Source organism: Mercenaria mercenaria, chromosome 7, assembly GCF_021730395.1.
Source record: "Mercenaria mercenaria strain notata chromosome 7, MADL_Memer_1, whole genome shotgun sequence".
Lineage (NCBI taxonomy): Eukaryota > Metazoa > Mollusca > Bivalvia > Venerida > Veneridae > Mercenaria > Mercenaria mercenaria.
Window position 1 is genome coordinate 23450964 of NC_069367.1, and position 72089 is coordinate 23523052.

The 72089-nt window shown below is 34.6% G+C and overlaps 1 protein-coding gene across 1 annotated transcript; it reads right to left on the reverse strand.

The window, feature by feature from the left end:
- Positions 1-6269: 6269 nt before the first annotated feature.
- On the reverse strand, positions 6270-40930 carry LOC123554748 (amine oxidase [flavin-containing] B-like). Its single transcript, XM_053547788.1, has 12 exons — positions 40852-40930; positions 37451-37545; positions 36415-36552; positions 26464-26568; positions 21740-21831; positions 19348-19489; positions 18224-18373; positions 16620-16779; positions 13782-13926; positions 12839-12994; positions 11476-11587; positions 6270-9330 (listed from the first exon to the last, which is right to left on the reverse strand). Exons 1-12 carry the CDS (start codon positions 40898-40900, stop codon positions 9010-9012), a joined length of 1665 nt encoding a protein of 554 aa, XP_053403763.1. The 5' UTR covers positions 40901-40930; the 3' UTR covers positions 6270-9009.
- Between the last annotated feature and the right edge of the window lie 31159 nt (positions 40931-72089).

Here is a 72089-nt window from a genome sequence, read left to right on the forward strand (position 1 = left end):
GAACGAATTAAATGCCAGTGCAATAACACATTCATGTATAAGAAATATAAACTTGTCAAACAAATGTATTAGAGGTGTAAATATCAGTTTCTTTTATTTTAGAACCAGTGGAATAACACATTCATGTATAAGAAATATAAATTTGTCAAACAAATGTATTAGAGACGTACTGGGAAACCTGTTACAATTCTTAGATATCTATTGAATGGGTGTAAATATCAGTTTCTTTCATTTTAGAACCAATTAAATGCCAGTGCAATAACACATTCATGTATAAGAAATATAAACTTGTCAAACAAATGTATTAGAGACGTACTGGGAAACCTGTTACAATTCTTAGATATCTATTGAATGGGTGTAAATATCAGTTTCTTTCATTTTAGAATCAATTAAATGCCAGTGCAATAACACATTCATGTATAAGAAATATAAATTTGTCAAACAAATGTATTAGAGACGTACTGGGAAACCTGTTACAATTCTTAGATATCTATTGAATGGGTGTAAATATCAGTTTCTTTTATTTTAGAGCCAATTAAATGCCAGTGCAATAATACATTCATGTATAAGAAATATAAATTTGTCAAACACATGTATTAGAGAAGTCCTGGGAAACCTGTTATACTTCTTAGATATCTATTGAATGGGTGTAAATATCAGTTTCTTATATTTTATGGGTCTTTGGATGAGTCATTTGATTTGAAAACATGATTATGTCATTTATACTGTTATGTAACATACAAAAATGATCCATTGAAGGGTCTCTCTTTTTATATAAATCTATTGCCCTAATAAAATACAGATATATAGGTTAACTCATGGACCTAAACATGTGAATATTTTTTACTTTTTTTGATATTTTATACATTTGATCCATGAATTCTGTTTTTTTTTTTACTTATGGTAAGTTCAGAAATATGATATTTTAACGATTGAAATAAATTAATTTGCCCATAAAATGTGATTTTTAACAATTTCCCCTTTAAGGACCTCATATTATTTTTCCTGAGTCACGTATATTGAGTGTGTATAAAATGTAATTGAATAAATTTTGTGTCAAGGGTTATAATTGGTTAAAGTAATGAATTAACATTTTTGAAATTGTCGTAGATATATTTAATTGAAATAAATAAAAGGTAGTTCCCCTTTGGGGCCTCATGTTTTGGTCTATTCAAGCCAACAAATCATATATGTAGTTCATTTCTGATCCAGTATACTTTATAACACTTTATAATACAACTTTCATTCTTTCTTCATAAGAAACATCTTTTCACACGCAGTTTTGAAATTAAACATACTGTAAAATCTGATTACCTCCCTTTTTAGTATGTATCTTGAGAAAGAAGAGTATTTTGTAGTAAACTTTGTATATTGTCAATATCAAACGGCTGTTTGGCTATGCTAGTGAAATGTTATCCATGTTTAGATCATATGAAACATTACTTTATAGATAAATTTCAATTTAAAGGAAAAAATAACATTATTTTCAAGACATTTTTATCTCCCATTTTTAAACTGATTTAAAAGGAGGTTCCAGGGCAGATATAGCGTGTCTCCTCCTCTTGTAGGATTTGGGATACCTTAAAGTAATTTCATGCAAACTTTGGTGCTTTCTTCACAAAGGGGAACATCTTTGCTATTTTTTGTTCCATATCTTACTCGCTATTAGGTCATATGGCGACTTTCCAGCTTTTAATGGTGGAGGAAGACCCCAGGTGTCCCTCCGTGCATACTTTCATCACGAGCGGGCACCTGGGTAGAACCACCGACCTTCCGTAAGCCAGCTGAATGGCTTCCTCACGTGAAGAATTCTACGCCCCAAATGAGGTTTCGAACCCACATCGATGAGGGGCAAATGGTTTGAAGTCAACGACTCTAACCACTCGGCCATGGAGGTCCCAATTTCATATACAAACAAAAAGGAAACTTAATTTGGGTGTATGTGACCTTGACCTTTGCACATATCATATTGTTTATAATGGTGAATATTTAAGCGGCGTCGTTGGAATATACCAACAAAAATTGCAAGCCAATATATGTATTATGTAAGGATGATGCCGGCTGTATGTGGGAGTCGCTAAAACATGTACATGTACTTGTAAACTCATGATTACATTCAGTATTGTTAAATAATTCGTTTATGTATATTTTTTATATATCTATCAGAACCAATCGTAATTTCATTTTTGAATTAGTTCTAAAACTGATTTACTGAAGAAAAACATATTTATTATACTATATGATATAAAAGGGAAGTAATTTCTTCAAACATAAAGGAAACTGAATTTGGGTGCATGTGACCTTGACCTTAGCACATGTCATATTGTTTATAATGGTGAATATTTAAGTGGCGTCGTTGAAATATATCAACAAAAATTTAAACCAATATATGTATTATGTAAGGAAGATGTCGGCTGTATGTGGGAGTCGCTAAAACATGTACATGTACCGGTACTTGTAAACTCATGATTACAGAACAATATTCAGTATTGTTAAATAATTCGTTTATGTGAAATTAGCAGAATAGCAGCATAGAGCAATGAGTTCATATAAACATTCGGAAATATTTAACTGCTTTCCTATATGAAAACTCATCTAGGTTATCTGTATATAACACATTTACTTGGTTTGATATAAAACTTTTAAAAAAGGTAAAATTTCTTGTTTAAAGTGGGTAGTGGACGAAAGTCCCCACCTGTAATGGAAGGAACAACTTATTTCCAGCGGAGCCCACGGCAGGTGTGATATTTACCTTCCCAGCATATATTCTAGACCGATAGTGCTGGAAAAAGTACCAGTACTGAACACTGGTCTGGATATCAGCCGCAACCTTGAATCGAACCCGGACCGCTGTAGCCCAGTCTGCTAACTTCTGCGCCAACCATTCTCTATCAATAGAGTGTTTAAATGCACAAAGGACATACTCTAATTAAGTAACGTATGTACCAATAGGCTGCATCTGGCGAAATAATGCACTTTAAAGTAATTTACATAAAGAATTATTCAAAAGTCATTTTAAGATGCTTGTTAACTAAGCACTGTAACTAATACTCATTGTGTAACTTTGAAAAGTTTGTCAATCTTAAGTGTTAATGTAACGTAAATTTGGTGAAATAAATGGTACGCTAAACAAAGCATGATATACTAGTACTCAGTGGTAGACAGTCATTGCTCAAAATGTGGTAAATTATGGGAGAAGGCATTTTATTCATTAAAATTATGTAAAAGCGACTTGTAATAAGAACTCACAAATATAAATAAAATCGAATTATACATATGTTATGCAGAACATTGTTTCAAAAGTAAATATAAGTATCGGTACATATATTACCATGAAAGCATGCTGAAATAAAACAAGAGGACTGCCTTACGGGTGCAGATGCTCATCTGATTTTTTGTCTCTGTATAATAGAAATATTGTCATACTCATGATATTTTAAGTTCAAAAGGGGTCGTAATTCTTGCAAAAACAATGTAGAGTTACTGTACTTGCAGCTTTAAACGGCGAATAACTGCTCTATGTTTGAAAGCAATGACTTTGACCGTTAATGAGAAAAGTTGACCTAAACGCAAACTTTAAGCAAGAAATCTGATATCTTCTAAGTCCAAAAGGGGTCATAATTCTTGCAAAAAGAAGGACTGAGTTATGTTTCTTGCTTTACAGAGTCAGTCTTTGATCGTTAATAAGTGTTGGAAGTTTTAGATCAATAGCTTTGATAGTGTAGAAGCAAAGCTGACCTAAACACAAAACTTGAACAAGAAATCTGATATTTTCTATGTTCAAAAGAGGCCATAATTCTTGCAAAAAGCAGGATGGAGTTATGTTTCTTGTTATACAGAGTCAGCTTTTAATGGTTAACAAGTGCTACAAGTTTTAAAGCAATAGCTTTGATAGTTTAGGAGATAATCAACCTGACCATAAAACTTAAATAAGAAATTTGATATTTTTAGTCCAAAAGGGGCCATAATTCTTGCAAAAAAGCAGAATGGAGTTACGTTTCTTGCTGTGCAGAGTCAGCTATTAATGGTAAACAAGTGTTGCAAGTTTTAAAGTAAAAGCTTTGATAGTTTAGGAAAAAAGCTGACCTAAACATAAAACTTAACCAGGCAACGCCGACGCAGACGCCAATGCCGATGACGATCAAGTGATGACAATAATTTTCAAATAGGAGCTGTCACAGAAGACAGCGCGCTCGACTATTTCGATGCTGGATAGTAAAACTTGGCATATCTGAGGAAACTGTAGCTGTCACAAGAGTGATTCCAATGGTGGATGAAGATATTGCACAATAGCCCGAGTCAAAAATATTAAGTAATAAGAGAGGTAAAGATAAAGTGTATCAAACACTATATAAGTATATTCTAAGCAAAAAGGGTGCATAATTACTTAAAGATTGGTGTAAAAGTTATGCACCTTGTGTCATATGATGTGGGTGATGATGTGGAACAACTTCTTCAAGTTTGAATTAAATATGCATTTCATAATTATAACTGAGATATAGTGAAAATGCATCAAAATTAACCTTAAATTCTAAGTAAAAGGGGCTTAATTCATGAAACAAAATGTACTAGAGTTATGCACCTTGAATCATATGATGTGGGTGATGATGTTGAACAATTATTTTAAGTTTGAATCAGATCCATTCGGCAATAACAGAGATAGAGTGAAAGTGCTTTAAAACTTTAACCTGAATTTCTAAGTAAAAAGGGGGAATAATTCATGACAAAATTGTGCCAGAGTTATGCACCTTGCTTCATATGATGAGGGTGATGATGTTGAACAACTATTTTAAGTTTGAATCAAATCCATTCAGTAATAACACAGATAGAGTGAAAGTGCATCAAAACTTTGACCTGAAAATCTAAGTGAAAAGGGGGACAAATCACGAAATATTGGTACCAGAGTTATGACCCTTAGGTCAGATGATGTGGGTGATGATGAGGAATAACTATTTTGAGTTTGAATCAAATCCATTAAGTAATTACAGAGATAAATAGATAAAAAGAGAAAGTGTAAAAAACAAAAACTTTAACCAAAGTTGGGACGCGGAAAGACGCCGACGTCTGGTCGAGTAGGAATGCTCTCTTTATACTTCGTATAATCGAGCAAAAAATCAGATGAGCAAAAAAGGAACCCCATATTCTATAACAATGCTTAAGATATCTGTGTTAAATTATATACAAACATTTAAATATGCAGACAAAGGGAATATACAACTATCAAAGATCATATGTTGTGCTGTACATGATATATATTGATGATAACATAAGTGCCAACGAGCTGAGGTCTGATTTAACAAGTACATAATACGGTAAATATTAATCTTTATGTCTAAAGTATTGATTGTGACCATCTACTGATATGTTTTCTATATAATTGAACAATCCCTTACGCAAGTAGGGTACCATAAACCTTTTGACAAAAGCTTTGTAACGATCAACTGATGCCAGTAACGTAAGTACTATTTAGACCACTGAGTAGAAAGTAATGTAATTTAGTGTTTCACAATATGGTTCAGACAATTACATTCTATAAAGGGAGATAATTTAAAAAATGAGCGAGACAGACTCATCATTTAAAACACTTCAGTTTCTTTCAGTGGTCTTTATCGTTGTTGTGAAATTTCAACAAAAATGATTGGTTAAATTTAGAGTTATTCTTTGGAAAAGAAATGTTATATGTAAGTTTAATAAAGGGAGATAATTCAAAAAGTAAGCTAGATAGATTTATTGTACTTGTACAAAGCACTTTTCCTTAATGTCCTTAATCTTTGTATGAAGTTTGAATAATTTCCATTTATCACTTTTGGATAACATATTAATAGTATCTATAGATGACATTGTCTCAACGTAAATAGATCAAGTGCACGACCTTTAACCCTAATTTCAGACAATGTTTCTATTTGTCATGTTCTGTTTTAGCTTTGCATCAATTCTAAGTGATTAAAAATATTTTCATAATACATTTAGGGTACAATTTTCCAGAAAAATTGCCAGTACATAATCATTGAAAAAAAAGCTACACAAAAAAGTTGCAAAATCAGAATTTCATAGCATGAGCTTTTGACCCCTCTAATTTACATAAAACATCGTTATATTTTTTGGAGACAGCTATCAAAGTAACCGGTAAGGTTCAAGCTTCAACAAATATGTTGTCTTCGGGCATTAACATGCCGGCCCTCATAAAATGATTTCTAGAGCACTTTTGTCACTAAAACCACCAGACTATAATAAATTATTATAGATGATTCAAAGATCTCAACAAAATATTTAGAATGACAATCTTTTATTTCATATCGTCAAAAACATACCGTAATAACAATGAAATATATAAAAATATACTGTTAAAATCCTTATATAAACAGTCTTAAAAATACCCATAATACTGGGCAAACAATTCGCATAGTTATTAGTAGACACATAATACCATAAAGTATTGATAAAAGGTACTGACCTCCATATCGTACGACAACAAAAAATAAAACAATTTTATTAGATATGAGGAAATTATTGCTGTACTTCTTAAGGTTTTGAAAACTTGCTTTACAGATTGTATGTTATGGGAACTCGTGAGAATATCTTGTTTTTATTATTTTCTCCATTCAAAATTGAAAAGCCTTTTGTAACGGAGTACCGGAGGTAAACTGTCTTAAATATAAAGATTTGTATTTAACGCCCGTTAAGTAATATTGCTCCGTGGTTTATTGGTCTAGGACGCCGGAAAGTTTTAAAAATTGCTCCGTGCTTTATTGGTCTATTGGTCTAGGACGCCGGAGAGTTTTAAGATTACTCCGTGGTTTATTGGTCTAGGACGCATGGGAAAGATTTTATAAATGCTCCGTGGTTTATTGGTCTTAGCCGTCTAGGACGCCAGAAAGGTTTTATAATTACTCCGTGGTTTATTGGTCCAGGAACGCGGGAAAGATTTTATAACTGCTCCGTGGTTTACTGGTCTAAGACGCCAGAAAATGTTTATTGCTGAAGCGGCCAGGATTCGACTCCCAACTCGGGCAGTAAGGTAGTTAAGAAAAAAATACTCATGTTCTGATGTTCTTAGTGTGATCAAACTTCAATTTTAAAGAGATTATTTTTCGACAAAATCTGGAGTCCATTCCCTTTAACTTAGATACAACAAGCATTTGTAACAACTGTTAAAATGATTCTCAAATATATTTCAAAAACTCTAAAAAGATCATTAATAAATCAGCAAATAACTAACATTGTTCAATTTAATTCAGTTCAAACAATTACAAGAAACGATATATGACAAAGTTATACTATTCCTATATCAGAATATCTTTAAAATATCTGTATTAAATTTTGTTTACTGTATCTACTTAAATGAAGTGCTATCAACTGGAAAGACATCTGAGCGAATAACATCTTATAACAAGGCCGTCTGAAAGACAGCTAAATCCCCCGCCACTGGTATGGATAGTGAAAGGGTAAACCTTTGACCTTGAGCTGTGACCTTGACCTTAAACTGACATGGCTGACCCATGAATTCTGCACATCGTCTAGATGAGGTGATCGTTTGACACAAGTTTCATGAAAATCCTAAAAGGGGTTGTTTTAGCATGCAGCATGATTGCGAATGGAACCATTGCAACCATAATTTAAGCTTTTGTAAACTAATTCGCGCGCTTCCTGCAACTTAATTAAGATCTTGCATGCTTGTAAGGTTGCGCATGCTTGCGACTGGAACCCTAGCGATCTTAATTGCACAATCTTGCAAGCTTACGCACACTAATATGGGTGTAGACAAAAACATTTGCAAGTCTCGCCCAACCTTGGTATCATTGTGTAAGCTTGCAAACTACACTGTCTTCCTCCACCTTATTCTAAGGTTTTTAAGACAGTTTAAATAATGTTGGAGTCTAAAAATTTAATTATATACTTCTTTTAATTTGACAAACTGCACAGTTTATAAAACTTGCGCACTTTCATGAAACAATATTTGTAGTGATCAGTAGATAAAAACTTAAATATCAGGGATAGTATTTTTTAAAGCAAAGTATTTTGACATAAAAAGTTAAATATTTGGTTTAACATATTACCTCCCTTTTATATGTATCAGTGAACTAAAAAAGAGTTTTAAAACGGTTACAAAATCTTAAATAGTATTAACATCGCAGGATGTCTGCTGCAAGTTTGCGAAGCACATCGCAGGATGCCTGCTGCAAGCTTGCGAAGCAAGACTTCTCCGCAAACTAATTTCTATCGCAAGCTTAGTCGCAATCTTAAATAGTATTAAGATCGCAGGATGCCCACTGCAAGCTTGCACAGAAAGACTTCTCCACAAACTTAATTTCCATTATATTACATGGCTGCAATCTTTTTTTATTTTGGTTTGGGGTGGTCCCAGGTTCTAAGAATAACCTCAAACTAACAAACAGTCATTCTCATCCATCAGAGGTGCATCAAAATCCCGTTCATCCGGGGAACCATGGTAGACTTCTGGTATGCGAGAATGACGACCAGTAAGTGATCACAGTTTCGTGGAACGAGAGACGGACAGATGTATAAATACACTATAATGACAGAGTGGCTCTGAATGTTGTATGCCATTACCGTAGAAAACCACCAAGAAATTTATGCCGACTAACATAATTATATATATTCAATAACAGTTATAAACTGAATAGAGTTTACATACTAGATTATAAGATATTTAACGTATTATAAACTGAGAAACTAACCAATGTTTTTTGAAAATAGCATATATAGCCGTATCAAAATTCAACGTTTAACGTCAGTAATATAGGACCAAGTCCTGATTTAATGGTCAATGTTGAGCCTTGTTCACTGACCTAGAAAACCAAAGACTTTGCGTTAAAGTGACGTGTAACTATGGGAAGTTAATGGACAGAATGATATTAATATTTGCATAGGAGGATAGTTATATTGAGGCATCCATCCATTTCCATAGCACATCGCGCATCATCTTCAGAAAAGTATCAAATATACCCGAGAACTAAGCCCTTAAATCAACAATATAAACTGTGTAGATTAAAATTTAGAGACATGCCTATAAAAACGAGAAGGTATTCTGAAATATTTCGACAACTTCCACATATCCTTCTCGTCAAGATTGTATTGCCACTGAAACCATTTCCAAAACAAAGCACCTTTCCAACTAAAGAAAAACACATATGTGCTAATTCCAATAAAACCTAATCCAATAGCTATGCCAAATCGCAGAAGGGCTGTATTGCTTGGCAGGTAATATTCTATGTAGCTGAAGGGTATTGGCTGCGCTGGATAATCTACAGATTCCAGTTCAACCCTGTCTACTTCATAAGATGATATTTTACCATCTGCATAAAGAATCTGAAAAAAGAAACAAATCTGCCATAAGCTCTATATTCAAAGTCTTATAAAACTAGATACCCGAGGGCAACATGTCGAGCCCGCCAGCTGTCAAAAGGATTGGGAGTTGCACACGAAACTCTGTCTCACTGAGACAAACATTTGTGCCAAATAAAACAACTGTGCCAGGTTATTTTATAATCCCACATTCAATGACGATTACAGCCATATTTGACTTTTAAAACTTCAAGTGTGACCTTAACCTTTGAGATATTGACACGGGTGTTGCGCGCCACACGCCGTCTCATGGTGGTGAACAATTGTGCCAAGTTATTTTAAAATCCCACAATCAATGACCAAGTTATTGTCCGGACAAGATCAATTATAGCCATATTTGACCTTTAAACTCCAAGTGTGACCTTGACTTTTACGATACTGATGCCGGTGTTGCACGCGACACACCATCTCATGGTGGTAAACAATTGTGCCAGGTTATTTTATAATCCCACATTCAATGACGAAGTTATTGTCCGGACAAGGTCAAATATAGCCTTTATTTGACCTTTAAACTCCAAGTGTGACCTTGACCTTTAAGATACTGACACGGGTGTTGCGCGCGACATGCCGTCTCATGACGGTGAACAATTGTGCCAAGTTATTTTAAAATCCCACAATCAATGACAAACTTATGGTCCGGACAAAGAAATCCGCACGGACGCACATATACCGAACAGCCATTTGGACAACTATGTCTTCGCTCCCTTATGGGCTCGACAAAAACAAAACAAGCCCACAAAAAGGATGAAGTATTATAACGATCAAATTTACAATAGCCCTGTGGTTAATACGGATATATTGCCCCTCATCGTTAAGGGATCCAAACCTATTTTGAGGTATGGAATTCCTACATGTAAGGAAGTTCTATTAAGCCTAAATAAAATAATGTCACTCAGATTTATTCTTTATCAACAAAAGCTTGGAATTTGCCATATGACCTGCAATTATTTAACCAAATTACCAAAGAAATGTTTTATTGTGGGGTTTAACATCAAACTAACCATAGGTCTTATGGCGACCTACCTTGCTATTGATTAAGGAAGAAAACCCGAAGTGTTCCTTAGAGCATTGTTCTTGTTTGGGACGGGCACGTTGGTAGGATCACCAACCTTTTGTTAGACAACAGGGTGGTTTCCTCACATGAAATAATTCTATACTTTGAGTGCAACTTCGGACTAAAGACTGGGAGGGGCAATTGACTCGAAGACAGTGACCTTAACCACTTCTCCAATATGCCATTTCTTCAATATGCTTAAGGTCTTATTTAAATATTTTTTACTTGTGTGCAATATTGTTTTCGAGCAGCAACTTATCGGCCTTCATATGCAGTGGAAACCAGTTGATAAACTAAAACGGATTTAACAAACCAACTGGAGAAGATCCCTCTTGCAAATCATTAAGTTAAAATCTAAGTCCTGAAAATCGATTACTCTGCGGGAGTACAGAACTGTTATACAGGTTTATCTGATATTTTTGAAAAAGAACGATTAGAAGGAAGTCTTAAAATGTTATTATAAGCCAATTTCCTACTACTGTACTGTAGATAGCATAATCATAGAAAATATTGTAAAAGCCTCATCTTAAAAAACATCTTTAACAAGTGGCATTATTCACAGACAGGAAATGTAACATTCAGGACCGGAAGAAATTATTCTTTTTTTTCAGGGTGATTTAAGTAAATAATCTCGGAATTATTGTCAGAGATAGAGACAAATTGGAGATATCTGATTTATGTACTTTCCCAGATATTAACTTAGTTGATCTATTAAGTTAGAAATCTTCTCATAGATATATTAAGGCAATGAAATCCTTTTTCACATCAGTACAATTTATGGCTTTTATGATGGTAAAAAGATCATATACATCACTTATGAATAATTTAATTGATAGAAATGATAATTCGAAAGACGAAGATTCCTCACCACACTTTCTTTTAAAATTGGAGTATCTGTTTTAATAAAATACATCTGAATCACTTGCCATCAGTTGCCCATCTCAAGAAATACGTTACTGTCATTAAAAAGCTTTGGAGATCAAATAAATTCAGAACATACTCCAATTCTTCAAGTTTTCAACATTTTTAAAGTGCAAGGTGTAATAAATTTTTACCTGATTAGCAGCTCTTTCTCCTGCCTGTACCGCTCCATCCATGTACCCTGCCCAGACAGTTGCAGTTTCTGTACCAGCAAAATACACCCTGCCTACTGGTTCTCTAAGACACCTAATAGGAAATACAACAAAAATACTGAGATCTCAGAAAAAATGTCTCTGAAAATAATCCAACATTTTTTTTAATACCTAACAAGGCAAAGAGATGAATCTGTTACGTTTCTAAAAAAACCTTTGTCTTAAACCTACTTAATCTACATGTATATGTTTTGAAAAGTACATAATTTACAACTTCACTAATGTCCCCCTTCCTATCACTGTAAATGGTTTCAAACCTTTAGCTGAAACGTACAAGATATATGCAATATAAACTTTCAAGAAATTTGTGTGCATTTTTAATTTAGGCAAGGACCACAACCCTGGTCTTGCTCAGCGAAATCAAAAACAGGACAACAGATGCACAACTTCACATGCTTTATCACAATCTTCATACGTTTTAGGACTCTAAGAGAAAACTTTTTGAGATACATGGGACACAAACTTTAAAGCACTTAAAGCATATTTTTTACTCAGTCTTGGCCCTTGACTATATAAGAATCTTCTGTTTCATGATTCTAACTCAAAAATTTACTGAGGGGCATGTAATAAAAACTTTTATGCCCATTTATGCATAATGTGACTATGTCAAGGGCTATACCTCTGGTCTTGCTCAGTGAAATCTCAAACTAAACCACCGATGCAAATCTTCACATGCTGAATGATATTCCTATAACTTTTCATAATCCTAGGTCAAAGACTTTATGAGATACATGAGACACAATACTGTAGACACTTTTTATGCATATTTTGATTATGTCAAGGGTCATAACTCTGGTCTGACAGTTTGTTCTCCCTGTTTGAACACCAGGTGAAGAACACAACCTCACGTGTTAAATGACAATCCTATGAGGTCTGATGACTCTGAGTCAAATACTTTATGCAAGATGCAACAAATTCGGCCAGACAGACGGAAAGACAACTCTTAAGTGCCCCGCCCCAACTGCTGCAAACAAAATAAATTGGAAGGGCTGAAGGTGCTACATTCCACGCCCTCTAGCCCTGGGTTCAGCAGAACTCAAAAAACTAAGCAAATTCTCACTTATGCCTGTAAATCTGATTAGAGATATGGCCAATTTAAAGGTGTACAATTTTGCATAGGCAGGTAGAAAAGGAAAGCAAATGTGGCATATCAGCAACCAACAACTATTCTAACTTTCAGTTAACAACATATCTGCTTTTTATAAAAGGACAGGTGTGTGACACTTGTTTCAAACAAATATATACTTTTCAGTCTGCAAAGCTACAGATAAATGAAATCAAATACCTTCCATACTGTGTGAGCACCTTGGGTGGCATCACAGAAGTATAACACCCTCCTGAGTACTGATCTGCCATCCAGTTATATTCTCTGTACCCAATAGGATGTAAGAAGTCATCACAATCAAACACCCAAGCAAAGTGTGCACATAATGCTTGCTTTCTGAAAAGATATTAATACCATAATGAGCAACCAGTTATATCCTCTGTAGCCAATAGGATTTAGGAAGCCATCTCAGCCAAATATCCAACCATAGTGGGCACAAAATGCTTGCATTCTGTGATGACAATACATAATGCCTATCATGTTATATATTTTCTGTAGTCACTTGGTCGTTATAAGTAATCACAACCAAACACTTGAGATTAGTGAGCAAATAGTACATGTACTTGCTTTCTGCATTCTGTATAATGCATCAATGTTACGAATCCAGTTATATCCTTGGTAGCCAACAGTATGTAAGCAGCCACCACAGTTAAATACACAAGCAAAGTGAGCACATGATAACTGCTTTCTGTAATGACAACTAGTAACATATTATCTAAAGCAACCAGGATGCAAGTCATCACAACACATATAAGCACAGGGAGTATGTCTTGCTTGCTTTTTTTTTTGGATGGGTTTAACGTCGCACCGACACATTTTAGGGTCTATAGTAACAATGCAACCAGTTATTATCATCTGTAGGAAAAAGGTTGCAGCCAAACACCCAACAATGTTTCCTTTCTGTAATATTGTGCATAGTATTTTTAGAAAGAACTTTGTGTGTATATGTTTGCATTGTAGATACATTTTGTTGGCGCTTGGCAGCAATTCGTGGGATAATTTTATTACAATAGGTCAAAACAATGAACACAAAACATATCAAGCAATTGATGTCCCTCTATATAGTCATTATAGGGTATTACAATGGCAACTCCCTCTTGCAGGATCATTAAAAGCATCTTACCTATCTTCAGGAGTGGTGCAAGCCATTTTTCTTGCCCTGTCGGCCAATATGAACCCCATGATTGCTGGATGTTTACCATTAGGTTTTGTATCATCTATACAATAAGCACATACCCCATCTGATGACATTGCAATACCATTTAGATCTGTAAGAAGATAACAATTCATTATGAGACAAGCCTTCAACTAAATTTCAACTTTTTTGAAACTCAAGTGTAATTTCAAATAAAAAAAAAAAAATGTTTACTTTGCTAAAAATCAAAAAGCAAAAACTAAGTAATTCAATGGGTTCTTGGCAGTATTTGCATAAAGATTTGCCTAAAGCGTGGCACCAACCCATATTAGTGAGGGGGAAGTGATTTAAAGTCAGCAACTTTAACCACTAGGCCACAGATGCCCATCCATTGTTACGCACAAGCATCTGCATTTTTTGGAGGGGAGGGGTGGGGGGGGTGGGGGGGGGGGGGGGGGGGGGTGTTTCAGTCACGCTGACACAATTCAGGTCATATGTTGGCTTTCAAATTTTTGATAGTAAAGAACAACCCTGAAAGCCCCTAAAGGTATCTTTTAAATGCAAGCACCTGGTTAAGAATATTTGACCTTTGGTAAGCTAGCTGGATGTATTGATTTGGCTGTGACTAAATACAGAGTTGGTGTGCCCATGATATATTACAGACTCCGGTATATACCGGATTAACTAAATTTGAACAACAAGAGGGCCATGATGGCCCTATATCGCTCACCTGTTATCATTGCACTTGAGGACAAGAAGGTCCTCAGAAAAAATATCTAAGTTCAAAGGACAGGAACAACAAAGGAAAGAAATCTAACCAAAAAGAAAAAAAAATTCTTACAAGGTACAGATATGTCAAAATACACCTAAAAATTGGAGGTACCATCCATGTTGTACCATAGAAAAGTGGTCTCGATTTTTTCCTACGGCCAATAGTAAAAAAGTTACTAAATAAGCTATTTATATTAACGTAAAAGGGAAGTAATTAAAAGAAAATTATTGTAAGTGATCAAAAGAAGAAACTGCCAAATAAATCTGTTGACATAAATGAAATTTCAGATCAGTATCTCCATTAGTTACGGAGATATACCCATTTTAATTTGAAATAAAGGGAGGTAATTTGACATAAAATCAGTCCATAGTTATCTACTCTGATTGGCTCAGCCCAACTAATGACAACAATGAAATTTCAAATAAGTCCTATAAGTACTTACTGATATAAATCCATTTTGACTACAATCAGGGGAGGTAATCAGATATAAAATAACTCTGGAACCTACGATTGGATCTAATTTGTCATGGAATCCAAGATTTATTGTTGTTGAAGATATTTTAGAAGTTTGTATCAAATAAAACCATAAATGAAGACTCTATATGGCTGCAAAAGCCAAAGGGGCCATAACTCTGGAACCCATGATGGAATCTGGCCAGTTCAAGAAAGGAACCAAGATCTTGTGGTGATACAAGTTGTGTGCAAGTTTGGTTAAAATCAAATCATAAATGAAATTGCTATTGTGCAAACAAGGTCAAAATAGCTAATTTTGGCCCTTTCAGGGGCCATAACTCTGGAACCCATTATGGGATCTGGCCAGTTCAAGAAAGGAACCAAGATCTTATGGTGATACAAGTTGTGTGCCAGTTTGGTAAAAATCAAATCATAAATAAAGCTGCTATTGTGCAGACAAGGTCAAAATAGCTGATTTTGGCCCTTTCAGGGGCCATAACTCTGGAACCCATAATGGGATCTGACCAGTTCAAGAAAGGAACCGAGATCTTATGGTGATGCAAGTTGTGTGCAAGTTTGGTAAAAATCAAATCATAAATAAAGCTGCTATTGTGCAGACAAGGACAAAATAGCTGATTTTGGCCCTTTCAGGGGCCATAACTCTGGAACCCATAAAGGGATCTGGCCAGTTCAAGAAAGGAACCAAGATCTTATGGTGATACAAGTTGTGTGCAATTTTGGTTAAAATATAATCATAAATGAAGCTGCTATTGTGCAGACAAGGTCAAAATAGCTAATTCTGGCCCTTTCAGGGGCCATAACTCTGGAACCCATAACAGGATCTGGCCAGTTCAAGAAAGGAACCAAGATCTTATGGTGATACAAGATGTGTGCCAGTTTGGTAAAAATCAAATCATAAATAAAGCTGCTATTGTGCAGACAAGGTCAAAATAGCTGATTTTGGCCCTTTCAGGGGCCATAACTCTGGAACCCATAATGGGATCTGGCCAGTTCAAGAAAGGAACCGAGATCTTATGGTGATACAAGTTGTGTGCAAGTTTGGTTAAAATAAAATCATAAATGAAACCACTATCGTGCAGACAAGAAATTGTTGACGGACGGACGCACAGATGCACGCACGCACGGACGACGGACGACGGACGACGGACGAAGGGTGATCACAAAAGCTCACCTTGTCACTATGTGACAGGTGAGCTAAAAACACCTTAAATATATATATTTTGTAACCATGGTGATTCTAACCCTAACCTTTAGTCAGTATATTATGCACATTATACACTAAATGCGTGCGGACATGCAAAAAAATGAGTATTTTTGCCGTGCGTTCCATTTGATAATAATTCCGCGCATGCGCAGAACGGCTGCACCAACTCTGCAATGAGAAACATCCTTACTTACATGTAAGAATTCTACACACCAAACAAGGTTTCATACCCAAAGAAGTGAGGGCCAAGTGATTCTAAGTCAGCAATCTGAACCATTTGGCCCAAGGGAACCCCTTAGCATATTTCATTTTATGTGAAATTAGAATGCATTCGAAGTTTACAGCACAATTGAATTTTAAAGTGTCAGACATGTACCTAACTTTCTCCAGAACTGTGTTTTATAAAACATCACTGTTTTGATGATTGATCCCATTGGCATCTTCTGCATGAGCTGTATCCGTTCCCATGGCAACGGAGGGTCAAACTCTATTCTGTTGAGAAGAGGCTGTGGTACTGAACTTATCACATATCTTGTCTGCAAGAAAAAGAAGAAAATGGAATGAAAGAATAAGTGTTTAATGAAAGAGGCTAGTAAATGTAACACAAGAGGGTCATGATGACCCTGGATCATTCACCTGAGTATTTGGGCCTACAGCCTAAGAGATCATCAAGACAAACATTCTGACAAAGTTTTATAAAGATTGGGTCACCAATGTGGCCTCTCGAGTGTATATAAAAAACAATGATTAAATACACTCAGTTTCCAGGATCCCTTGAAAACACCTGTACCTTGCTCATAGATTGCAAAGACTATGCAAGAAAGGATATTAACCACTATCACTGAAACAAGTTTTATTTATTTTTGTTGGGTTTAATGTCGCACCGACACAATTATAGGTCATATGGCAACTTTCCAGCTTTGATGGTGGAGGAAGACCCTAGGTGCCCTCCGTGCATTATTTCATCACAAGCCGGCACCTAGGTAGAACCTCCGACCTTTCATAAGCCAGCTGGATGGCTTCCTCACATAAAGAATTCAATGCCCGGAGTGAGGTTCGAACCCACATCGGTGAGGGGCAAGTGATTTGAAGTCAGCGATCTTAACCACTCTGCTGCGGAGGCCCCCATTGAAACGAGAGTTTAAATATATATATCTAAAAGAGGAAGCTGATACACTTAAGCAAATCAGAAAGACATCACCAGCACAGCGGGCACTACATTCCAGGAGGTAACTCTTTTTTTTAACATCAAACAAGAAGCTGCGTTCAAAAAACGCTTGATGCCCCATGTGGCATCCTTGTCAATACAAAGCAACCAAAGTCCAAAACGAGGTCAAGTTCAAGGTCAAGGTCAAACTGAGGTCAGGTGATGTCTGAAGATGAGGAATTGTCACAGGTTACATCTGCATTAGTATCAAGTCGTTCTAGTAAGGGGTATTGATGCTAGATGAAACGGTCCCATTTGGTTAACCTCGTAGATGGACGGACCGACGAACGAACGAACAAACGGACAGGACAATCACTATTTGCCTCCCGCATCAGTAGATGCCGGGGGCATAAAAATGTTATGATATATTTTTGTTACATATATTACATGCATTTGAATGGAGAATGTAGTACCTGCTAAACATTTCAATGTTCATCTCTCTATGGAACTATTTGTAAACAGACAAACAGAGTTTTAAATTATCTATAAACATATAGTACATGATATTAAACATTTACATAAGCAACGGAGTACTGAGCTTAACAACATTACCTGACTTGACAAACATTTTCATGTGCGTCCCTCACTGATCATATACTGGCATCATATTTTACATGAACAACTGAAGCATACAGCTTTACATGACCTATAAACATAATTCTAATACCTGGTAAACATTTCCATGTGCATCTCTAACTGTAGCTACATGGGCATCATATTTTACATGAACAACTGGAGTACTGGGCTTTACATGATCTATAAACATATAATACCTGATAAACATTTCCATGTGCATCTCTTACTGTGGCTATATTGCCATCATATTTTACATAAACAACTGGAGTACTGAGCTTTACACAATCTCCTAAAAGCCTTGCTAGTCCTTCAGATATCTGTTGTGTTCCTCCCATAACTTTCTTCTCCTACACGAAAAATATATATTTGTTTAATAACCAATCTGATCAGATAGCTTTAATTAATTGAAATATTTATTTTTCTGTTTAACAGATAAAGTGATGTACATTCACTTTTGAAAACTGTTTTGTTTACCATTTTCTTTTAATTCAGAATTTGATAAAAACAGCCTATTTCGCTGTAATATATCTCTGACCTTATGTTCAATGCTTGCCATCACTGTCTGTAAGTTACCTGCAAGAAGAGGAACTATCGTAGTAGTTACTTCTACTAAGAAGAAATGCTCCAGACAAAGTCATTCTTGATTTTGACCTTTGACCTCTGTGACCTTGACCTTAGACCCAGAGACCTTGTTCCTGCTCATGACACTCTGTCTCAGGATGGTGAACATTTGTGCTAAGTTACATCAACATCCCTCCATGCATGAAGAAGATATACAAAGTCTGTGGATGTCAGGGCATTCCCATAATAAGTCCCGTTTTTCAAACGGTCGTATAAAAATGTAGTATTTGTAAATTTTACAACAGTTTCTAACGTCATATGCTTGTATAATGACTGTCTATTTTCCTGACTACTGGCAACTTGTTCTCCATAATAACTGGGTGTATTGAAATAGCATCTGATACCAAATATTGTCCAAACATATGCATACCATAAGCTCTCTCTTACCAGCCTTTGTGCTCATTTAAGCCCGGCCTGTACTTCACTTGCTAACACTGACTTTGTAAACATTTACTGAATGATGTGATAAGCTTGACATTTTATCACAGTTTTCTTGGCATGTGTGAGTGTTTCCAGTACTGCACACATCAAAACAAACTTCAGCTTTTCCAGTGACACCTAAGTGCTGATATTACCTTGCTAAGAAGAAATGTTATTTATTCAATATGGAGAACATCACATTCTTGACAAGTCAGCTGTAACAAACAGGCAACACATGCAATATCTAATAAACCTCTATTGACAGAAATAAAAGTGTAACCTGAGCACCATTTGTAACTGAGCCAAGTCTGAGTATACCCCCACCACAGTTGAAGTACCAGAGGGCACTGAGAAGTGAAATTTCTGTCGATTCGGCACAGAACACAGATTTCATTAGTATATCTGCAACTTCTTTTGCTGACCTGTAATAGAAAGTTTTATCTCTGTTGTATTTCTTTGGCAGGATTAAGAACCCAGCGATTTTTTTCCTTCTTTATAAAATACCCTTAAAAGGACCTTTTCCCAATTGAGAAATGCAATCTTTTTTCCCAATTATCATCCAAAAATTCCCCAAATGACCAAATTAAGTTTGCATTTTGATGATTGCAGAAGGAAAACTTAGTTACATTGACATTCATCATGATTTAACCATTCAAACAGTTTGTTTGGTGATATTTACATGGAATTAAAGGAAGAAGCATTCTAAATGGTGTTATTAATTAACTATGAAAATTCCCAATCTGAGTAAAAACCCCGCTATTTTTCCCAATTTATCCGGTACCAGACCTTTTCCCAGAAGGGCCAAAAAATCACTGAGCACCCTATGGCCATGTTTTTCAAGGATTCCTTAATAGTACGATCAACAAATAAAATGGCTCATACTGAGTCCATAATAAATGACCAACAAAGAAATGGATATAAACACGTCCATAAGGTATCATAAAAGAGTGAATAATATACAGTTATTGACTTATGTTGAGGTCAATATGTGTTTTTGCGGACCTGACGCAGTCTGAGGTCAGTATCATTTTACAGGTCCGTAAAAACACATATTGACCTCAACATAAGTCTATAATTGTTATATTATATGCCCTTCTCAAATGAACTCATTTGACTGGCACATATTTCATACACTATAAGAAAAAGTAATATCACAAGAGTCATTATCATTTTTGCGGGTCAATACCGCTTTTTGCGGACCCGCATGTGCATCCGTTTAGACAAATCAAATGACCGCATTTGAGAAGCGTATATAATATTGTATCATTAAAATATGAAATGGTTCATACTGAGTCGATAATGTATGATAACAAATAAATGGTACATACTGAGTTCATAGTGCATGATCAACATATAAAAATGAATATACAGCATCTATAATGAATAGTCAACAAACAAGAGCTGTCAGTGGACAGCGCGCTCCACTATTCTCAGTGCTTGATAGTATAATATAAGCAATGAGTGAAACTTTAACATTACAATAAGCATATTCTAAGTCGAAAAGGGGCCATAATTAAGTCAAAATGCTTGATAGAGTTGCCTCCTCCTTTTTACAGACTGGGGTCATGATGGTAAACAAGTATGCAAAATATGAAAGCAATATCTCAATGGACTTTGAAAATATTTGGGGTGGTATGAAAACTTTAACATTTATTCTAAGTCGAAAAGGGGCCATAATTCAGTCAAAATGCTGGATGAGTTGCCTCCTGCTTTTTACAGACTGGGGTCATGATGGTAAACAAGTATGCAAAATATGAAAGCAATATCTCAATGGACTTTGAAAATATTTGGGGTGGTACGCAAACTTTAACATTTATTCTAAGTCGAAAAGGGGCCATAATTCAGTCAAAATGCTAGATAGAGTTGCCTCCTCCTTTTTACAGACTGGGGTCATAATGGTAAACAAGTATGCAAAATATGAAAGCAATATCTCAATTGACTTTGAAAATATTTGGGGTGGTAAGCAAACTTTAACATTTATTCTAAGTCAAGAAGGGGCCAAAATTCAGTCAAAACGCTTGATAGAGTTGCCTCCTCCTTTTTACAGACTGGGGTCATGATGGTAAACAAGTATGCAAAATATGAAAGCAATATCTCAATGGACTTTGAAAATATTTGGGGTGGTACACAAACTTTAACATTTGTGTGACGCTCACGCTCACGCCGGGGCGAGTAGGATAGCTCCCTTATTCTTCGAATAGTCGAGCTAAAAAATGGTACATACCAAATCCATAATGATTTATCAAGAAATATCATATACCCTTCTCAAATCCACTCATTTGATTGGTTGAAATGAGTGCATGCACAGGTCCGCAACAAGTGATATTGACCTGCAAAAGTGATAATGACTCTTGTGATATCACTTTTTCTTATATGTATGAAATATGGACCAGTCAAATGAACACATTTGAGAAGGGCATATAGTATAACAATTATAGACTTATGTTGAGGTCAATATAATAATGTATTATCAACATATAAAATACATGTAGTATACTGTATATCTAGTCCATAATGATTTATCAAGAAATAAATGGTACATTAGGAGTCCAAAATGTATGATCGATGTTTAAAATGGTACATAGTTACAGAGTCCATAATGATTTATCAAGAATAAATGGTACATTTAGAAGTCCAAAGTGTAATTAATAAGGATTTAAACTGGTACATACCTAGTCCATAATATTTGATCAATAAACTGTGCTACTGTGATTGAGTCCCATTGTTTTGCTTTTCTTGCAGTCCAAGGTGCATCAGGTGGTACCTGTAAACATATTATTATTAATATAACAGTTTCCTTACAAACAGGACTGGGACAATTACTCTGTTAATCGGATCCGATTTGATTACTAGGTGAAATCGGTTTCAATTTTGCAAAACCGCTAATCGCTCTCAAACAATAAACATCACAAGTTTTACCTTACTTTATATATTTCTTTGACTAGCACTTAGAACCGCAGTATATTTCCGCTAAAACACATAAAACATAGTAAATAGTCTCGCGGATTTACCTGTCTTGATATGTGTAAAATAAAATATACCAAAATATGACTTATTAATTATCACATTGTTTGGAAAGGATAAAGTTCGTAAGTTCCTGATGTAATCAGCTGCTGGACGTACCTTGATACTTTCGTCAGAAAAGAAAACAGCATTTTCAATATGGCGGCCGATTAACCGGTTCGGTTCGATTTCATACAAAAGATTAACCGGTTTCAAAATTTTGAAATCGTCCCAGCCCTACTTACTTTAATCCAAAATAGTTATAGCAAGCAAGGATCAGATCTTACCTTTGGCTTATGTACTCGAACAAACACTGTATATAGTATTACATATATCACTGATAGTATGCACAAACATGACATATTATTTAGAACTAATATATCTAATGTAACTCAGTAATTAGCTACGGTAGCAATATCAACAGAACAAATATATGGGTGGTTTTCAAAATAATGAAGCAAAAGTGTGACATAGGGGTTGAAAATTCAAACTTATTTCTTATGGTGGTCACCTATTTTTTATTATAGCAAATACTTCAAATTTGAAGGAAATAACTTTGGGAAAGTGTTGAGAAATGCCAATCAGAAAATATTTCAGCCTTTAATTCGAAAGTTCAGTGAATTTCCAGTAAGGTGGGTGATAAATGTTGCATGGTTTTATGACAAGGAAATATGTATAGCAGTAATTTTTTCAACATAAATGATAAGTAATTGGGTCTATGTGTATGGTTTGAAACTTATTTAATCATATGTTTGTGGACATTGATTTTTAAAATCACCCTTTCTGCACAAATTTGACATGAAAATAAAGCTTTACCTAGAAAAGTTGTTGCTGATTGCAAAATAACTATCATATAATTATAAAACCAACTTTTTTCTGACGTGTTGCATGTTTATAAACCACATGCCAAATTTCAAGAATGTCCAGTAATTCTAATTTCTAGAATTGCCAACTCAAAATTGAGTTATTTTAAAGATGCACAGGGGACACATACTGATGATCAGTGTAATATTCATCCATTATAAGTTTTCTATTCATAAAAAGACTACTGGTAATAAACTTTAGACAAATACTATTAAAAAAATAGTTTATTACACAAAATAACTACAAAATTGAAAATTTTCACTACAAAAACATGAAAATTCAACAAAAGGTAATGCTTTAAATGAAAAATAAGTGACTTTATACATAACTAACACATTGAAATCATTTAGTTTACATGAACTGCTTATTCATATTAGAAAAATGACAAAATACCATGCATGATAAAATGATATAGTAAAATTCATACATACTTTATTATGTTACTAACAAGGGTGCACAGGGGACAAATTGTATCAAAATATTTATTTATAGAATATGTTCATGGTAAGTAAAATTCTTTTAACTACATACCGTAATATTTACTAGTGAACATTCACATATTAAGGTAAACTTTAGAGCTTAAGAAGCAATAAAATTGATGTTTCCACTTTTAAACTTGAAAATTGGCAACTTCAGAAAAAAATGCAAACAATGAATTTTTAATTGTCCAGGGTTTCTTATATAATGCTTTATTATCAAGTAATGCCTAAATTTTGCATACACACTGCTAAGAATATAGAAATGCCACCACAAATTACAGTAATGCTATGATAATTGATATATGTCCAAAAAAGGGTGCACAGGGGACATCACTTTTGGCATTGTAAATGTTTAACAGTCAGTAATATGTGAAGCTGAAGGCTGCTTTTGTATCTGTTGTAACTCCCTTTCAAGGAAAATAAAGTAAAATCCCATTTTATTTAAAGAATAAAAGAAATCTGACACTTAACAACTGAAAAGGTGCACAGGGGACATTTTTAGGTGTATAGACATTCATCAAGTTTCTGAGAAAGTCCATTTATTAAAGAAAAAAATCATACTGTGTCTTCACAGCTGAAAGGATAAAGATCTTAGAAAAACATTAAGACTTTAGAAAAGTAATAGGGTTATGAAATTGTAGTGTTCAACATTTAAATTTAGTATTTTTTTCACTATTTTTCGTGAAAAGGGTTCCATCACAAGATATGAAATATTGGTAACAATAAGATGTAGGTAATGAAAAGAAGTATTTTATTTAAATGTGCAGAGTTTAAGTTACATTAAAAAGCCAAAGCTGTAACAATAAAGCATGGTTTTAAAAAGTAAACCTCAGTTGAAAACTATACTTCATGTAAAATGTCACACTTTTTTGGGTGCACAGGGGACAAAATTAGCTATATAATTTAATATAACTTTAAAACTGCTTGAGCCATTAAGCTGAAATTGCACACCTTTATTGAGTACATTGATTTGGATATTTTTTGCTAAAAAAACACATTCTAAAACTGAACTGAATGAAAGTAAGGTGAGAGAGAAGAAAAAGCTTCATTATTTTGAAAACCACCCATATCTATCACACCGAGTGTTTTTATAATTGTTAATATAACACTTCTCACAGTATAAGCCTCTTTCAGGTATTTGTTAAAAACAGTACTTTTTTATTTGAACAAATCAAACCACTAAGCCTTATTATGCTGAACACAACTGACTCTGCCTCTGCAACCAGTGAAGATCATGATCAGCCTGCACATCCGTGTAATCTGATCATGACCGTCACTGTTCACCCATTTGGTCAGTATCTCTTTGATATGCATCCCTTTTAACTGCTACTGGTACATGTACTGTCCATATTAAAAGATGGACAAGTTCATTATAAAATTTTACCTGGATAAGGGCTAGACAGGTTTAAATTTTGCAGTGAGCTGTCTGAAATAACTCTGAGGCAAATATACAGCCAAAACATTGGTATTTTCTAAGCTAGTACAAAACATTTTTATTAACTAAAGAATCTTTTGACAAGTCATATTAAGGATAATTTTACCAGTCATTAGAAATATCACTATTTTGTTTCAAAAATAGTATAGTATTAACCCTTTCTACATTTAAATACATGTACAAGATATACATAACTGTAAAATCATTTAATTTCGTGGGCATGAAATTTCTTGGTTTTGGTCAAAATGACAATTTCGTGGGGATATGACTTCGTGGATTTCAACTTCTGAACAAAAAATTAATGGGAATTTTACTTGTTCGTTGGGATTAAATTTCTTGGATTGACTCAACCACGAAATCCACGAAAATTAGTCCCCCACAAATATTAATGATTTCACACTGAGTATTCCTCTCCAGTTAGTTTATCTATCAGGTATTACAACTCATACAAATTTCATAAAGATGGACTGGTTAAAAACAACTTTGTTAAAACTATCTTAAATAACTTTGCTGCCTTTAATCTATCAGTTTAAGTAACTACTGCCCTTCAGGATTGAGAATGAACGTGAATTGCCTCCCCTTATGCATAAATATTACTACTACAGGTATTGTTTGTACAGTAAATCAAATTAAGATACATGAAGGTGTACATTAACCATATATATGCAGACTGGTTGTTTTAACAAGTGAAAACACACCTACTTTGTGGGCAACTATGATAAGTTTTATTGGCAATAATATAAATTTTATAACTAAATGGGCGACAGTAGATCATGTGACAAAATAATGGGTAACATCCTAAAAGTGGTCAAAATAAAATCCAGTTGATGGCAAGCTAAAATCTTATCAGAGAGGAACATATTAGCTGAAATAAAACTTGTATAACTTTTTAAGTTTAATACATGTCCTTGATGATCTCAGCATGTGACCTTCACCTTGAACTGATGTTGTCAAATGGTGACATTTAAACCAAGTTATTTGAAATCCCTTGAAGGAGATAAAAAAAGATGGCAATAAAATAAATGAAGCAGACACAAGTACTCCTTTTCTGACCCTTGATCACACCAAATGACCTTGACATGACACTGCCGTAAGTTGCATACAGAACATTGTCTCATTAGTGCTTAAAGCAGAATGCCTCCAGATTTGGCTAAAAAATAATCTTTCTTTTAAGTTGAAGTTTTGGTCATATTATGAACATTAGAATATGAATTTTTGTTTCTAAAATATCTTAAAAATTCCAAATCAAGAAAAAAAGATGACTGCATCGGGCCAACAGCGTTTTAGCTGAAGTAGTGAATAATGAATTCAAAATATAGATTTTATAATCGAGACAGTTTACCTGGAGTAAAAGCGTGACAAACGCTTTTCGATTTTCATCGTAAAAGGTACTAAAAACAGCAAATTTTTATGTGTTTCCTTAACATAAAGTTTGTCAGTAATTAAGTTTTAAAGCCTTCATAAGAAATATACACAATGTAGCATTTATTTAAATATATCTAAAAAAAATAAAAATTTTTATGTCGAACGATCTGAAGGCATGCCGCTTTAAATTAACGCAAAGTTATTTGAAACTTTTATTATTATATTATCAAAATCATAAATTTTTTTCTACCTGTTTTGCCATAATATCAAATGTCCTGATGAAATGATTAAGATCTAGGAGTTTAAATGGGTTCCAAAAAGGTGGCACACTCCCTTTAAATTTGCCCCAGCAACTCTGAAAACAAAGAAGTACATCTTTAATACACAATGAAACAGACAAGAGCTGTCCATAAGACAGCATGCTCCACTATTTGGGGATCTGACAGTAAAATAAATATATATCTCTCAACAAGAGACCTCTACTTTAAAAGGAAGATACACCAAGGGGCATAATTCTGTCAAGAACACAAATTAGAGTTATTGGGATTGTTACCACACATGCATGGTAATAATAATAATGGTAAAGATATATTTTAAGTTCGAAGTCATTATCTCATATAGTACCAAAGTTACTTCCAGAAAATGAAGTTTGTTAAAAAATATAAGTATGAAAGGGAAATAATTTGGTCAAAAATACAAATCAGAGTTATGGAGATTGTTACCACACATGCAGATGATGATGATAAAGATACATTTTAAGTTTCAAGTCTTTATCTTATATTGCATTAAAGTTATATCCAGAAAGTGAAGATTGCAAGAAAACTTTAAGTACAAAAGGGGCATAATTCTGTCAAAAATACAATTAGAGTTATGGGGTTTGTAACAACACATGCAGATGATGATTATAAAGAAATATTTTTGATTCCAAGTCATTATCTTTTAAAGTACCAAAGATAAGTCTATAAACGAGGCTTTCGAAAAAATTCAAAATGAAATTAATTCTAAGTATAACAACTTTGTGACTTTGACCTTGGATATAATGGGCCCAGCCCATGTGCATACATTGTTTGTATGTTGGACAATGTTTATGTGAAGTTACAGTAAGATATAAGCAATAGGAACAAAGATATGACAGAAAAACAAAGGTTGCCGAAAAACTTTAACCTTAAAAATAACCCAAGTATAACACCTTGGTGATCTTAACCTTGGGTATAATAGGCTCAGCTTCTACACATATTTTGCTTGTACACTGGACAATGTTTATGTAAAGTTACAGTAAGATAAAAGCAATAGTAACAAGCAAATTCGATGAATTGGTATCCCCGCCGAAAGGGTTTGTGGTGAGGAATGGCAAAAAGATATATCCGGCAAAAAGTTAAGGATGTTAATAAGAAGCAAATAATTTCATTAGTCAAAATCAATTTAACAGAAAACAAATGTTTAATTAAAGAGTACATAATAAATGTATGATACTTTGATCCTGACTAAAGAATTTATTTTGAATGGGATATGCTTACTGTAGTAAGCTTTGCTTTTAAAATTAAATGCAGTTAATTGAAATGTGAGCTTGAAGTTTAACTGGAATGAAATATTGTCTTTGAGTGGTTTGGCACCAGGTGTTGCTGTTTAACATGTACATTTGAACTTAAAAGAACAGATGTCCTTAAGAGAACACAGGTAAGATATCTTGAACATGGCTGAGGGCAAGGTTTGTGCAGTCACAACTTAACATGTTGAAGGTTTGAACATTTAAAAAAAAAAAAAAAAGGAATGGAAATATATATATGTATATATATAGATATATGTATATATTTATTTTTTTAGGGGGTGGGGGTGCAGGGGAACGGGAGAGGAAACAACATTTCACATGTTGATTATAAATATTAACTGAAAATTAAAAATGAAAAAAAAGGGTAAAAGGGTGAAGTTGGGGGGGGGCAGAGGATGCATGATCACTGGTGGGCATGACTGGGTGGAGAAGTGAGGTGGGGGAATGGTACAACTTGGAAGGTTTGAAAAAAATCTAAAATAAGAAATGAAAAAAATAATATTTTTTTTGGGGGGGGGGGGGGGGGGGGGGGGGGGGGGGGGGGGGGGGTGTGACCAAGGCAAGTGGGTGACCAGGTGTGGGTGCACAACTTCACATGTTTATAATAAATGTTCACAGAAAAGAATGAAAGGAATTTAATGAAATTCTGCCAAATGGTAAGTTTGTTATGTACAAATATGTGGATTTTTAGACAATTAAAGGGCAATAACTCTAAAGTTACAAAAGAAATCCGTATAAAATTGTCTGTGCACAACCACATTATAGTGTTCTAAATTCTGTTAAAGTTTCATAGTTCTAGGTCAAATATATCAAAAGTTATGATGCAGAAATTGCCATATCTATAGATCTATAGTACCCAATATAGTTAACACTAGAAACTTCTAAGGGCCATAACTCTGGTGTTACTTGGGCAATCTGTCTGAAACTTGATGGGCCCCATAACCTCATAGTGGTGAACATGTATATGAAGTTTGTTTGAAAAAAATCTAAAATAAGGAATGATTTTTTTTTTGATTATTTTTTTTTGGGAGGGGGGGGATAGGGGGGGAGGTGTGTGATCAAGGTAAGGGGGTGACCAGGTGTAGGTACACAACTTCACATGTTTACAATAAATGTTCATGGAAAAGAATGATAGAAATTTAATGAAATTCTACCAAATGGTAAGTTTGTTATGTACAAATATGTGGATTTTTATACAATTAAAGGGCAATAACTCTTAATTTACAAATAAATCCGAATGAAATTGTGTGTACACAAGCACATTATGGTGATCTAAATTCTGTTTAAGTTTCATAGTTCTAGGTCAAATATATCAAAAGTTATGATGCAGAAATTGCCATATTTATAGTACCCTATATAGTTAACACTAGAAACTTCTAAGGGCCATAACTCTGGTGTTACTTGGGCAATCTGACTGAAACCTGACGGGCCGCAAGAACTCATAGTGGTGAACACATATATGAAGTTTTAAATAAATATTCCCAACCATTTCCTAGATATGGCTCCGAACGGACAGACGGAAGGACGGACGGACGCAAAGACGGACGGAAGGACGGACAACGCCAAAACTATATCCCTCCGACTTTCGTCGGGGGATAACAAAGATATGACAGAACAAAAAATGTTGCCGTAAAACTTTAACCTTAAAAATAACCTATGTACAACTTTAACCGTAAAAATAACCTAAGTATAACACCTTGGTGACCTTGACCTTGAATATAATGGGCTCAGCCACTACACATACTTTGTCTGCATACTGGGAAATGTTTATGTGAAGTTACAGTAAGATATAAGCAATAGTAACAAAGATATGACAGAAAAAGAAAGGTTGCCGAAAAACTCAAACCTTAAAAATAACCTAAGTATAACACCTTGGTGACCTTGAGTATAATAGGCTAAGCCTCTACACATACTTTGTTTGTATACTGGACAATGTTTATGTGAAGTTACAGTAAGATATAAGCAATAGTAACAGAGATGTGACAGAAAAACAAAGGTTGCTGAAAAACTTTAACCAAGAAAGGTCACGCCGACGCCAGGGCGAGTAGAATAGCCCCTCTATTCTCCGAATAGTGGAGCTAAAAAGCATAAAAATATAAAATCCATATTACCTTGGGTTAGGCGCATATGACTCATGGGAGATGGTGGGTATGGGTCAAACAAGGCATCATCAAAAAACACAGGAGACAATACTTTTCATGGTTTTGCTAGCTACAGTCCAGGCTTTGCACCACTAAATTATGACTTAATATACCGACTTAAGGTTAGGGACAGGCTTACCCTTGCTTCAAAAATTTATTTGTGTTATACCTAACCTATGGCCGCAGTGACTTGGTAAGCATATGGAAAAGAGTCGCACCCAACAGAAACATAGGCTAGAAGAAGCCGAAATGATTTTTTTTCATGGTGGTAGTTGGGGGAAGTAAACCCGTCCCTAGATTTGCCACCTAATGCCACTCTTTGCCACTTATTTCCATGAAAAAAGGGTGGCAATAGGTGGAAATAGGTGGCATTAGTTGGCGTTTGGTGTAATTCAACTCTTTTTCCACACAAGTGGTAAATTTGCCACCAAAAGCCACTTTATTTTGGTGGCATTTAGGTGGCATTAGGTGTAAACTTGAACATAGTTTTACTTTATGGTGGCAAAAAGGTGGAAATTGGTGGAAAGTAGAACATAGTTTTTTTTCATGGTGGAAATTGAGTGGTGTTTAGTGGAAAATAGGGACTTAGAAAATTTTCTTGGTGGCGAATAGGTGGAAAAAAACTTAGAAATTTTTGTGATGTTTGATTTAAAAGTGAACTGTAAGACATTGGATTACCCAGTATAAAAATCTTCACATGGACTCAGGTTGGAATCAAGGTGTAATGGACACTAAACTTCAAACTTCAGGCCTAACTGACAAGGACCCTGACTTTGCTAAAACTCCACATTGACAACAGCTCTTAGAACACAAAATGCCGCCCCCCTCCCTTGATGCATTCAATAACTGTACAAGAAACAGAAATCATTTGGTCACTGTGCACAGGACGTTTGATGTACTGACTTCCGATCAATAATTATGGGTCATTTACCAGTTTTAAGTGACTTCCCTATCAAATGTGATGTTAGACCAAAGCATTCTCTAGTTATTGGGCAAAAAAGAAGTTCTAGTGTTCTGGGTCAATGTGGCCTAGACCTTTGACCAACTGACCTCAAAATCAATAGGGGTCGTCTGCTGGTAATGATCAACCTCCCTATTTAGTTTCATGATCCTAGGTCTAAGAGTTCTCAAATTAACATCCGTAAACAGCTTAACTGTTCCAGCTCACTGTGACCTTGACCTTTGACCTACTGAACATTGTTCTACATACCCAACGACTGACAGACTGACAGATGGACTGACTGACATCTGCAAAACAGTATACCCAGGCTCCTTCTTCAAAGGATTTTCGCTAAAAGAAAATAAGTCTATGCTGACTCCAGCTGGACAAAACTTATATTCAGAGTGGTATACAGAAACTCTGAATATTGATTATTTTGTGAGACAGATTATTCATTATTTATTGTATCTTTGTATTATATTCAATGTAAATATTAATAAGTCACTTTTTCATTCAACAATTCTGAAAGACAGAAAAAGGTGGAAAATAGGTGGCAACTAGTGGAAATTGGCTGTACTGGCTGAATCTGAAAAGAACATTTTTGAATGTGTCTGCAGTGTATTATTTCTGCATGAGTGAAAGTTGGTTAAAGATAAGATTAATGATAGATCAAGTTACAAGCTCCCACACTAATGTATAGAAACAACCCCAGGTGGAATTTGGGTCAGTTAAGATTTATATATGCAGGGAAACATCAGGTCAGATGCAAAGAAATAGTTCTTGCCTTTTCTCTTCATTAATTGAATAAGAGAAGTGTATATAAAAATGATGTTTTTACAATAGCTTTTCAACTTAAGTATTTGACACCTATAGCTGACCAAAAAAGTGTATGTGTGGGATCAATTTATCTGTGTAGTAATACCAAAATTTGAAATCTGGCATTTGATGAGTCAGTCAGGGAGAAAATGGAAACACATCATGAGAGGTAACAATATTATATTGTTTATTTTTTAAATTATTACTGTCTTAAACATTGTCTTACTTACTTACTTTTAACAAATACTTGAATTTGAAACAGCATTTACAAAACTGCTTGAAATTAAAATCAACAAATCTCCTTTTATGTCTTAGGAAGTTTGGCAGATAGATAAATCCCAGATATATTTTCTGGAATATAGCTCAATCATGTTTACAACACTGCTTGTAAAATTGTATCATTTTGTAATTATTTACATTATTGATTAGCACTTAGTATACAATATTTTCTTTATACTGTTCATACCAGGAACCTTCTGTGAAAAAAGTGCAGCTTTGTGATATGATCTGCCTGCTTGACTGTATATACCTGAGCAGCATACAGCTTATTACTGCATAAAAGAAACATCAAGATAATTCTGAATCAGGTAAATATTTTATGTTTTTATAAAAGCTAATGTTTAAATAGCTCTTAATTTTTAAAGAAATACATCAATTAATAGAATTTCTTGGCATATATGACAAATACTAATTATAAATGTGATAAAAAACCCAATTGCTATTATTATCTTTTGCCAAAGGCAGAGGGATATTATTTTTGGCATTGTCCTTTCTGTTTCATATGTCCGTCAGATTAATTGAAAATGCTTGTAATTGGAAAAATATTATAGTAGCTTTGTCAATAGAATCACTAAACCTCATGTAATTATTACAAACTCATTAACACTGCTCAATTATTTACCTAGTAAAAGAAGTATTTCCCTTTGATCATGTTGATTTGGTAAAAATCTGGATTTTTCCTGTATCTATTGATGGATTTTCATGAAACTTTACAAAAATGTAGATCACTACAGGACAGCATTTGCATGTGCAATTTCTGTCAGGATCACTTCAGTAACCAGAGTTATTGCCCTTAAATTGTTTTTCAATCAATAAATTCCTACATTATAAGTAATCCAGTGATAGATATTCATGAAATTTGACACAAGTGTAAGCAGAGAAATGGTGCTTCCACATCTTACATCAATTCTCAAGTTCTTGCAGTGTTATTGCACTTTTATTGATTCAAGATGCATATAATTCACACAAAACAATGTAAACTTTTGAGTGAATGAAATTTTCCTACAATATAGATTTTTATTAAACTTATCAGTTTTAATAAAGATGTGGCATATTATTTGACATAGATTAAGTTTGTTGAATTTGTTGTTATGTCAGTAAGTTAGTTCAGCCTTTTGATTTCATATCTCCTAGAGGAAATTTACTATCTTCTGCAAAATCATTCAGAATGTTAGAAAAATATATCTATTAATAGATGTATGGTTTGCTTTTACAGATTGTGTGCTGGAAAAATGGCCTTACATCCAAAGGAGTGAAATTTGGAGAGTCATTCGCCATCTACTTAAGCCATCCTGGAATATGAAAAAAATAAGACTGCACTGACAACATCCTGAACCTTGTGTTCAGATCTTTTGTGATTTCTTGTGAAGGGTCTTTGATTTTTGCATAAAAATAAAAAATATATTAATATAATTTGATTTTTGCTTACTACTGATTTTTTTTCAGATTCAGGTGCAGCCAATTTCCACTAGTTGCAACGTATTTTCCACCTATTGCCAGCTATTTGGTGGCATTTAGTGTAAAATAGGACTGCCACCGTAGTGGTGTTTTGGTGAAATTTTGTCCACTTATTGCCACCTGTTAGGTGGCGATTAGTGGAAATAAGTGGCGTTTAGTGGAAAATAGATTTTACAACATAATGGTGGCATTTTAGTGGTAGTTTGTCTAAATACTCCACTTACTGCCACCATGAAGGTGGCTATTGGTGGAATTAAGTGGCAAACAAATTTTCCACCATAATGGTGACATAATGGTGTAAAACTGTCTAAATACTCCACTTATTGCCACCTAAAGGTGTACACAAGTGGAAAAAGGTCCTGTTCATTTTTTCACCATTTTGGTGGCATTTTAGGTGGCATTTTGGTGGAAAATTGTCTAAATACTCCACCATTGAAAAGGGTGGCATTATAGTGGCAAATCTAGGGACGGGATTAATGCCCCACATTCCTGGTGCACAAATAAACATGATGAACAACATTGGTAAAAAGTTTATTTACTCCAGGTCAAATTCTTTTCGTGATATAAAAAAAATATGTAACACAATCTTTTAGGCCCTTAATCCATGTCTGGTCTTGCAGAGAGAAATTCCAAACAAATCCCCAGGATTACAACTTAACACTGATGACTAATATTCCTATATGGTTTCAAGACTGTAATATAATTGTCAAATACATTTTTGAAATATAAATGTGGCACAAACTTTTAAGCCCTTTATGCATATTTTTTGACAAAGTCAAGCGCCATAACTCTCGTCTCTCTGAGTGAAGTCTGAAACAAAATGCCTCGTGCATAACTTCACAAGCTGAATAATATTTCTATAAAGTTTCACGACCCTTGGTAAAAACTTTTTGAGACATATGAAAAAAAAAAATTTGGGCCATGCATGCATATTTTTGACTAATTTGTGGCCCATAACTGCAGTCTGGCTGATTGAAATCTCAATCAAAACTCCAGGTACATAACTGCATGTGCTGAACAACAATCCTAAATGTTCCATGGCTGTAGGTCAAATATTTTTTGAGAAAAATGCTTTTTATTAGTGAGATATAATCCATCTTATTGCATATCTCACTGCGAGCGATACAACTTTGCCTTTCTACTTGTACATCGTGTATTAATTACTTATTATCTTCATAACTAGAAATGTGTCCATGGGACACAGATGCCCCCACTACATGACAATACTGAATGAATCTGGACGTGAAACCCCAGGTGCACATCTGCACATGCTGACCAACATTCCTGTAAACTTTGGTGACTCTAGGTCAAATACTTTTGGAGCTACGCGCTACCACAACATTAAAATGACCAATTTTTAACTAAGTCAGGGGCCATAACTCCTACACGACTGAATGAATCTGGACGCGAAACCCCAGGTGCACAACTGCACATGCTGACCAACATTCCTGTAAACTTTGGTGACTCTAGGTCAAATACTTTTGGAGCTAGGCGCGACACAACATCAAAATGACCAATTTTTAACTAAGTCAGGGGCCATAACTCCTACATGACTGAATGAATCCGGATGCGAAACCCCAGGTGCACAACTGCACATGCTGACCAACATTCCTGTAAACTTTGGTCACTCTAGATCAAATACTTTTGGAGCTACGTGCGACACAACATTAAAATGACCAATTTTTTACTGAGTCAGGGTCCATAACTCCTACATGACTGAATGAATCCAGACGCGAAACCCCAGGTGCATAACTACACATGCTGACCAACATTCCTGTAAAGTTTTGTGACTCTATGTCAAATACTTTTGGAGCTAGGCGCGACACAACACTAAAATGACCAATTTTTACAAAGTCAGGGGCCATAACTCCTAAATGACTGAATGAATCCGGACGCGAAACCCCAGGTGCACAACTACACATGCTGACCAACATTCCTGTAAAGTTTTGTGACTCTAGGTCAAATACTTTTGGAGCTAGGCGCGACACAACATTCTCAGAAGGACTGACGGACAGAGGACGGACGGAAGGAAGGACGGACGGACGGACGGACGGACAAGGGCAAATCTATATGCCCCCCCAAAAGTGGGGGCATAAAAATAGGATAAAAGTTGTTGAAGCATTTTATTTTTTAATAGTATATAGTATATTTCTCCATTAACATTGGTTAAAATATTTTACTTAATAAAACTTTCATAGTGTTATGCTGCAAGAAATATAATATGAAAGGAACTTGTGTGTCATGTGTATCTATGATACTTTCTACGTAACATCACAAGACCACTGATGTCATGTTTGTTTTGGTGCATTATTCTCACACGCTGAGATTTAAGTTAAACTTTGCTGTAAATGCATATTTCAATGAAATTAAAAGCATAAAATGAAACAAACTTTGTTTTTCGTGAACAAGGAGTGCTAAAAAACATATTTAAAATTTTCTCACTTCTCCTGCAGATATATTTCATATTCACTCAAAACAAACAAAATTAATATCCTCTGTATATCATCCTAATGCCCAGAATGATGCATGGATAATTTTAATTTTGGGCGAACCAAATCAATTTCCTTCATTAGACAAAAATGGTACAGTATGTCCTCACTAGAGTGAACATAACTTGCATGACAAAACTTAGTTGTACTGCCACAACAGCCCAGTGGTAGTGCATCCGCTAGGAGTGCCAGAGGTCATGGATGCGATCCCTGGCTATGTCATACCAAAGATGTTAAAAATGGTACCAGTAATTCCCTTGCTTGGCACTCAGAATTTTAAATGGAAACTGGCTTCTCTTCTCTCATACACTTATGACTATAGCTTTAATCAGGAATGAGGTGTCCAGAGTGATTAATATAATTATAAGGTATAAGCTTCACAATCAACCTAAAATAAACTAGTATAAGACATTATGTTGTCCACATAGGATAATTTACTCAGAATTGTTACCGAATGACAATGAAAATATATGCCTATGTATCGAAGTGTTTGCTTCTGGAGTTGGGGTTAACAGAGGTTATCCAGTACCTTCAGATCCATCACTGTATAATCTTTTTCATCAACAGTGTATAGCTCCAGATCAAGTTCTTTACACAGTCGGTAAATTCTGTTCTGTGTAGGTCCAACATACGCCCCTCCTAAATCGATGGATCCATGCTCTGCATCCTGAAAACAGTAACATACTTAAATATATCAATACATTGAATCCCACTAAACCTTGAACTCTTAAAAGCAAACACCCCTCCAAACTGCAAGACTTGGCCTCACTCTGGAGGAAGTTTTTCCAGCTGAAAATAACACAACTAAAGCAGAAAAACCACAAAACTAAACTTCTCCTTTGGTCCTGAAAATGTTTTTAGATTATTTACAAGTTAGAGAAAAATTGTTTACTCAGACATACATGTATATTTAAAACAGTGATATGACCTACACGGACAAGTGTAAGAGATCAAGTAAGAAAGTAAAATAAAAGATTAAAGTAAGCACTGAAATCTTTTGCCAGTTGAGGGATTATGTTACAAATGTCAAACTGATGCTAAAATATTAAGAAAGTAGGTCAGTAGGTCACATTCATGATTAATCACTGAAAGTCAGTTTTAAGATCGGTGTGCAAAACTGTATATGTAATCCAAATTTCGAGACTGTATCTCAAAAAACAAGAAAGAAGGTCAGTAGGTCAAGGTCAGTATTTTGGAAGGATAACTTATACCCTTGACTTTGGGAACTTTCAGCTGCGGTTTGGGGAAAATTTTCTAGTTTGTGTTTATAACAAAAAGATATTATCTACCTCATATTAATAAAATAAACTCATTACATTATGCAACATACACCCATAAAGATATAATGGCCTACATTTTCTATTTTCCTGATTTTCTTCCTTCATTTTGCACATGAAGACTAATTTTTTACCTCCATTTTTCAGAGACTCTTACAATTGGGATTTTTGGTCTGAAATTTTGAATAAAAGTACTTATTTCAACTGATAATATGACTAAGTAACTACTATGAAATTACCACCCTATCACCCCCAAAAAAGTCCTACCAATCTACAACAAGTACTTACCTTCATTGTATAGGTTCTTCCACCAACCCTGTCCCTGGCCTCCAGCACCAAAACACCCTCGCCATTTTTCTGTAACTGTCTTGCAGCACACAATCCTTATAAAAAAAGAACAGCAGAGCTGAAAAATTTTTACAAGACGAATTTTGTTCAGGGATTATTCACTTGATCCTTCAAAAGTAATTACAGAGCTTGATTTTTTTCAATGAACAAACTCAAGTTTAATTATGTTATCACTGTACAAATTCCAATTTCGTTGAAGATTATTGGTGTTATTCAAAATTTGCCCATTTCAAATCATGCAAACTTAAAACTGACTATCATAGATACTCGTTTATAATGCGCAATTTTTTTACTCACGGGACAACCCCCAAATCATGAGTGTGCATTATACACATACACATGTATGTATAGACAATTTTCAAGCTTCAAAACAAGTTTGTTTAGGCTGAACACCACTAAATCCGGCTGTTCTTTATTTCATATAAAATCCACTCACTAAAACAGTTCTTCGACATTTTCTAGCATATCAGATTTTCAGAGACTTTTATTCCCATAAAGAACTATATTGCTACTTTAGGAAAACAAAAAGAAAAGGGGATGTTATCTTTTATATAAGAAAAGTACAGCGCTCGTTAAATACAACCTGCTGAATTTACTCCTTTCCGCTTCTTTCAATTTCTCTTTTCAAAACACTAGATCCTTGCAAAAATCGTAAGCATTATAACACTAATAAAAGATTGACTATTATCTTTAACTGAGATCAAACTGACACAAGGCGTCATGCTAATTACCGATGATTAATGGCCATTTGATCTAGGACGTTTTATAGATCGTAACAAAGGATTATCAAATCTTTTGATATCAGTTTGAACTGAGAAGTTGATGTCATTTCAAAAGATGCCATTAGCAATTTTAATAATAAAAGAAATGAATTTTTTAAAAAAAAGTTAAAGATCTGGTATATACTAATAAAGGCCTTGCATACGTAATAAGTTCTCGGTTGAAATTTACGACTTTATATAAGCATTTTGCTGATGTATAACTCTGAAACATAGACTGATACATCTATTTAGATAAAAAGATCATGCTTTAACCTTTCATTAACAATTTTAACTGAGTTCAAATTTTATAGGAGCACACATAGTCAAAATAATTCAACATTCAGATTGTTTTATATTTGCATGATTTGTGACTGTCAATCTAAACGTCAAAACTTTGAAGGGCCAAAATAATAGAAGATAAATCACAGTACACAGTCATGTAAAGTTACTGGTTTTATCGCTTACTTGCGCATATTGGCGTGTTGACACGGTAAAGTTAATCGAGTACAGTACATACATTGGTTTAAATCACCAGAAAATTCGTACTTTTGGATATTTTTTGATAATTTTGGCATAAATCAATGAGGAATTCAATCCCCTTTCAATACATGTATTATTTGAATTTATGGCTAATTCGTGAAATAATCGGCATTTAAACCTGTAGCATGCAAAGCGTCGACAGCGATGAAAATTTCATCGGAAATAATATTGCTTCAACTATTTTGGTCTTTCTAGTGTTTGACGTGAGTTGGGGATATTGCCCACATGAAAAAATTATCTCAGTATCTTCTAGGATCATGTCAAATTAGTTGGACTATAGGAGCACACACAACTAGACATTTCCAGTTTCTCATAGCAGGTAGTTGTGTTACGCCTTACGGTCATGTTACCAGAAACAAACAATAATTACTTCGGACCAGTTATGTAGTAGCTTTGAAGTTAGGAAGTGGCTATTCTTACGGTCCCGTAGGAATAGCCTCGCAGGCTATTTTAACGGCTCTCCCATAAGAACAGTGAAAAGTCCGCAGGTGTCTTTTCCTAAGGCTCTCCCGTACGATTACTGAAACCCGCAGGTGGTTATTCCTACAGCAGTTTTGTGTTTTTCATATTAATTTTTTTTCGAAAAAAATGAATAACCGTTTTAAATAACATATAATTTTAATAGCGGCATAGTGATGTTCAAAACTTTTTAGAAGAACAGTGTAAGTTAAGCATTCATAATTAATCCATCTTATTTCGAAATAATTATAATTAAAAACAATTAATAAATTGCTTGTTTTATAACCTTTCCATTGATCAAAAATATTGATATAATTTAATTGTGTTTTAAGGAAGTTAAGGACATTAGAAAAACATCACTGTTTACTAAAAACATGTACGTTAAATGGCTTCTGCCCATCCAAAGAAATATAATATTATTTTTATAGCTCTTTGGCCCATCCGATCAGTGGACTTTTCACTATTTTTACAGGAGAGCCGTAAGAACAGCCTCCGAGGCTATTCCTATGGGACCATAAGAATAGCCACTTCCTTGAAGTTATAGCGAGCTCGAAGAGCAGGCCCAAAGGGCCTGCTCGAGAATCGAGCTTTACAGTAACGCAAGTATACTTTCACACTTGGTGATGGATTTGCGCACCCTAGCGGACTAGTGCTCACAGGAAGTACTTCTTTCCGGAGTGAATACAGAACTTCATTCAATTGCTAAAAATTATTCATCACTCAACAATAATGAAAGAATGATTTCCAGTTGTTTGAAAAAAATATTATTTACATTTAAAAGATCAAGCATTGGCCAGAAAATGGAAAAAATGTCATTATTAAGCAGAAAGAAACGGGAAACGCGGTAATGACGTCACCGTGACACCGGCTCCCATAAATTTTGCAACGTATGATATTCACTGTTAAAGGCATGGTGACACTAAATGTAGACTTTTTTTTTTTTTTTTCAAGGGTATAGGTTCTCCTGAATTCTTGTGACTAGTGAATAGTTTCTTTGTGACAAATAAATGATGCATAATATTTTTAGATAAATCCGATTTCTTTGAGCTCGCTTTCAGGCTTTGCCTTAGTTCATATTAGGTCCTACTAGCTGTTGTACTGAATCGCCAATACTTATTGTCTATTGATCCTTCTTTATTGCAAATAAATATTGAATAGCTCTATCATTTTGACTGCTTCCTAAATTCCGTTTTATGAACACACAAATCTAAATTAATTTTTTTTTATTATACCACTTATTGCTATATATTCATTCAGTTCTAATTCCACTTAGGTCACGGATGGAGTAAAAAGATAAAAACAATTGGATAAAAACAATAGTTCTTTCATCCTAAGTAGGTGACATCAAAAGTTTACAAGTTAGAAATGGCCCATGACTGGAAACATTACAAATTAAATACAATGTGGACCTATGGAAATCGAGTTAGTTTCCGCCGACTCCACTCTGACGTTTGTTTATGTCGCGAAAACGCATTACATATGCAATTAAATGCTATTATACATTATCAGATTATAATATACTTGTATAAATTTGTCAATATAGTCAATTTCGCATTTCATTAAATACTTAAGGTAACTTGCCACTAAGTCCAGCTCCAATAATTATTGTATCATAATTTTTGTCTTCCATCGGTGCCTCCGGTGTATTTGCAAATTTGTCCCGTGTAAAATATCCATATAGGTCTAAGAACACTAAATACAGGTTGTACACCACTTAATTCTGCTGTTCTTTATTTCATATAAAATCCACATACATAATAACGTTTCTTCGATATTTTCTAAAAAATAATTTCCTGGCTGAAAGGTATCAAACCTGGGAAACCTCCAACATCCTCCCACATCAAAAACTCTGAAATATTTCCAAGCAACTACACTGTCTTCAGAAATGATAGAGGTACAAGAGGAGGAGGGGTCTTTATAGCAGTTCAAACCAATCTTGCCGCCATCGGATGCATTGACTTTATTACTGAATGTAAAGTTGAATTTGCAAGAGTATCCGTGAAGTCCGAGAAGATACTTTACGTTGGTGCATTCTACATGCCAAAAAGAAATATCGTTGTTGTTGTTGTAGTTAAGTTTGTTTATACTCGCTGCCGGGAGTCCCATATGAGCGAGAGTATTCGCGCCTTCACTGTCCATCATAGAGCGTCAGCGGGCGTCTTGTCATGCTGTCTCTCGTAGTCCTTGCGGAGTACCAATCTCAGCGTTCAGCGTGGAAGATGACAATACAAGCTGAGGAGGTAAACGATCCTTTTTAGGGCCACTGCCCTCGCCCTTTGTTGTGACTCTACCGGCTGTCCTCAATATATTTATGATCACTTCCGGTAGAGCCCCATGCCTGCTCCGCGACGTGCACGCGGCGAGAGCTCAGGAGCAGAAAGAAATATCGATGACATCGACCACCTATATAGCGGAATCACTCAGACACCTGAATGCCTCCAAACCGAAACACCTCATGCTTTGCGGTGATTTCAACTACCCCGATATCAACTGGGACAACTTCTCCTTCTCTAGTTCAGCTAAATTAAATGTCCAAGACAGGAGTGTCCAACAACACCTCATTGACACCATGAACGAGTTTAACACAAACCCTTGACAAACCTACCAGAAATGACAAGCTACAACAGCCAGAAACCACGTAAGATCTTTCAATGGACCAAGGCCAACTGGGAAGAAATTAAATCAGACTTCTCCAAACTCTCATCCAAACTTGTTGATAGCCTACCATCCACTACCCACATTGAAGAACTTTGGGAAACCTTTAGAGACGGCATCCTATCATCTATCAACAAACATACTCCATCAAAAATGTGCAAACATAAGCTTCAACTACCAATTTTTATTGGGTCAACAGAAAGCTCCGCCGCGCACTAAGAAGGAAAGCCCGTCTCTACAGCTACGCCAAGAAACACAACAGCTATTGAAGAACAACAACACCTCTGTAAGGACGCTAAACCGTTAATCATTGATTAGATTAACACTTGTTATACTACTGCTAGATCTACTTGTTTTTATTAATTCTAGTGGTTATCGTTAATTTTACTTATCAATGTTTGTTATCAAGTACACATAATAATGAATTAATATTTCTTATAAAGTACTTATATTTATGAATTAAAAATCTTAAGTAATAATAGTTCTGATCCCGCTGACGTCGTGTGTGCTTTCCGGTGATCTCGAGTGAATATTGAGTTTATTAAGTCTGTTTCTTGCTCGTTTTTTTTTTCGTGTTTATTTCTTGTGTTTATTGTTGTTTTTTTTAAATTAAAGTTTCTTATCAGGTTATCAGGTATTCTAATGATGAATTAACTGTCTTACTTTATAAATAAAGCGAGTTATTTTTTAACATTACATATCTTAAGTAATATATTGTGATGTCTTATGTGCTTTCCGGTGATCTAGAAATGTTTAATAGTCAATCAAAGTGAGTTCATATAGGTCTGTTTTTGCTACATATAATCCAGATATTGAAAACTAAAATATAAATATAAAAACACATTTATTTTATTTTATTTTTTATTCAATTTCTACAAAATCACTTCTGTTAGTGCTTTCCGGTTTCAGATGTTATGTTTTTATGAACTGCTTTTCGACAGCTTGGGGAATATGGTTTACTCACATAGACCCAACGTAATTGCATCATTTACATATTTTTTGGCATCATTATTATATATCTTAAATATTTCTCACATTACTTTATCCAACGTTTTTTTTTTTTTAATTCTGACCGAAAAGCACTACTCAAATGAACATAGTCACATCATCAGTATGATCAAATATAAATTTATGTGAAACAGATTACTTAATAAATAAGTAAAAACACTTAAAAGCATGTAGAAAGATAAAATTGCACTATATTTCTAACAGAAATATATATATTTCTTCTTTTTTCACTGACCGGAAAGCACTCGCTAATTGTCAATTATCATACTATCCTGATACAAGCAAGTTAATTGTTCAAAATTGTATCAAATTATACGTATTTTTCAATAATAAATCGATTTAAACCATTGAAAACTCGCCCAGAACATCCCTTATATGTTTTTATAAGACATTTGAGTGCTTTCCGGTGTTTCGGTGCTATCCGGTGCTTTCCGGTCATTCTATTCACCGCGCTAAATCCATGGGACCAGACGGCATACCAAACATCATCCTCAAAACCTGTGCAGCAGAACTCTCAACAGGCCTAACCCACATCTTCCAACGATCTATCAACACTGGTTCTCTACCAACAGACTGGCGTTATGCTTTCATCTCTCCCGTCTTCAAGAAGGGCGACCGGCACCAGGCAGAGAATTATCGAGCAGTCTCGCTCACCTCAGTGCCTTGTAAGATCCTAGACCACATCATATGCAGCCATGTCATGAAGTATTTTGATCTCCATAAGATACTAACCAACCCCAACCATGGCTTCCGTTCTGGGATTTCAACTGAGTCTCAACTTCTACTTACTCTTCATGACTTACTCAAATCATTCGACAAGAAACAACAAGTCGACGTTGCCATCATAGATTTTAGTAAGGCATTTGACACCGTGCCTCACGACAAACTACTCCACAAACTCGAATGTTATGGCATCAGAGGAGCACTGAACAACTGGCTTGCATCCTTTCTGACAGACAGGAAGATGGACGTGGTGTGTGAAGGGGAACACTCAAAGAGCGTCAAAGTAGAATCTAGCGTGCCGCAAGGGACAGTCTTAGGACCTCTGCTTTTCCTCGTTCACATCAACGATCTACCAGAATGGGTCAAGTCGCAAGTAAGACTCTTTACAGACGACTGTCTTCTGTATAGAATCATCCGAACAGCCAGAGACCATGCCATACTTCAAGATGACCTACTTCAACTGGAAAAATGGGCTGAAATTTAGGGCATGAGATTCAACGCTAAGAAATGTTACATCCTCAGCATCCGTCAATCATCATCTCACTTCTACCAGCTAAACAACACCTTTCTTCAACAAGTACCATGTAATCCATACCTTGGTGTCACCATATCTGGGTGGACGGATAGCTCAGTGGTTTGCACACTGGCCTTCCAATCCTGAGGTCGGGGGTTCGATCCCCGGTAGCTACTCGGGAATTTTCAGAAACGCTTTTCAGTGTTTCCCACCCAACTAGAGGTGTACTGGTCAGGAACCCAGGCAATCCTTGCGTGTATCAGTGCTATACACTGGGCACGTTAAAGAACCAGGCTGTCTATTTGAAACGAGCTAGGCTAAGTTAGCCAGACAAGCCTGTATCTGATTTCTGATCTCTCTGTCGTGGAGGCTTTGTCTCACTCTGTCCCTCTGGTCAGATCGCTCTGTGTCTGTACTAGTAGAGGATGAATTATGCGCCCTGTGTGGCTGCATTTGAACTATGTAAAGCGCCTTTGAGAGTGAAATTGATCATGAAAAGGGCGCTATATAAATCTGGAATAATAATAATAATAATATAATAATATCTGAAGATCTACAGCACTCATATCACCAACATCTGCAAGAAGGCCAACTCCAACTTGGGCTTCTTACGGCGCAACCTCCGAAATTGTCCGCAAAACTGAAGGAAGCTTGCATACAACTCCCTCGTACGCTCTAGGTTAGAGTATGGATCTGCCATCTGGGACCCATAACTTGGGAAGGACGTGAACGCCATCGAACGAATACAACGACAAGCGGCACGCTTCATCAAGAAGGACTATAGATCCCGCGACGAGGGCTGTGTCACCAAGATGCTCCAGGAGCTACAACTCCCAACATTACAGCAACGGCGAGAGTACAACAGACTGACGCTGCTGTTCAAGATAGTGGAGGGTATGATGCCGGCAATAGACACCTGTGACTACTTTGTTAGGCTAAGACCTCGACGTAAAATCAAACTTGTGAAATATAAAGTCTGTATGACCAAAACCTTCTTGAAAACCAGGTCACAAACAATTCAAAATGTTTTGAAGTTGATAATGCGAGCAGTGACCAATATGAAAACTCTTTCTTTGTAAGAATAGTTGTGGACTGGAACCATCTGAAAGAGAGCACTGTACGTGCCGGATCCGTTGAGGCATTCAAGAGTGCCATTCAGGCTCACCATTAGAGCGCACACACCCCCAAAGTCATACGCCAGTATAGGTTTCTGTTTCGTAACCTTCAAATACAGATACAGATAAAAAAAATTCAAGGGACTTATATTCCAAAAACTGTATACCTACAAATAAAAAGAGAATGGAAGATGGGTGTTAACTTCTATATTAAAAAAGTCACGCTTCATCAAATACAATTAACCCTCCGAATAGACTCCTTTTTCCTCCTTTGAATGTCTCTTTTCAATGCACAAAATTCTTGCAACGCCATTTTTAACTAGAATGTGATATTAGCATGCAAATTTCGATAGATTTTTTAATTTGCTAGTTTTAATTTATAGATCATTCCCAACATCAGTTTTTTCCTGACAACTTATGCTAAACTGCATTTCATATGAATCTGATATAATTATCCTGGGAAAAATCATAACTTGACTGATATTATATGCTTATCATATCCAGCTCTTTCTATGGTTAGCATATGAAAGGTCTCGTAATATGAGAATCATATGATAATCATATCCGTTTCATATGTGGCAACATTGCTTGTCAGAAACAGGCAGCATAAATACAAAAATAGGAGCAGTTATGCTGAAGGATCTTTCAAAAGCTTTCGACTGTTTGCCACAAGATCTTCTTCTAAAACTTAAAATTGATGGTGATTCAGATAATGCTATTCATCCTTTAAAAAGTTATCATCAAATAGGAAACTATGTATCAAAATGTATCAAGTTAAAAGTCACTCTATAAGGAAATAATCACATGAATAGAATGAACGCTATTCAGAAAAAAATCAAGGAATTGCAATAGGCACACGCACACGCATGCACAATGGAAACATGACATTCAACTTAAGTACCACTGAAATTTAAAGATAATTAAAGTTATCAGGAGTAACACTTGGCTTTACTGAGGCTCCGGACCTAAGGCAGAAAATTTTATATATAATTATGTAAAAAAAAACATTTCATCAAGTTCTTAACTGAAAGTAAAACTTTACAGATATAAAAACAGATAGAATTATTTTACACGGAAGCGCTGTAGGAAAAGACCATAAGCATCGGTCAACGGGATAAAATACATACACGAAATGCAATTAAAAGAAAATCTTTTCGTGTTTTTATTTTTTCAAACCTGACTTGTTTGTTTGATTTGGGTTTAATGCCGTTTTAACAGTATTTCAGTTATGCAACGGCGGACAGTTAACATAACCAGTGTTCCTGGATTCTGTACCAGGACAAAGCTGTTCTCCGCAAGTAACTGCCAACAGGCTTCCATTATTAGGAAATACTCTGTCATCTACCAATTCAGAGATGACAATTAAAATGTAATACTTTCAATAAGATAACATGTAACATTGTCAAATACAAAAAAAGAAATTTGATATAGTCGTAACTGGTCCAATTTTTTCAATTTCTATTCAGGCACATCTCCCCACTCTTAAGCTGAATGTTATATAGAGGTCAAATGTCCTCTGACACTTACTATTCTAAAATAACAATTAAGAGATCATGCATTCAGACAGGCACTTGCAAAATATTCAAAACGCAGAGAATATTATATTACTTGAATTTGGATTACGTTTTATGATTGTAAGAGATACATTTTTATCTAATCAGCTCATGTCTTATTGAATCTTACACGTTTCCCAATTCTTTTTTCTACCAATCTAAAGCAGCAATACAATAACAACACCTTACCAAAAGAAACTATACCATTTCTATATACATGCAATTCAGCTATAATTATCATAAAACTAACGTAAACATTAACCTAAGTAACAAATTTATTTATTGTTTTCAATCTCTCCAAACCCCAAGACTCTTGTTTTATCCTATGTATAGTAGATCTATGTAATCGTATCTTTTGTCAGCTGTACTGAAAATGTTAAATAAAACTGCATTTTCTTATTTAAATGAACAACATGAAATCACTGTTGAGGCAATATGTATAAAACTCCTGTATTGAGTGCATATAGTCCTCATTAAATAAATACTTCTTATATACAGTTTTAAGCATGGCTGCTGTGTTTTCTTACCCCACCCATCACAAATCACTGTTATTCTTCATTGTGAACATATTTCTCATCCTACGGATGCAAGCAAACCTACATTCTTTGTTGAATAGCATATACATGCCAACTACCCACTAACGCATACTATTCTAAAGTCAACTTCAGTCAGACACTTAAAAATATTCAAAATTTCACAGAAAATATCATATTACACTAATGTGCACAAATGTTATAATATTAGTAATACAATTTAAGGTAGTTCTGTACGTTTGGATATTTTTTCCCTTACAATTTAGATTTTGATTAAACTCTGATTTTTTGAAAGTTCAGAATATACTTAGAAAATTCAGCAAATAAACAAGATAGGATCATGTGCTTAATTTTTTTGCTAGACTGATCTGAAAAGTTTGCACATGACTAAAGTGTTTTAGATAGTTTTTACTTACGCTAATTACAGTATGCAAGCAAATTTATTTGTTGTTTTTTTAGTTTGCCTGTATCGGCCATGTTTCTAAAAATAGAAACAGGACTTGGTTTCCCAATATTTTTTAATTAATATGCAAAACAAACATTTATTATGCGAGAATTGTCTTGGTAAAAAAATAGACTATTGAAAATATCCGGCCTGTAATAGTTCAACAAATTCGCGTTCTTACAAATTCTGGAAATTCGAGAAAAAAAAAATATTTTCTTTCGCTTCAACAATTTCATTTCAGATTTAAAAAACACATATAGATCTTCCCTAGATCCTGATTAAAGATATTTTGAACGTGGACAGTAAGGTCAGTTTAATATATGTAAAGATAATTAAATTAGCGGTAACTATAGACGGCAATTTAATTTTTCATTAGGAAACTGTCTGTATAAATTGGTTTAATTGTCGTCTGCCGAATATAGAGTTGAAGAAAATTTGCGTTGGCGTTTTAAAATGTTCCAAAAAAGTAGCCAGCCAGTTCAATCTGATTGATAGCTAGATAAGTAAGATTAACTTCCGGTTATAATCGGTTTAATTGTCGTCTGCATCCTACCGCCTTAGGCAATGATATCGGCATAGTTGGCACGTGTTTGTAATACAATAATAAACAGTCCGCTCTATCGATTTTCTACACCAGCAAACCGCGGGTTACTGCCTCCTTTGGCATATTTATGCAGCTATTAGATAAAATAATCGCCAGTTCCTGAAAGTCTATGGAAAAATCTCGTCGCAAATACATGCAGTCGTAAATATACATGTGGCCTATAATGTAATGTAATGTTACACAGTTGTTTACATTTTGATTCAGTTAAAGAAAACACACACGCATTTATCTATAAAATTTAGAATTATGAAAATAAATGTATTTAAATTTCATTAATTGTGAACTTTTATCCGTCTTATATATACTGAACAGCAAAAGAAGCTATCCAGATTTATGACTGGGGTAGCTTTAATAAAACACTTAAATTTATAAATTTGACTTGCTTTCTTTATTACACATTACACTTGAAGAACTTAACGTGTTATTGTTTTTTAAAAAATCGATCAACCGTGAAGTCAGTAGTCCCACAATAACCGTTTTGCACGAAATTCTGATTATATCCTCTTCGCGCCTGTTACATTGTAACATCCAAACTGGCACTCCCGCTTAATTTGATTCAGTCGTGCGATGCAACAAACAATTTTTTTTTAACTTTATGCTGTTTTTCGAGTGAGTCAATCATCAATGTGTCCAATGACAATAAAATTTTACAAAGAAATTTATTAATTACAAGCACACTTGAATTTCGTGCAAAACGGCTAATGAGGAACTACTGACTGCACAGTTGATCGATTCTTTAAATTGAACACGTTATGACTGAAAATTGTTGAAAAAGACGTTAAACCCGAACACACACACACACACACACACACACACACACACACACGCACACACACACACACACACACACACACGTTCTTCAAGTGTGATGTGGTACGAAGCAAACAAGTCAAATTTATATAAGTGTTCTATTAAAAATATCCCAGTTATACATCTGGATAGTTTCTTTTGCTGTTCAGTATATTATCAAACCAAATCTGTAACATACGCCAATGCTCACAATAACAAGTGACATCGTAATTCAAACTAGTTAGTCATTTTTTTCATGAACAAATGTCAGAACTTCAATTATATCACGACAATGAACTTGCATCACTTAATCCTCAACATAATGCTTGTTTGACAGAACTCGGAAATGATTGTCACGACATTGTACTGTCCAAGCTTTCAGGACATATGCAGGCTGGTATTATAGCATGTACTTATTATATGACTTACCAGGTCCATAAAAATTGTTTACTCATTTTTTTATTAAACCAAGCCAACGTGTCTGGAATTATAGACTGGCCAATAGCACGTCAAACAATGGGCCAGCGATTTGTATAATGAGAAATTACTAAAACATTGTGCTGGGATAAACGTTTACTTAGGAGAAAACAGAAAAAAGGTTTTGTGTTTCTAATTCACCTGTCCCTCAAGCTTGGAAACCCCTGATCTATACATGTAAGACCCTTATGACTAAAAACAAAATTATGCTATTATCATGCTATATAGAAAATTAGAAATATGTGCAAGGCAAGAAATTGATAGGAATTGGTTTCTTCATTATTACATTCACTCCATACATATTATCCAAAACAGTTTTGTAACCTTATTTGATGTTTTTTGAAAATAGGGCTGAATCATATAATAATTTAGTTACAACACTGCTTATTGTGATGATGTTGCAATTACACAATTTAGTTACCAGTTTGTATGAAGGGTATTTTCAAATTAAAAAAAAATCATATGGTTTTGGCAAAGTATAGAATGTTGCTAAAAGAAGCTACTACTACTACAACAACTACTTCTACTAAAATAATAGTCACGATTCATATTAGTTCATATACTTATTGTAGATTTTCCGTTCTACTAGTCTATATATTTTTCTAGTTACCGCACATCTGCAAGGTAACTGCTAATATAAAAAATGACAAAGATCAAATAGGGTCACCCCGTTCTGAGAACGCAGTTTCCCCAAAACGAAACACTAATTTAAAAGCAATTAAATGTATGTATGGATATGCAAATGACTGGCAATACGCAATATACAAAGACAAAGTAAAACAACTAGACTAAACACATATAGAAGCACAGCAGGGCACCGACGCGCAACAAGCGGCAAAACAGAACTAGGGACTTTGAATGGATCTTTAATGCGCACTCAACCTCACCCTCACTCTTAAGCACCGCCATGTTATCCTCATCAGGTGAATCCCTTACACACGCAATCGTAACAAAAGATACAATATTTTAGATTTAAACCTTTTTAAAACTAAATGCCGAAGTAGTACGAAACTGCTATTATTGGTTGAAATACATATCACGTGAACGATGTTTGATAGCTTTACAAGGTATTAGTAACTGCTTTTTATTACCCACAATGCAGTGACACTGTAACCATGAATTACTAAATAAAAGGAAAAAACGGTGGAAAAGGACATATACTGTGCAGTTATTTAATGACCTGTGTTTTAGTGTATCGGTTCGAAAGGGAGAAAGACATGTATAATCAACGAGAATACCACTATTGATCATCGATGTGTCAAAACTCATTTTAGAGAGGAAAACTTACTAGATAACAGAGGTAAATGTTTCACCTTTTTTAAATTGACAAATACTGTCTTAACAAAAATCTACTCGTCCACATTTACACCAAGTTAAATATACAAATGACTAAAGTGACTTGAAAAAGAAGGTACAATTGAATCCGACGCAGAATGTTGATTTTATTAATCCTTTCAGACTTTTCTCAATTTGTGCCTGAAAGGGATACATGGCAAAATGTTTTCCCAACATTTTGTTCCAAAGGGTAATTTTAAAAAGGAAGTTAGAAACCGATATTAGTATTTTACCTAAAATTAGATCATGGTCCTTTTAACAGCAGTATCGAAGAACTTCTTCCCAATCCTTGATTCTAGGGAACTCCCCTGACAATCCTTTCACATACTGGAACAAAATGAAAGGGATAATTAAGTCGAAGATCATAGCCGCCAGTCCATATCATTTGCTTTTATGAATCTAAACATCGTTCTTTGCCAATCATTTTTTGATGTTCTAAAAGTTCATCCTATAAATGAGCATGTTCGTTATCCAGTCGGAACAGTGTGACAGTGTATTTAGCTACATGACTATTATCATTAGCATACACACGCACGACATACAAATAATTTTGCAAAACCTAAAACAACCTAGAGATGTGCGACAACTAAGTTCCATACCGATATTTCAATTATTTTATCAGCTTCGATAAGATAATCTGAAACCTTTATATAGGGGTAATTCTGCAATTGGGACATTGAACAATATGGTGGTAGGGGCGGGGGAAGGCGGGCGACCCCTTATACACCTTATACAGTTTAATCCAAAAATCTTTAATAAATTAAATTTCTTAATTATTTTCCAAAGGTCTGATTTTAGTTATAAATCATTCTAATTATACACAGGAAAAGTACAGTTGAGACTACCTTAACGACCCCTTGAATTTAGCGACTTCCTCTCATATCCGACCCTATTTAGTTTAAACATATTTATATCGTAATGTACATTTATGCATGGCAACTGACAAACATACACACAATAGGAAAAGGGTTGGTACGGTACAGTTAACTTAAATAGTTCACCTCCTTGCAGATGAATTACATACAATGATGGCAGTCTGCCAGATATTGAATATACGACCTTAGATACATAACGTTGAAATAAGCTGTTTATTAAACTGTCAATATGAGGAAAATAATGAACAAAACAATTTGAAATATTGTGAAAATAAGTACGTAAAAATATCTATCAATAATCTAAAACTTACTTAGCATAGCTTCATTTTTGTGCAGTAGTAGTAAAAGTAGTAGCTATATCTGGTTTAAAGTCGCTAGCGTACTAGAGTATGAAATTACTATCACAATGCCAACTAGCAGGAGATTATAACAAATATTTAAAAAATTATGGCTCAAAGTTGAGTATAAAAGGGAGTTAATTTCGAAAAGAAAGTAGAGAAGATGGAAGAGTGATGAGTGAAGAGTCGGGGAATGGTTAGTGTTCCTGTGACTTATCAGACCGAGCAATATTTAATATACTAACTATTGTCAAATCACCTTGATGCTATGATAAAACGATGTGCAGCGTCAAATTACAGCTTGTTTTGTTGCAAGGTTACGTTATAATCGCCGTAGAGTAGATTCTTGAGCGAGTATCCACTAGAGGTCTTATGCTGTCAAATAGTACTGTTCTGATATCGGAGAAGTTTGGACAAAGGCATAGATAATGGTATGTAGTTTCGGTGGCACCACAAGTACAGAGAGAAGAACGAATTAAATCTTGGTTGAGACCGCTAAAGTCTATTCTAAGACGAGTGTGAAGAACCTGTGCTCGCCGGGCACCATAATATAACAGTGAGTTGGGTTTGGGCTTGTTGGTTTTTAGATAGGATTTGAAAAAGTCTAAACTTCTGATCTCTTTGGCCTCGTTGGGTAGAGCATTCCAGCTGTCAGTTGCAAATGGAAGAAAGAAGTTTATATATTGGACAGTTCTACCACGGACATTTAGGCGATTGGCATCATTTCTCAACCGCATTTGTGTAGCCTGTCCTACCGTATCAGGAACAATGGACGATAGGTAACCAGGGACGAGTCCATTTACAATCTTAAAGAAAAGTACAAGTTTATGTTTGTGTCACATACTTCCTAAAGGGGCATCCATCCTGTTTCTTGCTGTAAGTTACGATTAGAGCATAGTTCGGTACAACCAGTGACAATACGGGCAGCCTCTTTTTGAATTTTCTCTCGTATTGGCTACAGTTGTCCCAGAATACATTTACATATTCCATAATTGGGCGAATAAATGAAAGATAAATTACTTCGAGTGATTTTCTGTCTAAAAGGTATCTCAGCTGTTTCATGATGTTGATTGCTGGTCCAGGCCTTAGATTTTATCAAGTCAATCTGCTGATGTCATGTGCAGTCATTAGAAATCACTACCCCGAGATGTTTGTGACTGTCGACAGAAGGGATAGTTGAATTGGTCATACAGATGGAGGGTTACTCCTTTAATGGGAGAAAACAAGATATTCTGATTTTGCTGGATTAAGGTTGACAAGCCATGTGTCAGCCCATTCCGTAATCCTGTTTACATCAGATTATAGCTGAGTAGCTGTCACAAGAGGATATTCCATAATCATAAACAGACTGGTGTCGTCCGCGAAAAGGTTTATATTAGATTTGATATTAGTGACAATGTCGTTGATATATACAAAGAAACCCAGAGCACCAATAGTGGAGCTTTGAGGGACACCGGCTTGCATTTTGGCAATGCTTGAGGACGCTCTTGGAATAACGAACCATTGACACCTATTTGAGAGATAGTTGGAAAACCAACGCAGTAGATGCCCACGGATACCTGTGCGCTCAAGCTTGTACAGAAGACCACGGTGCCAAAACTTATCGAAGAAGACCTTGCTTATATAAAAATATAAACGTTACTTCTAGTTCTTTATCGAGAGCACTGCAGAATGTATTGTAGAGATAGGTCAATTGATTCACAGTGAAGACTGGCAACAAGGAAGAAATCAGTGTCGTGGAAGAAAATAAACAGATGTTTGAATATTATTATTTTTTTTCGAAGACTTTCTCAATAGTATTAAGAAGTGAAATGGGGCAAACGCGATGGTTTAGATGGTAAAGACGGTCCCCCTTCTTAAATATGGCGCACACATTCGACAATTTCCCTACTGCAGGCATTTGAGAGAACGAAAAAGGGGCTTTGAAAGCTGATCACATTCTTCAACAAGAACTCGTTGCTAATGCCATCAGGAACAGACGCCTTGACTACATCTAAACAATTTATAGCATAACAGAATCTGTTTACGCTCTTTGATTTGAATAGCTGGTAGCTGACTGTTTGAGTCATCGATTTGGGACTGTTGTGCAAAGAAATCGTTCAAAACGTTGGCCTTTTCCTGGTCGTCAAAAACTAACTCCATAAAAATACTAACAAATGAGAAGAGGAGGTATTGTTGAGGGCACAGAAGGAGATATGAAAGATGTAAAAATTCGCCACCAATCACGAGACGAAAGATTACTAGACTGTAGCGTAGAGGCAAAAGATTCGTAGTATAAACTTATATGAAGACGCATAAGACCTACAAGTAAATTAACACCATTGCGCAGTTTGCAAAATTTTGTACAGTGAGCGTTTGAGTTTGAAGATTTAGCCTTTCGGTAGGCGCGTTTCCTTTGTCTAATTTTGCGTCTGATGTCCATATTCATCCAGGGTGGTTCTCAAGGGTTGATAGAATTTTTTTTCATTCGGGATACACTGGTAGCGGATGGGATATTGGAAACATATACATTCAGCTTCTGTTATTTTCTGTTTTAACAGGTCAAAATTAGCGTCCTTGTATCTACAAATATGCCTCTGAAGATTTTGTGAAATAGGTTTACGGCAAAAATCCATTTTATTTCAATTATAAGACTGTTTTAGTGACTTTGAGACGCTCCCTCACACGTTTATACACGACAAAGTTACCGTTTGTTTTCTCATGTGAAGTCGTTTTAGGCAAGCACTAACTTGTTTAGAACAAATGGCCAATGAAAAATGCAAAAATAAGAACTTTTTGACATAAGAACAGCGTTTAGAGGCACTAGAATTTCTGGATCGTGGAAAACCAGCTTAAAAAGTCACTGAAGGGACATTAAACAACAACGTTCCCGGTGAAACAAAAAGACGATGGTATTTAATAAGAAACGAGGAAGTAAACATGGTTTAAAGATGCAGTCAATAAACGATTAGATATCACAGGACCATTAATACAGAAAGAAGCAAATAAACATTAACATCAGTGTGTAAATAATTCATCTACTTTTGTCGTTGTTGATGTTGGGGTTAATGTCGCACCGAAACAAGTATAGGTCATACTGCGACTTTCCAGCATTGATGGTAGAGAAAGACCCCAGGTGTCCCTCCGTGTACTATTTCAGCAAGGGCGAGCACCTAGCTAGAACCACCGACCTTTCGTTAGCCAGATGGATGGCGTCATCACGTGAAGAATTCAACGCCCCGAGTGAGACTTGAACCAACATCGATGAGGAGCAAGTGATTCGAAGTCAGCGACCTTATCCACTTAGCCACAGAGGCCGCAAAATAGTTCATCTACATCTATATATTCATCAGGGATGGCACCTGAGCAGAAACAAAGACCTTCCGTAAGCAAGCTGGATGGCTTCCTTACATGAAGATTTCAACGCTATGAGCCCCAATCATTTGAAGTCAGCGACTTACCCACTCGGCAACGGAGGCCCCTGCTTCTTACATTCATTTCATACAGATGACCCATAACAACTATAGCAGTTGCATGCTTTAGAAACTCGTACATTTGTTAAAAAAATAACAAAAAGATACTGCATTGTATGTGATAGTTACTTAAAGTTAATCATATTTAAGTACCCATATTATATTTGCCTTTAGAAAAATATATTACGTTTCTTTCGTGTACGGCAAATTCGCGATTTAATTTGGTATTAATTCATTTTTAGCGAATCCAATTTTACACCTGTACATAAGCTCTGAATCAACCTTTATTGGACATTGGCCGTCATAACTGAAGAAGCTTTTGTGTGTACGGGCCCTCCTTAAAGATTTTATTTTACCAAACACACAAAACTGTTTCACCTATTTAGAAATACAGGCCAAAAATTCAGGTTTTAAATGAAGTCGTAGAAATTTAGCGGCGTGCCGTAACTATGGAAACGGCTACTGAAGCTGGTAATCGCGCAAACTAAAACACTCTGTCATATTTCAAAAGTTGGTAGTATTAGAAACTTATATTTTTTTAAATATTTTCATTAAGTTATTAATACCTATAATTGTTTGCAGTTTTTGTATTCTAAATATCTTATTAAATTTCATAATTGTTGTCAGCTCGTGCATTTTTAGTAATTAACACGTGCATTCAATTTTGAACCAAACAATGTGTCATTCTAATCAGAAAATATTTTTTAGAGTTAATTACAACTATGTCTGATTTTTGGCTTGAAAAAGTTGTATAATACGCATGCAATTAAAAATTAAAAAATTTGGACACGTCTGTTTGACATCATTTTATACATTAATGCAGCGGATTACATGCCATATAGATTCTTAATTTGCTTCCTTTTTCAATCCCTTACGAGTTATTTCTTAACTTCATTGTCCACGTGTCTCAGCTTGAAACATTTAACGTATACTGTAATAATAAATGTTTATACAATATATTGTTGGAAAACATGCGAAAAATTATGTCGTTGTTTTTGTTCACTGTAAAGGTTTAACGCCATGTATCCCCCCGAAATACAATTATGGCATTATTTTTTTTTTTTATCGAATATTGGTATAGATATTGATTTAATACCTGGATAACACAACGTGTACTATTTACGACGACGCTAGGAACAAAATCGGAAGTAGGAAATCCAGTTACAGAAACTCGTGAATTTCTTGTGTCAAAATTTCGCTAATCTATTTTTCGCGATATTTAGGGCCACTAAAATAAAGCGGAAATTAGATACGCGCGAAAAGAAACCTGATATACTGTATAGCCTTTTAATGTTCTTTACTTTGTAAAACTTACCACATAAACGCCAAACTCAAATAATCAAGTAACATTTAAGCTTTACTGCGTTATAACACTGAACCCAAGTCGATTTCAATTTTGATAAATAGTTTAATATCTTAACGTCATGTCACCGCACAACCAGATCTCTCTCATATTACAGGTGTAGCAAAATCTTTTGTCCTTTTTTAAAAAGGAACATAAATGAATTCAATTGCTCCTGTGTGTTGGATAGAAAAACATCTGAAGAACGTAGACACCATTATATAAAGGCTCTTACGTAACTAATAAATGTATAGCCTCTATTCTTATTCTGAATCTTGTTACGATTAAAAGATTGTTTGATTGCAAAAAAAAGACAAATTTCTTTTCATTAAGGTTTTCATTCTCGCGGAATAATATATACAAAGTCATGACGTTACAACAAATAAAATAGTGTTTTAGATTTATAGATATTGTTTACCGTTGTTGCACATGCGTGAAAATATGCAAATTTTTAAAGGTAAGCAATATTCTGTTTTATGCTTTATTGAGTTAAAATGTTTGTATAGTTTTCTTTATATGAATCTGCCTTTACGAAAATAGGACCTGTTTTACAGCTGTAAACTCAAAAATACGGTTGTTAAAATTTTAGTTGAAAGTTACAGCTGTAAAATGGTCATGTCTCAAAATTACAGCTGTAACTTTTTTGGAGGGAAACATGAGTTCTGTCAGCCATCTTTAATGCATTTTGGCTGGACCTGTACGAAAATAGGACCTGTTTTACAGCTGTAAAACGTCTGTAAAAGACCTGTATTTTAAAATTACAGCTGTAAAAGACTGTAAGTGGAGAATTACCAGAAATACAGTCGAAATTTACAGGTGTAAAATATTTGCAGGTCTCAAAAATACAGCTGTTAATATTTTAGTAGAAAGTTACAGCTGTAAAATGGTTATGTCTCAAAAGTACAGCTGTAACTTTTTGGAAGGAAACATGAATTCTGTCCGCCATCTTTAATGCATTTTGGCTGGACCTGTACGAAAATAGGACCTGTTTTACAGCTGTAAAACGTCTGTAAAAGACCTGTATTTTAAAATTACAGCTGTAAAAGACTTTAAGTGGAGAATTACCAGAAATACAGTCGAAATTTACAGGTGTAAAATATTTGCAGGTCTCAAAAATACAGCTGTTAATATTTTAGTTGAAAGTTACAGCTGTAAAATGGTTATGTCTGAAAATTACAGCTGTAACTTTTTGGAAGGAAACATGAATTCTGTCCGCCATCTTTAATGCATTTTGGCTGGACCTGTACGAAAATAGGACCTGTTTTACAGCTGTAAAACGTCTGTAAAAGACCTGTATATTAAAATTACAGCTGTAAAAAACTGTAAGTGGAGAATTACCAGAAATACAGTCGAAATTTACAGGTGTAAAATATTTGCAGGTCTCAAAAATACAACTGTTAATATTTTAGTTGAAAGTTACAGCTGTAAAATGGTTATGTCTCAAAATTACAACTGTAACTTTTTGGAGGGAAACATGAATTCTGTCCGCCATCTTTAATGCATTTTGGCTGGACCTGTACGAAAATAGGACCTGTTTTACAGCAGTAAAACGTCTGTAAAAGACCTGTATTTCAAAATTTACAGCTGTAAAAGACTGTAAGTGGAAAATTACCAGAAATACAGTCGAAATTTACAGGTATAAAATATTTGCAGGTCTCAAAAATACAGCTGTTAATATTTTAGTTGAAAGTTACAGCTGTAAAATGGTCATGTCTCAAAATTACAGCTGTAACATTTTTTGGAGGAAAACATGAGTATTGTCAGCCATTTTTAATACATTTTGGGGGGATATAACTGAAATTCACAGAGACACCATATCATCTAATTTATTGGAATTCTAGCCATTATGGAGTAAGTACAAATGTTTAATCATCAAAGACAGCTGTAAAAGGTCATGTGTAAGCACACGCATTACCAATTTACTCTTTATTTCAAACTAATAAGTTTAAAGTAAATAATTACAAGATTGTCATATGTTTTCATGACATAGAAAGTTTTATAAACAATATATGATGCATAGTTTCTTCTTTGTATCCTACCCTTTAATTTTGCATTTGCTATACTAGAAACATATTTGATATTGCTCATTACTTACTATATCATTTATTTTGCCATTTGTGTAGTAATTGCTACCCTTTCTAGAGAATTACAATTCATCCTAACACCTTTTATACCTCTGTTTTCGTCCCTTGAAATAATGCTCTCTTTTTCAACACCTGTTATATTTCTACAGCTGTAACTTTTGGGCATATTTACAGCTGTAACATTTTCATTTTTACAGCTTTAAGCATTTTTACAGATGTATCTCATCTGCATAATTCTACCTGTTTTACAGTCGTTTTATAGCTGTAAATTGAAATCTATAGCTGAAAAATCAATTTTGTTATATAAAATCTACAGGTGTTAAACTAAACTAGTCTTGACTGTAATTTTGAACAAAAATCCAAGTCTTATTACAGCTGTTAATATTTTAGTTGAAAGTAACAGCTGTAAAATGGTCATGTCTCAAAATTACAGCTGTAACTTTTTGGAGGGAAACATGAATTTTGTCAGCCATCTTTAAGGCATTTTGGCTGGACCTGTAAAAGACAGCTGTATTTACAGCTGTAACATTTTCATTTTTACAGCTTTAAGCATTTTTACAGATGTATCTCATTTACATAATTCGACCTGTTTTACAGTCGTTTTATAGCTGTAAATTGAAATCTACAGCTGTAAAATCAATATTGTTATATAAAATCTACAGGTGTAAAATTAAACTAGTCATGACTGTAATTTTGAACAAAAATCAATCCAAGTCTTATTACAGCTGTAAAATTTCGTACACGGATATAACTGAAATTCACAGACACACCACATCATCTAAACTATTGGAATTTTAGCCATTATGGAGTAAGTGAAAATGTTTAATTATCTAATACGGTTGTAAAAGGACATGTGTAAGCACGTGCATTAACAGTTTACTCCTTATTTGAAACAATTTAAAACGTTTAACGGCAATAATTACAAATTGTTATATGTTTTCATGATATAGAAAGCTTTATAAACAAGATATGCATAGTTTCTATTTTTATCCTACTCTTTAACTTTGCAATTGCTTTACTAGAAACAAATTTCGTATTGTTCTTTACTTACGAGATCACCTTTTTTGCTATTTGTATAGTAATTGCTACTCTTTCTAGAGAATTACAATTCATCCTAAAACTTTTTGTACTTCTGCTTTCGTCCCTTAAAATAATGATCTCTTTTTCAACACCTGTTATATTTCTACAGCTGTAACTTTTAGGCATATTTACAGCTGTAACTTTTTTTCATTTTTACAGTTTTAAGTTTAGTTTACAGCTGTATCTCACTTGCATAATTCGACCTTTACAGTCGTTTTACAGATGTAAATTGAAATCTACAGCTGTAAAATCAATATTGTTATGTAAAATCTACATGTGTAAAATTGAGATAATCATAACTGTAGTTTTGAACAAAAAATAGGTCTTTTACAGCTGTAAACGTTTGTACAGGTTATCATACAAATCATTCTTTTAAAATAAATGCGAGGTTATACCAGGTCGCTAGACCGTCAGGCCGCTAGGCCGCCATACCGCTGGATCGGAAATTTTCAGAGTAATTAAAAATCCTGTTTTGTGTATTTTATTGAACAAAGATTAACTATATACATGACTGTTATTAACTATATATATATATGGGTCTTTCCATTGTGTTTTGAAGACCCAATAAATGATATATATTAGTACTTTTGCACTGTGTTCTTCCTATCAATTTTAAGGCGATATCACGAATAGTTGCATGCATATTATATAGTGTGCAACCTACTTTTTTGACCAATCAGAGCGAATTATTTTTTAAACAAATGTGGCTTCTTATTCCTTAAGACCAATGTGACTGTAGCAATAATTTTCGAAGAACAGCTCTACACAATGAAGAGCGTCGACTGAATGCTCATGCGTACCAATGCCCGCCCCTTCATCGTATTTCACAGAAAGCCGAGACAGTTTTATTAGTCAAAGGTAGGCAGAGAATCCGACACGACTGACTCTGCAATCCTGATCGGTCAAACGTAGATTTCACACTTTGTCAGAGAATTCTTCGAGAAAAGAAATCTCGGTCGGTCACTCCGCTACGATCCGTTTCCCTCCCTAATGGTTTCTTTTTCACGAAGAATTCACTTCATAAACTCTCATATCTTTAACGAAGATGCATTAACCCGATACGACTGAACGATAGCTCGATGCAAAAACATACGGTATTACATTGCACATAATATCACTTTGTCGGACCTGAATGATGCGCAACGTAGGATGATTTAGTACTTTTCAAGATCATTGACAGATTGCCTTTTTAAAACTTTTATATTGTTTAATCATATGGAGATGATACGTCTTTTAAGGTGTAGTCTAATAAATGGTCTAAATAAATATGGAAATTTACGACCGTTCCATCGGGAACTTTGCCACATATCACTATTTTTTTTAAATATAATCCCACAATATTTAAGGAAGGATATTTGTATCAGTTTATTTGGCTGCGGAATCATATTTGAATGTTTTCATTGGACATTTGATTGTTCAATATTAATTCACTTGTATTTGAAAATGATCAACGTCAAATTGATTCACACTAAAATCGGTGTAAGTAGAAAACAATCCCGTTACCTGAATGTGGTGCCAATTTAAATTCCATGAAAGTGTCATTTAAAATTCTAGTCTAAAAATGAATCTAGTATAGTTATTATTGTGCGTTTTATTCGACGTAGCGGGGCGGGGTTATTTATCTGAATTATGTAAATAATGGTATTCTCATAAAACAAGCAAAATAGGTAGAGCAATATAATTATTTAATTCCGTAATCTTCAGTAACCAACGACTAAAATTCAACGCTACACTGGTTACATGTACTACATACCCTGCACAATAATGAAGTGAACCGTCGCGAAACCCCATCCCGCCAGGTCAAATAAAATGCACTATACTATGCCCCTATGATAACGTGATGTTTACAAACATAGCTACAAACAGATTTTAAAATGTTGAGCTTTGAAATGTGTTAAACTGTCCAGAAACATGGTCCTTTCATTAAGCCCTTTCCCGGAATTCAATACATATATAAGTACATCGACGAAGACTTTGTAGAAAAATATAAATTTTTTATAATATGCTGTTTAGTTTTCATGTGAAACAATTTTTTTCTATAACTTGGTGATGTTCGAAGTTTTTTTCTCCGAAACATTGACCTAACTCTAAAGCACATATGGGTAAACATACACACAGTGACGATCACTAACATCTGCATACCTAATCGCGGATGTAAACAACCCTTTCAAACGACTGAAATCTAGACAAGTTTGATTATGTTATCTACTTTAGTGAAGTTTGTTAGAGTCTTTTTCTAAAGAGAAAAACACAAAAAATCAAGGTCAATGTTTGTTTTAGTTTAGTATATATGTTATTTTGGGGTCTCCGTGCCTTCGTGGCTAAGATCGCTGTCTTCAAATCACTTGCCCCTTATCGATGTGGGTTCGAGCCTCACTCGGAGCGATGAATTCTTCATGTGAGAAAGCCATCCAGCTGGCTAACGGAAGGTGGGTGGTTCTACACAAATGCCTGACCCTGATAAAAAAATGCATGGAGGGGCACCCGGGGTCTTCCTCCTACATCAAAGCTGGAATATTGCCTATGACATATCTAAGTATAAACCCAACACAACCTTTTAAAATTTGTATATCACTTGTCCATTCCATTCTTGGTGATTTATTCAATATTGACTAGTTAGGAGTTCGGACATGCTGCAGTCTTACTTACAATATACATTCATCATATTGACTATAATTGGTAACTTAAATCATGCATTCCTAGATCGTCATTGGTGTGTTATTATTGACGAACAGAAGATGAGAGGTTTTTTAATGTGTGAGTACAATGAGCTTTCAAATTGATCCAGCTATGGGTCTTGTTGGAAAGATCATTCATTAGTTATTTTTTGTATATAACTACTCATTTATCGTCTATTTGTACTGCAACACGGATACATATAAATTCTACCGACTGTGTTAGGCTACACGTCCTATCATCGAACATATATAGCATATATCTTTGCCCCCATATTAACCGAGGCTCTGTACTTGGACCCTTATTATTTTTAACCTATGTCAATGACATTGCAAACAACTTATTTAGTGTAACATGGCTCTTTGCAGACGACAGTTCTCTCGCAGTCTCCACTTCTGATATTGCTTCTGTGGAAAGTACTCTAACTGACGACTTAAATAAAATAGCTGAATTGTCAAAGTATTGGTTAGTAACTTTTAATCCCCCCCCCCCCCCCAAAAAAAAAACAACAGAAGTGGTACTTTCTACACTCGGATCTGAAGTTAAATCATCTCTTTACTTTGATAATATTCTTCTTGATTATGTTGAGTGTCATAAACAATTAGGAGTTATTATTAGATCAGATGGTAAATGGTACGATCATATCAATAATATACAATAAATGTACTTTCATCTGCCTCAAAAATTCTAGGGTCAATGAGAGCAGTAAAGTTCAAACTAAAAAGAAATACTTTAAATCGAATTCATATATCCTACATGAGACCTGTTCTAGAATACGCATCAATAATCTGGGATGGCTGTGCAGATTACGAAAAACATTCTCTAAAAAAAACTCTTATATGAGGCAGGCTGCACGTATTGTCACAAGTCTGACGAGGTCTGTTTCTATCGAACGTCTTCCTAATGAAATTGGTTGGGTATCTCTGTCCAATAGACGAAACATTCAGAAACTTGTTACCATGTATAAAGCCAAACATCGTACCTTACCTGATTATCTAATAAATCTTATTCCAGATGCAGTTGCCAATGATGTGCCCTATCTTCTAAGAAACAGGAGTAATTATATAACAGTTGCTCATCGTACGTAAATTTGTGCTAACTCGTTTATTCCATCAGCTTCTTCTTTATGGAATGATTTAGAATCCGATATAAGAGATTCATCCATAATTCATATTATTAAATCCAATCTTAAACTAAAATGCAAACCTCCTTTTGTACCCATTTATTTTTGTACTGGCGAAAGGCTGTACTCGGTTTTCCATGCTCAAATGCGTAATAAATGCAGTAATTTAAATGCTGATTTATATAGAAATCATTTGAGAGACAATGCTGCATGTGATTGTAGTCACGATATTAAAGATGCTGAACATTTTCTCTTTAAATTTAGACATTATGCTTTACAAAGATGCCATACGTAATTTTCATCCACTGAATACGCGTACTCTTTTGTTTGGAGATGAAAATTATACTGAAGAAGAAAATTCACTAATGTTTTTAGAAGTACAAAAATATATCAGACATACAAATCGTTTCCGTTAAGATATCTGATGCTGCCGAATCATGAGCTTAACGCAGTTGTACCTCCCCCAGTTACGACCCAAGACTCTTGACTCTCCCTCTTCTTATATTAAAATTTTCCATCTATCTTGCTTTCTCTTAATTTCTGCATTTAAGTCAATTCTACTTCTTCTCCAACATTGTCGTTATTCATTTCGCTTAACTCCGTTCTCTTTAAATTACAGTTCGTTTTTTTTTTCATAAAAATACAATGCAATCAATAATATAAAATTTTCCTTTAAATATACATTCGTATTACATAACATACTGATGTTATATGAACTTGTGGTACAACCATTTTACCTTTCTTAGAATGTTTTGTATATTTTCTGTATAATCGGCTATTTCCCATGGGAAACGGCTATCATTCAGTACCATTTTAAGTTCAAAGCCTTTGTAGAAGTACTTGACGGTTTTGCCAATTATTGTCCGTGGCAAATTAAAATTGGCGACCATTATATGTACATTGAATATGTTACCATAAAAAGGAAGGAATAAAATATGTTTAAATCAAATCAAATCAACCCAGGTAAAATAAGTACTTTGAAAATATTATGAAACACTTCCTGTTACAGGTAATAAATAAGCTGAATGCTATAATTTGCGCGGATATTATAGCGCGCATTAAAATAGACGGTTGAATGCACAACACTTGTACAAACATGAGTTAGAGACGCGCCACAAAATGATTGTATTCTTCTGTATTGTATACACGATTTGCATAAATAAATTGAGAAATTCAAGTATCTTGTTGCAAATTGAGAGTGACATTTATCAGGCCAAGACAATGTTTTAAAGACCCACCATGAAATAGTGACCTACTTCTTTCTCTCCCAAAAACTTAAATGAAAATTATTCCTGTAATACAGGTAATATTCAGCTATACTACAAGTTTTCAGGTGGACAATTTAGGCCCTTCCCGAATAAATGTGTTTTCACAACTTCATCTGCAACGAATTCATTTAATCTCTTTTCATAATACATTGCTACATTAATATGTCACTGTCAATTTGAAACTAAATTTCTACATATCATATTTTTATGCAAACCATTTGCGGTGCATCTTTAGATAGTCACCACAAAATAGCTGTATTTTTAGTGTTTCCATGTTAGTAATTATACATGATTTCCATGAAAAAAGTGAGAAATAAAGTATCTACAATAAATTGACAGTTACATTTATTAGGCCAAGACAACGTGTTTAATGTCTTAATATTCTATTGTTTTTATTTATTTGTTGGATTTAACGTCGCACCGACACATGATAGGTCATATGGCGACTTTCCAGCTTTAATGGTGGAGGAAGACTCCAGGTGCCCCTTCGTGCATTATTTCATCACGAGCGGGCACCTGGGTAGAACCACCGACCTTCCGTAAGCCAGCTGGATGGCTTCCTCACGTGAAGAATTCAACGCCCAATATTTTATTGAAATAATGTAGTAATATGTATATAAATCAGATTTTTAGTTAAATTGCAATCACATTAATTTTTGTTTCTACTATGTAAGTCAGTTATTTATCTATATTCTTAAAACTATGCTGAAAATAGATCGACTGATTGACAGAATGAGTTTACCGATGAAGTTGTGAAAACGAAAACACCTTTATTCAGGAAGGGCCTAAATTGTCCACCTGAAAACTAGTAGTATAGCTGAATGTTACCTGTACTATAAGAATGGTTTTCATGAAGTTTTAGTGGACATAAAAAGTAGGTCACTAGGTCGTGGTGGGTCTTTAAAAACTTACCACGGCCTAGTATTCTACTTTTTCCTCCCACGTGAACTTTGTGCAAATCATTCTGATACTGGTATAATACATCTTTTCTACAAGATGACAGGTGGACAATTTAGGCCCTCCCTGAATTAACTTGTTTTCACAACTTCATCTTCAAACTAATTCAGTCATTCTCTTTTCAGACTGAGTATACTTTTATAAACATAGAATAATAACCACCTTACACTTTAGAAAAAATGTGTGGTATAAACTCAATGTACTACATAAAGTATTGTGTATACTAAAAAATAGTTTGCAACCCCCACCCCCTCCCCTCATGCACACACAAAGAAAAAATCTGGAAAAGAGATATAATATACCAAGGGTTGATCGATTATATTTTATAAAAAGCATACAATATCGAGCACGTAAGTACTGTACAATTCCGATTTGAGCGCCTGCAAAAACTATGTAAGTATTTAGCCTGTTTACGCATGTAAACGTTATATATTTACATTTTTCATTGTCTATCCAAGGGAAATAATATTTCCACAACTTTATATCACAATTAGACAAATGCAGCGCTATTTGATTGTATTTCCAGGGCTTCAACCGAATACTGTAAAAAATGGCAGGCTTGATTACTAATAGAACAATACATATTTTGACCAATTAAGTTACACTGCATTGAACCTCGTATGTTTGAGGGGCTTACTGTCCCTTTGGCCCCTGATAAGGGTTGTCCCTTGCCAGACCCCGAGTCCCCTGTCGAAAAGCCCCCCCCCCCCCCCCCCCCCAACCCCGCAAAGTTAAACTCCCTCCTACGCTTATGACTACATCATTAGTTTAATAATAAAATCAGATTTAGACATTAAACGCATTGTCTTAGCCTTATTTAATATCTCACTGTCAATTTGTAACCAGATACTTGCTATGTTTTGCATTTTCTTCATGCAATGCATGTAAAATTACCATTGTAGCAGTGTGTATATAATGTATATAATTAGTCTGTGATATCGATTGTCCGATTAGCTCAGTTGATAGAGCATATGACTTGCAAGCAGAAGGTCGCAGGTTCGAGTCCTGTATCGGGCTGCACATTTTTCCGCTACTGTTACATTTGTGCCGTGAGTGTGGTGGCTAGCCTTGGAATCTTAGAGCTAGGGTGAAGCAACGACTGGGTTAGTCAAAAGAATCTGAGTTTATCTTTGAAAAAAAGGGAGGAGGAAATCCGAGAAATGTAGCAGTGTGTATATAATGTATATACATAGTCTGTGATATCGATTGTATTTTAAATTGTACTGAATACTTTTTTCATCACAGAGCCACAAAGTTTGAGAGTGTACCACTCTTCCAATATTAATCAGAGTACACTGATATACTGTCATTTTCATGTTTATTTAGTTTACAATATCTGCTGAAAATGAGACCTTAATATCTCAACTAATAAAACATGTTTTAGCTTTTGGGTGAAGTTCGTCCATTGAAAACCAGTAAATTTGATTAGACCACTTTGTGGCTCTGTGCTGAAAAAAGTATTCAGTACAATTTAAAATGCAACATGTTGTGTGAATGTCCATTGCATAATTATTTTATCATGAACGTATCAGGTAAAAAGTTTGAACCATTTTAAAAAAAAATAACTGAAATTGTGTTCCTGGCTGGTCACATGTCAGATTACCCCACCCACTAAATGTGAATATCTATAAAAGTAAGTCAAAACTGGTAACAGTAACACTAGTTAGTGAAACTTAATACATGTAGGTATATTACCACAAAGTATAAATAAAATCAAAAAACATTTTGCTCAGACACCTAACTGGGACCCCCGCCCCCACCCCCTTTGCAGATGAAGTTGTAAACCGCATTAATTCAGGGAGGGCCTAATATGTCCACCTGTTATCCTGTGATATAGCTGTTTTAAACCAGTTTTATTAGAATGATCTTCACGATTGTCCTGTTGGAGAAAAAAATAGGTTACTAGGTCGTGCTGGATCTTTAAATAAATGATATAAGAAATGTATAGGATAAATAAAGAGTCTGTTTATGTTTAATTTAAAAAAAATTATGTACGCCGTCCGCACGTAGAGGAGAGGAAAAATACAAAATAATTTGGTACTATGTTACATCTAAGTGTAGCAGATGCTTGTTACTTAAATTACTAAATGTAACAGAAACAATCAAATATTAACAACAACAAAGTTTATTTTGACAAGTAACGATTCAAATACCTTGAAATTTCAACTAGTCGTAAATTCCAAATATGATATACAAGAATATTCCCAGTTCTGTCTCGGTAAGACTAACATCCTGTCAGTATTAATTTCAAATTTCTCAGACAGACACCAAACTGAATTTAGTAAATCAATAAAATATAAATCTTTACAGTAACTCTTTAAATCTATAATTTAATGCTGTCAAATGTCTAAGCTAGTAATATTTTGTTACTAAGAAATATAGGAAAGTTTTTTCAATAAAATCTTACTTTGGTTCTTCCTTTGTCCTCTATAAGCTTCCTATTTTAAGCATTATTGAAGGTTCTAGAACCTCCATGTATAACAAAGAATGAAAAGGAAGATAATGGAAAAACATTACAATCTTAACTTTAAAACAATGTTTTTAATCAGCATTTGTAATAGAACCTTCTTGAAAAATATAGAATATGAATAACGTATTGAAAAACATGATGTCTCAAAACTAGTGAATTACATACACTATCACAACAATTTTTTGACATCCTCATTTTTACCGAAGAATTTTAGTACAAAGATATTATTGTGAAAACTTTGATTGAGGCTGTAGCATTCTAGAACAACGTATGTATAAACTCAGTACTAGCTTAAACAAGTATAATCAGACGACAAACCCCCCCTTAGGACTGCATATTCTGACATGAGTATCCCCTGTCATACAATATCCGTCGGTACATACTAGATTTAAATCAGTTTAAGTCGTATTTATAGTGAAACAACCAAGTAGCATCTAAGTCCATTTCACTGGTGAAGAATCAGTCTGGATATACCGTAATTGGAAAACGTTTTGATTTGAAACATTTTAGTTTTAAGTCAAAAGAGTATCTAAATATATCATTGGCTCTCAGGTAACATAGCACAAGCTATCATTTTTTGTTAAACGTACAGAAAAGTTAATGCAGGCATGGACAAATACCAGCAGAAAATGTCAGACGGACTGAGCAAAATTGATTTCCTTTTGTTTTTATTATAATGTTAGGACTAATCATTTGTTCATTTATTTCGGTTAGAATGAGTTTACTTCTCTGAAGGATATTGCACATATCACTTTGTTCGAAACGTCGCTCCAGGTATAGACTTTTTCATGTTAGGAAACCATCCAGATGGTTCACAGAATTTCTGCGGCCCTACGCAGTGCCTGCCAGTGTCTGCAATAATGTCGAGAGGGACACCTTGAGTTTCGACTATCACCAAATGCTGATAGGTCACCAAATGACTTGTTATTGTGTCTTTTTGCATTTCAGAAGTATTTAAAATTGAAGCATTGCTCCATCCAGCGTACACATATTATTTTTTCAACTCAAGTCGATTTAATGTTGGCTTGTTTATTGTAAATAATGTATTTAAAAAAATATCTAAAATCTATTTCATTATGAAAACGTAGAGTCTGACATTAGCTTAAATAAACATGAAGTGAAAGAACACGCAATAAACCTTCTTTAAAAAAATCATGATCAATAAGTTTATATCTACCTATCAAATTTTACATTCAAATAATGTATTTGTGCTGTGTGGATAGGCTTTGAAATTTACAAAATCTTGTAAAAGCTTTCACGTTAAATAACTGTAAGAAGTATTTTATTGAATAGATTAGAAGACAAGCAATCCGTGTATAAAGTAAAGGGTTCTTGCTATGGTTACAAGGTGCCGAGTGAAATACATGTATGCAAAACAAAAGTGGGTGTTAAAACTTGTATCAAGTAAAGTGTACGTCTGGATTTAAAAAAAGTGAGTTCTTAAGAAATATTTTTTTTTATTATGTGTAACAAAAGTATTATGCTCTTTTAATCAATGATCTTTTTTCTTATCTTATCGTAATGACAGTGTGTTTTTTACTTAGTTTAAAAGGAAATAATTCGCTTTATTTCTATTTAATTTATCGTACAATCTTTATAATAATTATAATGTACTAAACTTTACCATGTTGGCCGAATTGTAAATAATTTTGCTATCTTATTTCAAATTTAATGTTAATAAACATATCAAATCTGCCATCTACGAAGAGATTTTAAAGTGATTTTGCATAAATGTTCACATTAATTGGACGACATGTCGCGCGATAGACCTATAATTTTTTCTCAATTTTATGGCAAGGAAAGACTACTGTATTTATTCTCAGCTATATTTACTAGCTTTACAAAAATTTACGAGTTCGGCAATTTACCACTCCTAGAAATATTGGGGCGGCGAGTACCGCCTGCCCACTCAGCTCCTATGCTCTTGAATAAGTTGACGACATGTTATACACAAGATCAAAACTGTCAAGCATTGAGTGCACGAATTGAATGTTTTCTATTAAACTGTGTTAAACCTAGCCCCAAACACAAATCAGTATATTGTACACTTAACACGTGCACCCAGTAGGGACGATTAAATGTAGGCGTGCACAGACCACTAGCTCTGAGGTCAGAGTCACACATAGAGGTTAAATGTTAGCATAGTTTGTTTCTTGTCCGGTCCATAATTCATCAAGGGATTTTAAAATGACTTTGCACAAAATTTAATGTTCCCAGTAATGAGTTGACCCATAATTAATCTTGCAAGACCCCTAGCTCCAAGGTCACCTTTGCAGAATATTTTTGGTATTTTATCTTCTGGGCTGTATCTTTTTGCATTGATATATATTCAAATAAATATGGCATAAATATTCACCATAAAAGGACATTGTGTCTTGTGCAAAACGCAAGGTAACAGGCTTTTCTTCCGTTATTTTATTTGTATATGAAATAATTCCCCTTTAAGGTCATAAAGTACAATAAATTTATGTGTTTCATATCAGTTTTCCCGATATATAAAAAATATATAAAGCTGTTATAGACATATATAAACAATTATAGACTTGTAGAATGCAAACCAGGGCACAAGTTATAACTTAACTGTATATGAAGTAAATGCGGCTATACTATACATGCAAACCTATAGGACGATATGGACTGCAGCGCTTTGCATTGTCAAGCAGCAGAATACACATTTTTTTATTGAATCGGCTAAAGGCTGAAAGCCTTTTGACGAGTCCTCTTGCTGTTCAGCGATTCTCTAAATGGACCGAATAACACGTGAAGGGATGTAGTTCCATTAGATTTCTCAAATTTCAACAGTTCACTGCATGAATGAAGTTAAGTTGTGTCAATTCCCTTTGCCATGACCAATATACGATGTAATCTGTCATATTTATAACTTGTAATTGTGCAATACTCGAATGTAACTCATTAAGCATAAATGTGCATTTTAAGAATTGCGCAGGCTTACAAAGCTTGCGTAACATCCAGCGAAAGACAAAAAATAGTTCCACAGGGCTCCAGATAAGATGCGTATTAGCGTAAATTACGTATAGAAATAATGCAAATACGCATGTCTAATAATTTCTAAGCGTATAAAAACGTATATAAAATTACAGAAACGCACACAATGCTTTTTTTTTAAAACAAAATCTGAATCGTCTGGGTGCGTTAGGTAACATAGCCGATCAGCCTTAATTCTCCCACATTGAACGTATACACGCATCGTATGATTTCTATAAACTTTGCGTGGGTTGAATTTTGCAGTCAGTAAACGGATAAATTATCGGAAGAAGAAGCTCTTACTGGTTTGTTTAGTTACTACTGATATTAAAAATGATTTTAATTCTTATTTTTCGAGAAATAAACAAATCGGCGAAACATTAAATTGTATTTATTTGTAGTTTTTGAAATCGAAAGT

What these genes read in the sequence shown, in the direction of transcription:
- LOC123554748 (XM_053547788.1), bottom strand. Translation starts at nt 40,900, where the DNA reads ATGGAAGACAAAAATTATGATACAATAATTATTGGAGCTGGACTTAGT. An exon ending in TATTGGAGCTGGACTTAGTG is followed by an intron (nt 37,546 to 40,851) that starts GCAAGTTACCTT and finishes TTTTTTTATAAG; the next exon opens with GATTGTGTGCTGCAAGACAG. An exon ending in CACATGGAAATGTTTATCAG is followed by an intron (nt 16,780 to 18,223) that starts GTATTATATGTT and finishes TTTTTCTTGCAG; the next exon opens with ACAAGATATGTGATAAGTTC.